Raw genomic sequence first — 72,089 nt, 5'->3', positions numbered from 1 at the left:
GGGGGAAAAATTAATTACAGCTAATGATGGATGTCTAATCCCATAAATCAGCACACTGCTTGAGGAAATCTCAAATGTCTGTCTCTTGAGTTCTGTGCTAGGCAGTTGTCTAGAAGATCCAAAGTCAGACGCAAGAGAGGCCACATGTTGATCTATCTGATCTTCAGAAATACCAAGAGATTGGGTCCTGAGGATTTATGATTCAGATAACTTCTAACTTGTAGAAATATCAGAGTCAGATTCAGACGCCAGATGTTAAGTTAGAGTCTATTTTGTCATTTCAGAGAAGCACATGTTTGACTCATTTTGGGCAACTTTCCATCTTTAAATGTTTCAGAATGAAGGAGAATATATCTTCAGCAAGGGGTTTTGTGAAGATATCAGCCCATTGGTGGTCTGTATCTATCAATTTTAAAGAAATTACACCTTTCTGAACATAGTCTCTGATAAAATGATGTTTTATTTCTATCTCCTTTGCTCTAGAATGTATAATAGGGTTCTTGCTTAAGTATATGGCAGCAGTATTCTCACAAAAGATAGGAATGTTACTCTCATATATATGAAGATCTTCTAGTTGATTCTTCATCCAGAGCATCTGAGTTGTTCATAATGAAGCTAAGATATATTCTACTTCTGCAGTAGAGAGTGCAATGGTTGACTGTCTTTTGCTAGCCCAAGATATAAGATTGTTTCCCAAAAACTGACAGTTCCTAGATGTGCTTTTTCGTTCCAATTTGTCTCAGGCATAATCTGCATCACAATATCCAGAGAGCCTATACTCTGATGTTTTCTCATACATCAGACCAAGGTTAGGTGTTCCTTTCAGATACCTTAGGATTCTCTTAACTGCTGTTAGATGAGATTCCCTTGGATCTGATTGGAATCTGGCATAGAGACAAACACTGAAAAGAATATCTGGCCATGTAGTCGTCATATAGAGAAGAGATCCTATCATACCACGATAGAGCTTCTGATAAACCTTTTGACTTACTTCTTTTTCCAGAATGCAAGTTGGATGCATGGGAGTCTTTGTTGGTTTGCACTCTGACATTTCAAATTTCTTCATAATGTCTTTTATGTATTTGCTTTGGTATACGTATGTGGCTTCTGAAGCTTGGTTGATTTGAATTCCCAGAAAGAATTTTAGTTCTTGCATCAAACTCATTTCAAATTCTACCTGCATTAACTCAGAGAATTCTTGACAAACAGAAGGGTTAGCTGAACCAAAAATTATATCATCAACGTATATCTGACATATCATGAGATCATTTATGATGTTTTTACAGAAGAGTTTAGAACCAACTTTACCTCTAATAAAATCATGTTCCAAAAGAAAGGTGTTTAGTCTTTCATACCAAGCTCTAGGAGCTTGTTTTAGACCATACAGAGATTTTTTCAGTTTAAAAACGTGTTCTGGACATTTAGGATTTTCAAAACCTGGAGGTTGATGAACATACACTTATTCCGAGATATGACCATTTAGAAATGAGCTCTTGACATCCATCTGATATAATTTGATGGAATAATTTACAGCGAATGATACAAGTAAGCAAATAGATTCTAACCTGGCGACTGGAGCAAAGGTTTCGTTGTAGTCAATGCCTTCTTGTTGACTGTAACCTTATGTTACCAGTCGTGCTTTGTTTCTGACCACTTCTCCTTTTTCATTTAGTTTGTTTCTGAACACCCATCTTATTCCAATAACGTGGGTTCCTTTTGGTCTTCGTACTAGATCGCAGACATCGTTCTTTGCAAATTGATCAAGTTCTTCTTCCATTTCCAGAATCCAGCCATTGTCTTGAAGTGCCTCATCACAGGAAGTAGGCTCTATCAGAGACACTAATCCCAGAGGGGTTTCCTCGGATACTTTGAATGTAGACCTTGTTCTGACAGGTTCATCCTTGTTTCCCAAAATCAATTCTTCAGAGATGGTTGGACGATTTCTTGATCTTTTCTGTACAGTTGGGATTTCAGTTGTTTCTGGGTTTTACTTTTCAGCTTCCTCAGATTCTTTAGTCTTTTCGTCAGAAACTACAAGAGTTATCTCCATATCTGCAAGTTTTTCAACTAGCTTTGACTTTTCAGAGCCAAGCTTATCACCAAATCTGACATGTATTGATTCTTCAACAATTTTAGTTTATATATTGTATACTCTATAGCCCTTAGAGCGCTTTGAGTATCCTAACATAATACTTTTTTGTGCTTTTGAATCAAACTTGTTCAGATGTGAAATTCTCGTATCATATATAAGATGTCGAAGGTGATGTTACGACACTAATATCTGTTAATACACAATGGAAATAAAAACAGCATTGTAAAGCAAATCACACAAGCAATTGTTAACCCAGTTCGGTACAACTCACCTACGTCTGGGGGCTACCAAGCCAGGAAGGAAATTCACTATAATAGAATTAGTTCAAAGACTATCCGTACACTTCAACAAGTTACAGTCTTTCTCACCTAATCTCTACCCGTGCAACTTCTACCTAAGCACTCTTAGATATGAGAACCCACTCACTTCCCTTACAATCACACACTCGTGATTTTAAACAACAATCCTTGTGAAAAGAAAATACTTTTCAATTACAAAACTCTTGATTTTACTTCACAATTTCAATCAAGAAGACACACTCTTGATCTTGCTTCACAGCTTTGATCAAGAAGACAAATCAGTCCAATTCAATCATCAATGGATAACTTGAATGACCTACAGACACAAACCCTAGCTCTCTCTCTAAATTTCGCTCAGTCTTGGTTGTGTGTACAAACAGGTTTTCTGAGTCCCCTTTTATAGAAACATTGGACATCTTGAAAACCCTAAATCTATTTTCCAATCAAATCTTTTTATAACAGCTGTATAGATCTCCCTGGAAAATAAGTAAATCTGGTTGAAATCCCTGATAGAATGCGCCAGCTAGCCATATCTTCAATCAACCAATGATTGCCATTAATTGTGCAATCACAAAACACCAGACATTCATACTGAATGTTCTGTGTACAGGATGTCATGACATCGGGTCTGACATCTGGAAAAATCCTGCATAATCCATATTTCTTTTCATAGCAGGTACATCCATATCAGATATCATGATATTGTGTATGTCATCTGAAACAATCATGCATGAACATGTCTTCCATTTAAGCTCCAGCAGGTACAACTAATATCAGAAGCCTTGTCATTGTATATGGCATTCTGAAACAATCTTGCTTGCACATGTTCTTTAACTCCAGCAGGTACATAGGATATCTTATGTTAAGACATCACACATGACATCTTGTGAACACTCTTTGTTTTACCAAAATTGCTGCCAACACTTAGAATCAACAAACTCCCCCTTTGGCAAATTTTGGCTAAAACATATATCTGTCCTTTTTGTTCACAAGACAAACTATCAGCAGTTTAAACCACATAATTGTAGTTTAATCAGTAGCAGAAGCAAAACAATTACTAGCTATGGCTACTAGTAATACACATATGCACAAGGGTACTTCTCCTCCCCCTCAATATGTGCAACAATCAACAGAATTACTAGTTATGGATGCAACTAGTAAGACACACAAATGCACAATGCACAAGGGTACTTCTTCTCCCCCTAAATCTGTGCATTCACCAAAAACCAGCTACTGGACTCCAGTACCTGTACCAGCCAGAATGTCATACTGACATCTTCTACAACATCAACACCTGTGCACCTCTTTCAATAATAGTTATCCTTCTGATCAGCCACATACAACTTCCATATCAAGCACTTCTCCCCCTTTTTAGTCAAAATTGACCAAAGGTGACCAATCAGACAAAATAAATGTCTATTAGCCTAGCAGAGAAAGTTAAAATAGATGTTATAACATTAAGCATGTTAAAACATAATATTCAGGAAGTACACAACAACATTATACACAGCTGAAAGCTGAGATAATGAACAAATCCAGGGAACTCATTAAGAGCCCTAAATATTACATAACAGGCATCAAGAGGACTGCCACAAAAACCAAACAAGACAACAGCCTTCCAATCAGCAACAACTTCCACCACACCTTCCAGCACCCCTCCAAGTCTTCAATTCAGTCAGGGACCATTAATCAGAAGAAGAAGAATCATCTTCACCTTCACTTGTGTCTTCACCTGTACCTTCAGAACCTTCTGAGCTTCCAGAACTTCCATTGGATTAGGATTTTGATCTTGTATTTGATTCCTTCCCAGCCTTTTCTTCTTCCTTTTCCAGGTTACAGATAAGAACTTCTAAAGCTTCTTTTCTGACCTTGGCCACCCTTATACCATTGTCCAATTCCTTGCAGGTCTCTTTCAGTTGGTCAATCAAGCTTCCTTTAGTTGTAGACTTCCTTCTGGAAGATGTCATGACATCATTGACATGACTTCCCTCAAACAACTTATAATGAATGGACAAAGGGGTTTTTCTCCTGCTTGGAATATCATTTGTACTCAGGATTCCTGGTTGTTGACTCAGGATGATCCCACAAATGATAGATAGGAATGCAATGGGCAACTTTACAGCATTGGTGGAGGCATGTCTGATGGTTTGATCAAACACAAACTTTCCAAAATTATAGTTTATCTTAGTTCCAATGGCATGAATGATCCTCCCAAGAGCAATGGAGATGGTAGAAATGTGATTAGTAGGTACCCAATTTGCAAAACCAATCTTATGCAAGATGGCATACTTGACAGTTAGTTTACTAGCTGAAAGGTGTTTCCTACTAGGCCATTCCTTAACTTGGCCAACTGTAATAATTCTACAGACCTCATTGTCTGTGGTCTCTAGATCTACTCCTTCATCAGTTCCTCTCCCTAGGAACTTGTTGATGATAGTAGGTGAAAGTCTCACACACTTACCTCTTACAAAAACTTTACAACCCTCCCTGCTGTTTTTTTCATATATCTCCTCAGGGATGTTCACAATAAATTCTTTGACTAACCCCTTATAGCACTGAGGCAGAGCAGTCACGGTTTTCATAAGACCAACTGTCTTAATTAACTCCATGACTTCCTTTACTTCACTTGCTTCTTTTCCCAATTCTCTTTCTACTGCTACCCTTCTTTGAGTCACAAACTTCCATTTGGCAGCACCACCTTCCACGTGAAACGAGATATTGTCAAGATGAACAGCAGCCACTTTGTTTGGAGACTTCTTTACAGGCTTCCTTTTAATAGGGGAAATGTTTGAGACATCATATTCGACATCCTCATCAGATTCAGAACTCTCACTCTCCTTCATCTTCCTGACCTCTACTTTACTCCAAGTCTTGGAGGGACCTATACCAGCAACCCTTTTCTCCTTCCTACATGTCCTTATCTCAGCCATACTCTTCCTTTTTCTCAGCCTATTAGCTACACTTGTTTTCACAAGATTGACCAACATGTCATCTTCTTCCTCAGACCCTTCTTCCTCAGGTGAGGGGTCCCTTCTGGACAGAGGGGTAAAAATGTCCTTAACTCCATGCTCTTCATTCAGTGTCCTAGTAACTAGGTTTCTTATGATGCGATCAGTAGAGTGCATGTCCTCTTTATCAGGCGATTTTTCAGGAGTGTTACCTTGCTTAGCTCTAGCCATGGAAGGGGAGCTTGGAACGTTACCTGGTATCATACGCAGAGGAGTTACATCCATCAAATCTTCATCTAAAAATTCCATGGAGGAAGTTCTAGTATGAAAGGATTTTGAGCTAGATGTTGACGGATGTTGAGACATGTTGTTGAACTTTTGAGAAAACTTTCTTTGCCCTAGCAGAGGTTCTTTGAGAAGTTTGATGAAGATGGAGAGAATTGTGTTCAGGCAGAGTGTGTTATTTCCAATACTAGGAGATGGTTCATTATTAATGTGGCTTTTTCTTTTCATTGGGCAGACAATATTTTTGTTGCCTTTTCCACTCCTCATTAATTGCCATATTTTCTCAAGAAACCAATCCCCTAATTTTCCCTTTTCATATTTCAGTTGAACAACATACCAATCCCTTGCAGTCCTGTTGGTTAGTTGCATTTCATGCTGTAGAACTATGAGTTTGTTTTCTACATATTTTCTACATGCGTGATGAAAGCAAGTGATGTACTTGGTCCAGCTGTGCTGAATATGATCTTTGGACAAGGGTGTACCATCCAGGTTGTCATAATATAATGTCATAACATCGAGTGTGACACTGTATGTTATTATCAGAATTTTCATCCAACTTGGTTGAGCATTGTTGCTTTCATCTGATATCTTCTTAGTTTCCTTTGCACTTATAGTCCCTTGTGTCTCAGCAAAGCTCTTACTACCTTCAGACTTCATACCACCAGTCATGTGTTCGGGTGTTTGGGCCATCATGACCTTTTCTTCCTTGAGGTTTGGCATCCTTATCTGACACTTTTCCTTTACCTTGAAGATTCTTCTTGCAACTATACTTATCTTAGAGGGGTTATCCATTTGAGAGCTCCACATGTAGCAGTTGTTGTGGGTCCTGATTCCTTTCATAATTACTTCACTGTCTTTGTTCATAATCAGACATTCAGTTTTAGTGAAGATGATACTCAGACCTTGATCCCCTAGCTAACTGATGCTTATTAGATTTGAAGTCAAGCCCTTGACCAGTAGAATATTGTCATTTTTAGGAGCTCCAGGACACTCAAGCTTGCTTATCCCTTTTATTTCACCTTTAGCTCCATCACCAAAGGTTACATAGCTTAAGTCATGAGGGTGAAGATCAGTTATCAAGTCTGAGTTCCCAGTCATGTGTCTAGAGCATCCACTATCGAAATACCACTCTTCTTTGTGAGCCATTAGACTTGTAACATTAGTCTTAGGAACCCATTGCTTCTTGTTGATAGGCCTGTGATGTTTGGGTCTGGGTTGATAGTGAGTCTGTTGATGAATATGACTAGGATAACCATACAGCTTATAACAGGAAGACCTAGAGTGTCCAGCTTTCCCACAGTATTAACATCTCCATCTTTGGTGTTTGCTCTTCTGATGATACTTATGAAAGGGGGTAGGGTAATCATACAGCTTATAGCAGAAGGACCTTGAGTGTCCAAATTTCCCACAGTAATGACATCTCCATCTTTGGTGTTTGTCTTTCTGCTGTTCTTTCTTCTGATGGTGTGACATATGATGTGACATCTTGGAACTTCTCTTACTATTATTGCATTTAGGTTTAGCTTGAGGTTTGCAGCCAGTGTAACTACTTTCAGCCTTAGTTTTATGGTACCCTAATCCAGATTTGACTCCTGTGATTTGTCCAGTTAGAAGAATCTTGTCTAAGGAATCAGATCCACTGTTCAGCATCCTTACATACTTGGTTGTCTCTTCTAGTTTTGAGTTTAAGAGCACAACTTCATTCTTTAGCTTGAAGATGGTTTCCACATGTTCTGCTTTTTCTTTCTCCAGTTGGACTATCTTCTGGCTCTCAACTTGTTGATCTTCATCTAGCTTGACCTTTAGAGCCACAGCTTCTGTTTTCAATTTGGAGATGGTTTCCAAGAATTCTACCTTCTCATTCTCAAGTTGAGTTATGTCTTTCTCCTGATTTAAAGACTGCTTGTTCAGCTCAATACTTTTCTAACACAACTCTCTGTAGGTAGAGGCCAATTCCTCAAAGGTTACATCACCATCACTTGACTCTTCATCAGATTCCCATCTTCCTGTCAAAGCAGTCACAAGATTTGCAGCCTCTTCAGTATCACTCTCATCAGACCATGTGGCAGCAAGACTCATCTTCTGTTTCTTAAGGTAAGTTCCACATTCAGTCCTGATGTGTCCATACCCATCACATTCATAGCACTGAACCTCTTTTCCTTCTTTGGGCTTCTCATCTGTTCTTGCTTTTCTTCCAGCATTGTTGGATTTACTGATGTCAGACGAGATGTTCTTGACATTTGCCTTGGATCTGACATCCATTTTCTTTAACAGTCTGTTAAACTGTCTCCCCAGCATTGCAACTTCATTGGCCCACTCTTTATCCAAATCTTGACTGTTTTCCTCTTCTGTGTTGGATACAAAGGCAATGCTCTTGGTTTTCTTTTCAGTTCCCTCAATCAATCCCATCTAAAAGGTTTGGAGGGAGCCAATTAACTCATCTACCCTCATGTTGGAGATGTCTTGAGATTCTTCTATGGCAGTCACCTTCATTGCAAATCTCTTAGGGAGTGACCTAAGTATTTTTCTCACCAACTTTTCATCTGTCATCTTCTCTCCCAGGGCTCCTGAAGCATTAGCTATCTCAAGGATACTCATGTGAAATTCATGAATGTTTTCATCTTCTTTCATCCTTAAGTTTTCAAACTTGGAGGTAAGAAGCTGAAGTCTAGACATCTTTACCCTAGAGGTGCCTTCATGAGTGACCTTGAGAATGTCCCAAGCATCTCTGGCCACTTCACAGTTATTTACCAGCCTGAAAATATTCTTGTCTACCCCATTGAATATTGCATTCAAGGCTTTAGAGTTTCCAAGAGCAAGATTATCCTCCTCCTTGGACCATTGTTTTTCAAGCTTCTTCTCAGTGGTGGCTTCTCCTTCTTTAGTAATGACAGGATGCACCCAACCTGTTAGCACAGCTTTCCAAGCCTTGTTATCAAGGGATTTCAGAAACGCTACCATTCTAGGTTTCCAATAGTCATAGTTAGAACCATCCAAAATTGGTGGCCTATGAACAGATCCTCCATCTCTCTCCATTGTACCAAAAAGTATTACCCCTAGATCTCACCCAGAACAAGAGCAGGATGCCTGCTCTGATACCAATTGAAATTCTGGTATCAGATATAAGATGTCGAAGGTGATGTTGCGACACTAATATCTGTTAATACACAATGGAAATAAAAACAGAATTGTAAAGCAAATCACACAAGCAATTGTTAACCCAGTTCGGTGCAACTCACCTATGTCTGGGGGCTACCAAGCCAGGAAGGAAATTCACTATAATAGAATTAGTTCAAAGACTATCCGTACACTTCAACAAGTTACAGTCTTTCTCACCTAATCTTTACCCGTGCAACTTCTACCTAAGCACTCTTAGATATGAGAACCCACTCACTTCCCTTACAATCACACACCCGTTATTTTAAACAATAATCCTTGTGAAAAGAAAATACTTTTCAATTACAAAAATCTTGATTTTACTTCGCAGTTTCAATCAAGAAGACACACTCTTGATATTGCTTCACAGCTTTGATCAAGAAGACAAATCAGTCCAATTCAATCATCAATGGATGACTTGAATGACCTACAGACACAAACCCTAGCTCTCTCTCTAAATTTCGCTCAGTCTTGGTTGTGTGTACAAACAGGTTTTCTGAGTCCCCTTTTATAGAAACATTGGACATCTTGAAAGTCCTAAATCTATTTTCCAATCAAATCTTTTTATAACAGCTGTATAGATCTCCCTGGAAAATAAGTAAATCTGGTTGAAATCCCTGATAGAATGCGCCAGCTAGCCATATCTTCAATCAACCAATGATTGCCATTAATTGTGCAATCACAAAACACCAGACATTCATACTGAATGTTCTGTGTACAGGATGTCATGACATCGGGTCTGACATCTGGAAAAATCCTGCATAATCCATATTTCTTTTCATAGCAGGTACAGCCATATCAGATATCATGATATTGTGTATGTCATCTGAAACAATCATGCATGAACATGTCTTCCATTTAAGCTCCAGCAGGTACAACTAATATCAGAAGCCTTGTCATTGTATATGGCATTCTGAAACAACCCTGCTTGCACATGTTCTTTAACTCCAGCAGGTACATAGGATATCTTATGTTAAGACATCACACATGACGTCTTGTGAACACTCTTTGTTTTACCAAAACTGCTACCAACACTTAGAATCAACAAGATGCTCTTTAGTATTAAGAATAAATCAAGAGCATTCAATGTGATGAAAGTAAGAAATGTTGGGTTTTCTTCCCTTACACAGTTCATAAGGAGTCTTCTTCATAATATGTATGATAAAGATTCTATTCTGAATATAGCACGTTGTATTTACTACTTTAGCCCAAAAGTGCTTCGCCACATTTGTTTTGTTAATCATGGTTCTGGCCATTTCTTGGAGAGTCTTATTCTTCCTTTCTACAACCTCATTTTGTTATGGAGTTTTAGGATAGGAGAAATCATGGGATATTCCATTTGAATAAAAAAGTTCCTCAAAAAACTTATTTTCGAATTCACCACCATGATCACTTATAACTCTGATGATTTTAGAGTCAAATTTGTTTGGTACTTTAGAACAGAAACTAGTGAATACAGAGTGTGACTCATTCTGGTGATTTAGAAATTTTACCCATGTCCAGCGACTATAATCATCAACAATGACCAATCCATACTTCTTTCCATTGACTGAAGCTGTCTTAACAGGTCCAAACAAGTCAATGTGAAGGAGTTCTAGAGGCTTGGAGGTAGAAACAACATTTTTCTTTTTGAAAGAAGTTTTTGAAAATTTTCCTTTATGGCATGCCTCACAAAGAGCATCTGAAAAGAAGTTCAGTTTAGATAGACCTCTGACTAACTCGAGCTTATTTAGCTGAGAAATCATTCTCATACTAATGTGACCCAAGCGTCTATGCCATACCCATTGCTCTTCATTTACAGACATTAGACATTTTAAATTTTGATCTTTTAGATCTGAAAGATTAATTTTGTAAATGTTGTTTTTCCTCTTGCCAGTAAAGAGAACTGTTCCATTGTTCTGATTAATTGCTTTGCATGTTTTTTGATTGAAGATTATATCATAACTGTTATCACTTAATTGACTTATGGATAACAGGTTATGCATTAATCCTTCTACGTAAAGAACATCAGAGATAGAGGGAAGAGATCCATTACCAATTGTTCTGGAGCCTCTGATTCTTCCTTTCTGATTTCCTCTGAAGCCTACAAAGCCAGCATCTTTAAGTTCCAGGCTTTGGAACATATGCTTTCTTCCCGTTATATGTCGCGAGCATCCAGAGTTCAAGTACCATAATTGGTGTCTTAACTCTGCTGCATATGATATCTGCAACATAGACTATTTTATCTTTTGGTACCCAAAATCTTTTGGGTCCTTTGTGATTAGTTCTCCCAGAGTTTCTTGAAACTTTGGGTTTTCTGGCATTAGTAAATTTTTGTGTTTGTGCATGTGTGTAGTGATAAGAAAAAGGGGATTTAGGTTTATCATCTACAGAAGGTATTTGCTCGTCTTCATCAGAGTCATATCGTATTCCTCTTTTCTTATTCTGACTAACTCCATAAATCATAGAAGCCATTTTGCTTCTTTCTAGCCTATTTTTCAGAAACTTTTGAAAAGCTTTTTCATATTTATATGTGATTGTGTTAGAAGTTTGTGAGGCTTGAGATAAAGCTTCTTCAAGTTTTAAACATTTTTTATTTGAAGATTCTTTTTCTCTTTCCAAAATCATAATGTCGTCTTTTAATTCAAAAACTTTCATCTCAAGCTTATCACATTCTTCAATGGTTCCTTCAAGGACCCTTTTTAAAGCCTTGAAATTTTGTCGAAGTTTCTGATATGATCTTAGAGATTCAGATAAAAAAGATTCAAGGTATGAGCGAGAAAGATCAGAAAATACCTCTTCAGGATCAGATTCTCTTTCTGATGAGCTTCCAGATGTGGTAGCCATGAATGCCACATTTGCTTGTTCTTCTTCAGAGTCTGATTCTGAGGCATCAGATTCAGAGTCATCCCAGGTGGCCATGAGTCCCTTCTTAGTTTTAAAAGAATTTTTCTTGAATCCTTCTTTTCTGGAGCTGTCTTTCTTGAGCTTTGGGCATTCGTTTCTATAGTGACCTGGTTCTTTACATTCATAGTATGTTACTTCTTTGTTTGGTTTGCCTCTGGAAATTGATTCTGAGCGATCTCTCTTGTGTCTTGGTCTTCTGAAGTTGTTATTACTTTTTCTCCAGAGTTGTTTGACTCTTCTGGTTAAGAGGGATAACTCTTCTTCATCATCAGAATCATCTTTTTCAGAATCATCATTTTCTTCTTCTTCTTTAGCTTGGAGAGCTTTGTTCCTTTCTGGTTTGCGTCTCTCAGATCTGGACTTTAGAGCCACAAATTTTATTTTCTTTTAGGGCTCATCTTCCTCAAGTTCTATCTCATAACTCCCGAGGGAGCTGACGAGTTCTTCCAAGCTTTTGTTGTTCAGATCTTTTGATAGTTTTAATGTAGTGACCATAGGTCTCCATTTCTTTGGCAAGCTTATGACAATCTTTTTTACATGATCTGCAGTTGTGTAGCCCTTGTTCATAACCTTGAGTCCTGCAATTAAAGTTTGAAATCTAGAAAACATTACCTCTATATCTTCAACTTCCTCCATCTTGAAGGCTTCATATTTTTGAATTAGAGCCAGAGCCTTTGTCTCTTTGACTTGAGAGTTGCCTTCATGGGTCATATTTAGGGAGTCAAGTATTTCTTTAGTAGTTTCCTTGTTGGTGATCTTTTCATATTCATTGTAGGATATAACATTCAGCAATATTGTTCTTGCCTTGTGGTGATTTTTGAAATCACGCTTCTGATCATCAGTCATTTTATTCCTGGCAATAGAAATACCAATATCAGATACAGGTGGTACATAGCCAATTGTAACTATGTCTCATAGGTCATCGTCATAACCCAAAAAGAAACTTTCGATTTTATCTTTCCAATAATCAAACTTTTCTCCATCAAATACTGGAGGTTTGGCATTGTAGCTGCCTCTTTCATTAGTGTTGGCCATAGTGTTTTTCTCACGATGGATCTCTCTACAGTGTTAAGTGTTTGATTATAAAATCAATAACTGAGTCGAAGCTTTGGTACCAATTTAAGGTAGAGAAAAACAAGAAAGGGGGGGTTTGAATTATTTTCCCCGATAATAAAAACTTTTACAAATAAAACATACATGGAAAGTAAGGCTATTAACACAGAAGTTTATCCTGGTTCGCTTGAAATTCAAAGTTACTCCAGTCCACTCGACCAAGGTGATTTCGCCTTCAACAAGGACTTAATCCACTAATCTTGAAAGATTACAACAAAAAGCGTCTAAGAAGATAGAGATCTCTTAGCCCTCTTAAGTTTACAGACTTCACAAGTCACTTGAGGAAATATTCAACAACTATTTGAAAATACAATGAAGTGTTTAGTGCTTCTAGATAAGTAGTAGTTACACAATATAAGAACTAAAATATTTCACACTAAGAGCAACAACTCGTGTGAACAAAAATTGAACAGGAATAATAGAGATTATGGAATTTGTTTGCAGTATTCTTTTGTGTATGCTTCGTGTCTTGTAAGAAGATGATCTTGCTTTTATATAGTGATTTGATCAAGAGACCGTTAGCTGAGGCATTCATGAGTATCTTGGCAATGATGGATTTATTAATGTCATTAATCTCATTGTCCTTTGCATAGCAATTTAGGAGCGTGTTTAATCTCTTCCAAAAATAGATTCATACCAAAAGTAGAAAACTTCGTAGCTAAGTCTTTGGTTGTCCTTGACTCAGAGTACGCGAAGTTCAGATGTTCTTATTCAGCGTGTATATCTTCAGATAGTTGCTGAGAGAAGATTTACTTCAGAAGTTTTTGATGTTTCTTTCTAATAGTGCCTTCTTCAGAGTATGAATCATCGGATTCATTGTGCGGAACGTTCAAATACAGAGTGAATAAGTCTTCTTTCATCAGACTCCGTGAGCTTTCTTTTCTTCAGAGTCAGAACCTCTGCTTTAATTTACTCTAAGTTGATATTCTGGACTTGCATGATTGTCAGATGTTTGTCTATCTGATCTTTTTTCTGTTAGAGTCCTGAACACTTAGATAAATTTATTAGGGTACCAATTTGTTTCATCTTTTGTTTGTTGGTGTAAGCCCTAGAGGCCAATACTTTTGGTACTTGTATCGAATTATTTATTAATAATAAAAGGATTTTTCTTTATTATGTTTATTTAATAAAGTCCCTAGAATAGATAGTCCGTTTAATGTATCAAGTGTGACTTAATCATGAGATCACATTAAACATAAGGACACTATTTTTAAAGTATCCGTAGTCGAACTTTATTGTGAAGTGGGATAACACTAAAGCATTAAGACTATTATGTATATAGACTGAAGATCACATCTCATGGATCATGGATAAGGAGTTATCAAGTCTTAAACATAGGTATGAATATTAAGAGTAATATTTATACTGGATTGACCCTCTATGAGAATACTATATAGAATGTTATGCAAAGTGTCATAATTTATTCTCTTGGTGATAATGGTGTATTCCACCCTTTGACCTGAAACCACTATGGACCCTAGATGTAGAGTCGAGTATCTTATTGCTGATGAAACATTGTCCGTAATTGGATAACCATAAAGATAGTTGATGGGTACTCCACGAAGCATGCTAAGGGACATGAGTAACCTAGATGGAATTTGCCCATCCTGCGTAACAGGATAAATGTCTATGGGCCCAATATTAAACTGGACAAGGATGACACGGTCTATGCCTTGTGTTCAATATAGACATAAGGGCAAAAAGGTAATTATACACATAATTATTATCACAGAAGGATTTGTCAGATCATAGGACATTTTCGTGTCTTGGGTAGCAGTGATGTGTTGCTAGATACCGCTTACTGTTTATTATGTTAAATACGTGATTTAATATAATTGCTAATGTCGCGAAAACCTACAGGGTCACACACAAAGGACGGATTGATGAGAGATAGAGTAACTAAGGAATACCGTAATGTACGGTGCCCTTAAGTGAATTGTAGAACATCGTAAGGTACGGTGTACTTAAGTAGAATACAAAATATGGTAAGGTACCACGCGCTTAAGTGATTTTGGTATATTATAAGATATGGGTCATATACACTTGAGTGGGCTTTTTAGCTTGCAGCCCCCACAAGTGGTTCTATAAATAGAACCCTTGTGTAGAAGCATTAGTGCAGTTGCAATTTCGTTTCTCTCACTCAAAGCCCTCATTTGTAGCAGCTAGCACTGAGATTGAAGGAATCCGTTCGTGTGGACTGAGTAGAGACGTTGTCATTGTTCAACGTTCCTGATCGCTCCGTAGATCTGCATCAAAGGTTATAATCATCACAAGAGGTAACGATTCTATCACTGATCATGCCCATTCGTAAGGATCATTAAAGGAGAAATTTTAAATTCCGCTGCGTTTTGGATCGTCCTTCTCCTTCATTGTTATCATCAAAATCTTAGAGATGAATTGTATATAAAATCTTGTTCTTACAATATGGCCTATGGTTTTGACTAAAAAATGGGGCCATCAAAGAAATGAATGTAGTGCAGTTTGCGTACAAGAAGAAATAGTCTTTGAACTCCTTTCTCAGTCGAACGAATGACATAGTCTAGAGTAAGTAGAACGAGCCTAGTGCCTTCGACCAATCTATTTATAACTTTTCTTGACAAACTAGATGGGATAGTGACCTTCAAAGAGGGATCGAAAGTGACATTAAGCCAGAGTTGCAAGAGCCACATGGGGCCTGAGGTCAAAAGCTTGTTGCCCGGATGGTTTATGGATTTCAGTTCGGAGGAAGCAATCCCTAGAGATTCATAAAGGGAACCTATGATTAGTTTACTGAGACAAATGTTTTCCCCTCATAGATCTGATTTTCCAAAGTTATGAACGTCTTGGATATCTATAGAGAACCCTAACAAAAGATGAAGTGGGATAGCCAGAGGACGAGGAAGGAAATGTGTTAACAATAAAAAAATTCCTTTCTATCCTTGTGATGGTCTTCGATATAATTACAAAAGCTTGGTCGAATAAAATAAAAAATTAGGCTTTATTTTAATTTTAACAGTGAGGTTGAAGGTATCACCAGTTGGTCAAAGACCAGTGATAACAGCCACGTCAAAAAGAGTGAGAGTCATCATTCTACGACGAAGTTGAAAGGTGTTATTCGAAACCTCTAAAAAGTAAAGAGCTAAAATGAGCATATTGGGGTTGTATATAGGACCAGTTTTGGGCAACTGAATCAAGTCATATATACCTTGATTTTTTTTTCAGATTTGTTCATTTTTATTTTCTACTCTATCCAACTAATTGATATAAGCTCCATTGTTGATGGTTGGAGAGGAGCAGAACACACGTAAGGGTGAACTCGTAAAACCTAATCCAAAGATAATGTCTTTAAATGCACGAAGTTTACAATGACGAAGGCAAGGGAAAAGTTTCTTTAATTTATCAGGTTTTGTAGTGAGTCAAGGAAATGGACCTAAGAACGCATGAACTTTGCCATAAATGGAAAAATGGGTTAATACCTGGGAAGCCCAGGTAATAGGTTTTTTCTTCTCCATTGGAGGTTTAGGAACGAAGCTTCGGTTATTGATGAAGATAGGTTCTTCAAGATCGGAAGCAAATGGAACTGGAATTTGTTTCTTTGTAGCGGAAGAAGCCATTGTTGTTAGAACTCGAGAAGATTGTTGAAGTTAGGTTTACAGAAATTTGAAAGGGATTTTAGGGTTCATAGAAGAGGAAGTTGGCGAAAAAGAAGAGACAAATGAATGAGGGTCTATATATAGTTGTGAAGCAAAAAAAATCAGTTTGCCCCCTTTGATTTAAAACCCACTAATATTTGATTTTCTGAATTAAGATTAGTTAATATTTATTTTAAAAGTGGTTAATTCTTGTGGCCCACGGTGGCCTAGGAAATTGGAATGATGATAACATTTCACACCCACATTCTTGATGTGAGGATTTGATGAAAGTAGTCATAATGACGATGACGTTTGTAGACATTTGCGAACACTATTGAGATGTTACTAAAAAATTCACCTTTCTTTAATCTTGTGAATATGATCGAAAGTGGCATCTTTAGGGGACATCTGTTAGGCTGGGAATTTTAGTCTAACATTTTGGATATGAAAGTGTGATACAAAGGCATGAGATTGTTGACCAACAGTTTCGTCATGTGGATTATTTCAACTGAGGTGGTGACTTAGACTCGCCAACCAAGTCTTTTTGGAACTGAGTGTATTCTTGAGCTCCGATTATACGACCTGAAGACCCATAAAGCTTGATTTGAAGGAATCTCAGGAACATATCCATAACGTTATGACAACTCTCTCTTCAAAACATGTCTAGAATCTCGTAAAGGTTTACAATGATTTGTCATATTTGACAGGAATGGGGGTAATGGAATAAATATGTAAGTTAAAACATAAGTAGTTCAATCAAATTTCAACACCACTGCAGAGTTCAATAGAGAAACTCCTCCATAAGGGTAGTTAGAAGTTGCTGATAACGCGAAAACACATCAGATAAATGCCTTAATTTACACTCAGAAATCACATCATTCCGATTAATATCCCGATTATTGCGCAAGTATTCATGTTGTTTTTGCAGGTATTTGAATCACCATGCACTAAAGAGCAAAATGAAGAAAAGGAAGAAAAAGAAGAAGAAACAAGTGAAAAAGCACAGGAAAAACCAGAAGAACAGAAAATACAGATTTTGCTGCTGTGACGATTACCACACATTCATGACGCTCGTCACGACCCAGACTGTGACGACCGTCACAGGCCCATGACGAGCGTCACACGGCCACAAACTGCGCTTTGAAGCAGTCAGCAACAGGCACCCAAAAATGCCTATATTTCCTCCAACAGACTTTTCCCACGGATTCCACTCTCAAGACCAAGTTTTCCTTGATTTTCTCAACTACCAAGACCTAATGGACACTATATAAAGGACTCAATTGGGAAAATTTGGGGACACCTACTTCGATATTTACGCTCTGCAATTTAATTTTCAGCTTTCTAGCTTTCAGCATTTTTTCTTTCTTTCCAGCAACCTTGTTTTCGTTGCCTTATTGTATTCGCCACATTTTTTTATAGTTTCCCTTTTTCCAGTTAGCCAAAGTAGTAGTTTCCTACACTGGGGAACTACTACACTTTATTTTATTTTAGTAGTAATCTGTATTGAAGAAGCAAAGCCTACCGACTTGTGGAGGACTGCTCAAGTGCTCCAAGAATCGCTACACTCTGTACTTCGATCTCCAGGTGTTCATTGAATTATTATTACTATTGCCCATTTATTGTTATAAGCATGTCTGCCGCAATATTAATCTGTGTATGCCTTGTGTTTGCTTTATTTAATATGTCCGGCTAAACTACCGGTATCGGTATGTAGCAACCTAATTTGATGGGATTTAATAATAACCGATGAAAACCCTTTTTTCTCAAATAACCTTTTAGGCTGAAGTTTTTAATCTAAATTTAATTAACTTTATCACAAAAGCGTGAAAAGCTATTTAACACGATTTTGCCACGAGAGTGGGAAATTAATTAAGGTAAGAATCAACAAACACGAGAGCGTGAGGCTCGAGCTGGATAGTAAAAATTAGGCATTGAATTTAAAAACAGCGAGAGCACTTTAAAAGCAATTAGAACTTATTTATTTTCAAAAAGTAATTTTGACTTCAAATGGGACAGCGAAAGCGTACATTCTGACTTAAAGTTATAGACCGAATCAACAATCACGAGAGTGTGAGATAAAGTCTTTTAAATAAACATTTTCTACTAAGAGATATTTGGCATTTAAACTATTCACCAGTGACTTATCGAATCCCTGACGGTTAATGCGCTGCATACTGATCCCTTCCACTAATTCTTTCTTAAAACCGAAAATTTCCTTTAGATTTACTTTATTACCCCCGAACTTCTACTAATCAATTCCCTTAGCTAAACATAGTGACGTTAGCAGCACTAGTTTGACTATAGGTCCCTGTGGGATTGATATCTTTTAAAACTAAAGTGACTAGACTGTGCACTTGCAGTCAAGTACCCGACAAACTATATTTTATATATAGCCAAGACAAGCATCAAGTTTTTGGCGCCGTTGCCGGGGACCTGTTTTAGTCAAATAGTGTGATTCTTTCGTTGCACGATATAGACTAAGGTAAAAACAAAAACTAATCTTCTCTCCTTTTCTTTCCCTGATTGTATGCCAAGTACTCGCTCACAAGGCGATAACTTAGCACCACCAATCCCTGAATTAGAACGTTTCCTTTATGTGAGATGCCGAATACACGAATATCAACAAAAATACGGTATTCCCGACATCTCCTGTCCTCCTAAATCAGAAGAAAAATCAAACATGGCTGAAGAATGACCCCAGAATCGTCCTCTTAAATACTACGCTACCCCATCTCAACAATAACCTCACAATAGCATTGCTACCCCCGCTATTAATCGAAACGATTTCGAGCTGAAACCCTCACTCTTATCAGCCGTCCAACAACATCAATTTGCTGGAAATCCAACAGAGGATCCTAATGAACACCTGACCAAGTTCGTGCAATACGCTGATACTGTAAAAGCGAATGGTGTATCTCAAGATGCGATAAGACTGCGCCTTTTTCCCTTTTCACTAAGAGACAGAGCTTGGGCTTGGTTGCAATCCTTGCCCTTCAACTCCGTTACAACATGCGAGGAGCTGAAGAACGTCTTCTTATCCAGATGCTTTCCGCCGAGCAAAACTGCTATGCTGAGAGCTCAAATCAACGGATTCAGGAAAAAAGATGTGGAATCTCTCTACAAAGCGTGGGAGAGATACAAGGACATGATGAAAATATGTCCACATCACGGTCTAGAAAACTCGGTGATCATTCACACGTTTTATAATGGGCTTTTGTATAACACAAGACTTACAATAGACGCTGCCGCGGGCGGTGCACCTATGGATAAGCCATACACCGAAGCCTATCAACTCATTGAATACATGGCCCAAAACCATTGCCAATGGGGAGGCGAACGAACTCTAGTGGAAAAATCCCAGACTAAGGGTGGAATGTACGAAATAAGTAGCCTTGACCATGTTCATGCAAAGGTAGATGCCCTTGTCCAAAAATTAGATAACTTGACCATGCCACCCCCAGCCAATGTGCCTGCTGTAACTCCAAACTGTGAGTTATGTGGGAACCCTGGACACACTGCACAAGAATGTCAAATACTAGCAGGAGTTCCAACAGATCAAGTGAACTACACACAAGGAAATCCCTATTCAAATACTTACAACCCTAGTTGGAAAAACCATCCAAATTTCTCGTATAAGAATAACAATGCCCTTTATGCACCTGGCCAAGCACCAGTTGTTCCACCTGGATATCAAAAGCCAGCTAATAATGCTCCTAACATGCCTAGGAAGTCAAATCTCGAATTAATGATGGAGAGCTTCATAGCTACTCAAGCTCAAACGAACAAGGACTTCTTGAACCAGAACATACATACTAGCGAGCAACTTAAACAACTAGCAAATAAAGTAGACGCCTTAGCCACCCACAATAAAATGCTTGAAACACAGATTTCACAAGTGGCTCAACATCAAGCGTCTACAGCCGCTCCAGCTGGAACATTTCCTGGACAGCCGCAACCCAATCCAAAGGGACATGCAAATGTCGTTATACTAAGGAGTGTAAAAGAAGTAGATGGACCCGTAGATCCAAGACTCCAAAACCCTGCCATGTACCAAAAACCAGATAAAACCTCAACTGAGCAGGTGGATGAACCAAAGGAAACAGAAGTTAATACCCAGGAGGCCGAAGAGAAAGAGAAACCTTATGTACCTCCACCTTCTTATAAACCACCAATTTCGTATCCTCAAAGACTCAAAAGTTCTAAAACTGCGAATCAATTTAGGAAATTTGTTGAGCTTCTGAAGCAATTAAACATTACGATACCCTTTACGGAAGCCATCACACAAATGCCCTCTTATGCCAAATTTCTTAAGGAAATCTTATCCAATAAGAAAAAGATTAAGGATGACGAAACAATTACACTTACTTCCGAGTGTAGCGCCATAATCCAGAACAATATGCCTCCCAAACTTAAAGACCCGGGTAGTTTCTCCATACCCTGCGTCATTGGAAAATTCATCATAGGCAAAGCTCTATGCGATCTAGGAGCCAGCATTAGCGTAATGCCCTTAACCATTTGTAGAAGGCTCAGTATGGGAGAATTAAGACCGACAAAGATGTCCGTTCAATTAGCTGACCGCTCGATTAAATATCCTGTCGGTATACTAGAGAATGTCCCAGTTCGTATAGGTCAATTTTACATTCCTACCGATTTCATAATCATGGACATTAAAGAAGATGCCAGTACACCTATCATTCTAGGAAGGCCATTCTTGGCTACCGCCGGAGCCATCATAGACGTAAAAAGAGGTAAGCTGACATTCGAAGTTAGAGAGGAAAAGGTGGAATTCATCTTAACCCAATTCTTACAAGCGCCAGCTATAGACGACACCTGCTATCTGCTTGATGTCATAGATGAATGCGTGAGAGAAATGGAGATGGAAGAAACCACGTACTCCGAAATAATGAAAATTCAAATCCCTCCAATCCTCGAAGACAACCATTGGCATGAACCATACCAAAAGGAAAGTCTAAGCGAATGCCTAGCACTTACACCCGACCACATGCCTTGCCAAAGAAATCTGACTTGGAATTAAAAACACTACCAAAGAACCTAAGATACGAATTCCTAGACACCGAACTAAAAAGACCAGTAATAGTCAACGCTGACTTGAGACAGATGGAAACCGAAAAATTACTAGATGTCCTAAGAAAGTATCCAACAACGTTAGGATATAACATCGCTGATCTAAAAGGAATAAGTCCTTCAATCTGTATGTATCGTATTATGTTGGAGGAAGACTACAAAACCTCTAGAGAACACCAGAGAAGGATCAACCCAATCCTAAGTACCGTAGTCAAGGATGAAGTAAAGAAACTTCTAGACGCTGGAATCATATACCCGATCTCAGATAGTCAATGGGTTAGCCCCGTTCACGTAGTACCCAAGAAAGGAGGTGTTACAGTTGTTAAGAACGAGAAGGGCGAACCCATAGCACAAAGAGTTGTGATCGGAAGTAGAATGTTCATTGACTATAGAAAACTAAATAAAGCCACTCGTAAAGATCATTTCCCTCTACCTTTCATTGATCAAATGCTTGAACGACTGGCTAAGCATTCCCACTTCTGCTATCTAGACGGTTATTCAGGATTCTTTCAAATCCCAATCCATCTTGACGACCAAGAAAAGACTACCTTCACATGCCCTTATGGTACATTCGCTTACAGACGAATGTCGTTTGGCCTATGTAACGCTTCCACAACATTTCAAAGATGCATGATGGAAATCTTCGCAGATTTTATAGATGACATCATGGAAGTCTTCATGGACGATTTTTCTGTCTGCGGTCAGAGTTTCGAAGGATGTCTATCTAACCTCGAAATGGTACTCGAAAGATGTGTGAAAGTAAACCTCGTTTTAAACTGGGAGAAATGCCATTTCATAGTTCAACAAGGAATTGTATTAGGTCACGTGGTATCTGACAGAGGAATTGAAGTGGACAAAGCTAAAATCGAAATTATAGAGAACCTTCAACCTCCGAAAACCGTTCGAGAAATAAGAAGCTTTCTAGGCCACGCCGGTTTCTACCGACGTTTTATTAAAGATTTCTAAAAAATAACCAAGCCATTTACAGGATTATTAATGAAAGACGCTGACTTCATATTTGATGAAAAATGCTTAACAACGTTCAACCAACTGAAAACATCTTTAATCAGCGCACCCATAATGCAACCACCTGACTGGAGATTACCATTTGAAATTATGTGCGATGTGAGTGAAAACGCAGTAGGCGCAGTACTAGGACAAAGGAAGGATAAGAAGCTTCATGCTATTTACTATGCGAGTAGAACACTTGATCATGCCCAAATGAACTATGCCACCACTGAAAAAGAACTTCTAGTCGTCGTGTTCGCTTTGGACAAATTCCATTCCTACCTGGTAGGGGAAAAAATTATCATTTATACCGACCACGCCGCTATTAGGTATCTGTTAAGTAAAAAGGATGCCAAACCAAGACTTTTAAGATGGATCCTGCTCTTACAAGAATTTGATTTAGAAATAAAAGATAAGAAAGGTACTGAAAACGTAGTAGCAGACCACTTATCTCGTATCGAAGGGAACAAGCCTGAACAAATCCCAATAAATGACGATTTCCCTTACGAACGACTCATAGCCCAAATGGAAAGTGATATGTCTGAACTGACATTAAATGATACAGAAATAGATTAATCCGTGGAAGAAGTACACGCGAATGCAACTCTGCCATGGTACGCCGACTTTGTCAACTACCTAGCCGTCAGAGTACTTCCACCGGACCTATCTTACCAACAAAAGAAGAAGTTCGTTCATGATCTAAAACAGTATTACTGGGATGAACCCCTTCTTTTTAAACGAGGGACCGACGGTATTTTCGGCCGATGTGTTCCTGAGGACGAAATAGATGATATAATCTCCAACTGCCATTTCGCCCCCTATGGAGGGCATGCAAGTACCTCAAAGACCTGCACTAAGATCCTGCAATCCGACCTATTTTGGCCTACTCTATGGAAAGACGTCCATAACGTGATTATAAAATGCGACCGGTGCCAACGCACTGGCAACATCTCAAGACGTGATGAAATGCCACAAACAAGAATCTTAGAAGTCGAAGTCTTTGACGTATGGGGGATTGACTTCATGGGACCATTTCCAGCTTCTTTTGGCAATAAGTACATACTCGTTGCTGTCGACTATGTCTCAAAATGGATCGAGGTTGTAGCCTCTCCAACAAATGACACACGAGTAGTAATCAAGTTATTCAAAAACATTATCTTTCCCAGATTCGGTGTGCCAAAACTAGTAGTTAGTGACGGTGGCTCCCACTTCATATCGAATATATTTGGAAAACTCCTTCTGAGGTATGGAGTCCGACACCGCGTGGCAACACCGTATCATCCACAAACTAGCGGGCAAGTCGAAGTCTCGAATCGAGAAATAAAACAGATTCTTGAGAAGACCGTAGGAATATCCAGAAAGGACTGGTCATCCAAACTAAACGAAGCTTTGTGGGCCTACCAGACGGCTTACAAGACCCCGATAGGAACCACACCCTTCAAACTGGTTTATGGTAAATCATGCCACCTCCCTGTAGAACTGGAACACAAAGTGTATTGGGCAATTAAAACCCTTAACATAAGCTACACTTCCGCAGGCGAGAAACGGATTCTAGACATCCACGAATTAGAAGAGCTGAGATTGGACGCTTACGAGAATGCCAGGATCTACAAAGAACGAACCAAAAGATGGCATGACAAATGCATTTCTAGGAAGGACTTTAAAGTCGGCGACATAGTGCTGCTATTTAACTCAAGACTAAAACTCTTTCCAGGTAAACTCAAATCTCGGTGGTCTGGTCCTTTCGAGATCACCAAAGTTCTCACTAGTGGCGCGATAGAAATAAAAGTTAGAAATAGCGACCCTTTTGTAGTAAACAGGCAGCGCCTTAAGCATTATCACAATATAGAAAACAAAGACTATTCGAACAGTCTCAGACTCATAGAGCTGCCCGCTCAACACCTAACCTAGTACAACGCGACACTTCTGTCGAACTTGCGACATTAAACAAAGTGCTTTGTGGGAGACAACCCACCCCTTTTCTTTTCGTTATTTTTTCTTGCAATCTAATTTTTTCCTTCTTTAATTTTCTTCTCTATTTTGTTTGCTCCCCCCTTCTTGATTCTTTGCAGACACTCTTGTTATTTCTCGTAACTAACTTAGACATATTTGGTACTGACAAACAGGAAAATTACTAACTAGTTAGTTAATTACTTTCATCATGCAACAACCAGAGACAGTTTTCAGAGGCAGAGTTCAACGCAGGCGGTATGATTATCTAACCCGAAAGGATATGGCATTGACCATATATTATGATGGACCGACCATGGATAAATTAGGCATCCGAGATAGCATCCTATATATGTTTAACCAGCTTGGGTGGGAGAACGCAGCCATTAAGAGACGATTCGTCACGTACCGTGAACTAACCTTAGAATTCCTGAGTTCCCTCGTATACATCCTTGAGCATGGTTACGGACTTAACGAAGGGTTAATATCCTTTAGGTTATTTAGCATGGACTTCACCTACACCCGCCGAGACCTTGCTGACCTCTTAGGATTCCCTAGCGACCCTTTCGTCTTTACTACCCGCCAGGAGGACCTTATCGATGACATTGATCTCGATGACTTCTGGGGTTGCATATCCGGAGAATCCAACCCAACCCCGAATGAGATGCACTCATAAAAGATCCATAACCCTGCTATCAGATATTTTCATAAAATCCTAGCCCACACCTTATTTGGTAAGGAAGAGAATAACACCTTAGTGTCCCGAGATGAACTCTTCATCCTGCTGTGTGTCGATCAAGGTTGACACGTCAATATAGTCACCTTCTTGATGGAAAGATTTGTCCACCTTGCTAAGAATAACCGTACCCCAATAATCATAGGTGGCCTAGTTACCATGATAACAGACGCCTTAGGACTTGTACGCCCACTTTATGAGCTTGTACCTTTTGGAAACATCCGCCCAATGGATATCGACTTTTGCTTTGACCGCCGAATCATAGGAAACATTGGAACGGATACCTTTGATTACCTAATCAATAACGAAGTGGTCCGACTATTCACCTTGCCTAACCATGAGAAAACGAGTGTTCACAACCGAGACAACTGGCTCTACGACTTAGAGGAACACCCCATTGATCCACCTTCCCCTCCTGCGACCCCACCTAAATATGAGTGTATCAATGACCCTATCCATAAGGAAGAATCTGACCCTGAAACACCTCCTAACTATTATAACGTGGCTGAACCTACTGACCGCTGATTTCTCCTACTCGCACTAAGCAATGAGGACGCTGCTTTGTTTTGTGTGGGGAGGGAGCACTTTTATTTATTGCATTACTTTTGTTCTATTGTTTTCATTTGCTATGTTATCGTTACATTTTTCTCTTATGTTACATCTAATTCCAATTCATTAATCCAATTGCTATTTTATTACGCTTATATCATCTATTTATTTATTTACTTATGCATTTATGCTGTTAAATTAAAATTGCTTAGTTACTATTTATGCTGTCATCAAATTCTACTACAACCTGAGTTAATTTTTTTTTGAAATTTAGCGCGTGACGACTGTCACTATAAGGTGACGTTCGCCTCACAGACGTGACGACCGTCACGGATCTGGGACGATCGTCACACTCATGAAAGTGACCGTTACGAGCATATGACCGTTGCAGACGACCGTTACGCATCTGTTGCGTGTGACGACCGTCACACCCCTGTGACGACCGTCACGAATTCCAGAGAGCACGCCTATAAATACAGGCGCTCTTTCTCCCTTCTTCCTCACCATTTATCACTCTCTTACTTTCTGCTCTTCATCTATCAAATTTCTCACCCACCAACACCAAAAGCTTCATACAACTCATCAAATGGCCCGTCAAGTAAGAAGCACTCCCGACCTATCAACCGTCACTTTCCGTGATGGAGAAGTCGGTGAACGCCAAAGAAGCAACTACCTCAAGTTCTGCTAACGCTCCATTCAGGCCACGAGGTATGTGGATCATGAATGCCTAAGGGAGTTAGGACTTTTTAAGGGTGTGGAATGGATGCTAGCTGCCTCCAGTTTGACATAACTCTGTACCACACCGCAGCCAACCTATGAAGCGCTGACCCTGGAGTTTCTAAATTCCTACTCATACATCACTCCCCCTGGAACTCAACAATATCTCACCGGTGTAGCCACATTTAGAATGTTCGGCACCGAGTATTCCCTTAATCAAACCCAGATTGCGAGAATGCTTGGTTTCCGACATGGAGAAGGGTCCATTGTTGCATCCCAGAAGGATGGTCAGAGATCACATTCCAAGTCTGGCACAACCTCACCAACATGAACGCAACAAGCTGGGATACGCTTAACGCAACCTACATCCATAACCCAGCCATCAGATACTTTCACCGAGTCCTGGGGCACACAGTTTTTGGAAGAGTCAGCAACCACAAGGTAAACTCTAAGGAACTTTTCCTCCTCCACTGTGTGTTTGCCCAAATTGCGTTCAATGTTACTCCTTTCCTAGTAGCCAACATCCAGGCTGCTTGCATGAGAGGCAGCCAGGCATTTTGTTGTGGGGGAATTATCACCTCCATATCATTAGGCTTGAACCTGGGAGATAGGCTACCAGCCCTGGAAGCAGAATTCCTCGACATCGACTACTATCCTGCCTCACACCTAATCAAAGCAAGAGATGATGGGAAATATCACCCTGTTGTCAGAAACAAGATAGTACGAAGCATTATCATGTCCAACAGGAGCCGCACAGATCCAAGAGAAATGACAAATTGGATTTTTGATCTGGAATCCCCCGAGGCAAATGATGGAAATCCGGGTAATGGTACAGATGAAATCGAAGAGGAGCTTGACAGAGGCATGCCTCAACCACCTCAAGAGCACGATGCAGAGACCTCCTCCCGGGGACAACGAAGAAGCGAACGAAGACCCGCCTCCATGGAAAACATCTACGCCGAAATGTTGAGACACAACCAACTAATGGAAGACCGCCAAACAGAAATGATGCAAGCGATCCAACAAATGCAGCGGGATCAGAACGATTATGCTAACTGGCATGATCAAGGGATGGCAGAACTTTCAAATCAGATGAGTGTCCTTACTTATCGCGTAGATGCCATCCAAGAATATACTCAGCACGTGGGATTGGATCCTACCCAGCGAGGAAGAAGTGAGTGGGCAAGAGCAAGAGCCAGAGCACAAAGAAGCCAGCCGCATAACAATGAGCAGTGATTTTTGTTTCTTTCTTTCCTTTTTTATTTATTATGTACACTGTCGCATTGAGGACAATGCATTGTTTAAATGTGGGAGGAAATCCTTATCACTCCTCTACTTGTTTCTATTGCTAAAATTTTCAGCTAATACAAAATTTTTTGCTTGTCCTTTTCAATCATTTTTACATATTTTGGGCATACCAAAAATTTTCCTTAAGATTAAAATGCATACCCTATGAGTATATAGGTTGTCTTGTGGAGATTCTGTTAGGAAAACTGAGAAAGATCTGACAAGATTGATACCGTCCCGACACCCTAGACCCCTTATTTCTACGAGATCAGTTTGAATAACCATTATACCGACACCTTAAGTCTCCATTCTAGATTAACCCCTAGTAGTTTATACTAGCAGTCAGCACCGTCTCAAGCGCAAACCACGTGGAGAGCCGATGAATATAAGTGTTTGATGCCTACAAATTAAGAAACTCCTTCATAATTATTGCTATCAAGAAATTGATAAAAGAACCATACAAAAGGTTGCAAAGTTGTGCAAAAAGAAGGAATAAAGACCCCAGTTGGTTGGTCCAGAGGTACCTGGTATTGGACTCGGTAGGGCGAACTACGACTCGATCCCCCACAACCTTCAAAAATGGGATATATAAAAGGGGTACCACACTAGTGTACCAGACCCCCGTGCTAAGAAAAGGATCAAAGTCACTAACCGGCTACTTCACTAAGTGCGTGCGGAGGCAAAGGGCTTAATGTGATTGCGCTAGAATGAGACCGGGTGAAATAGAAACAAAGACACTAGGTCGAGCTATAATAGCATGATTCGAACTGGCTTGTGTAAAGGAGAGATCTATGATAAAGCTGAAAGCTCGTGTCGTCATAGTATCTTTGGTGTTTTACTCAATATCGGACATCCTACTAATCAACCTGACAACCACGTACGAACGGGTAATGTATTCGCATTCAATTTTAATTTCAAATTGTATTTGCTTGAGGACAAGCAAAGATTCAAGTTTAGGGGAGTTTGATAACGCGAAAACACATCAGATAAATGCCTTAATTTACACTCAGAAATCACATCATTCCGATTAATATCCCGATTATTGCGCAAGTATTCGTGTTGTTTTTGCAGGTATTTGAATCTCCATGCACTAAAGAGAAAAATGAAGAAAAGGAAGAAAAAGAAGAAGAAACAAGTGAAAAAGCACAGGAAAAACCAGAAGAACAGAAAATACAGATTTTGCTGCTATGACGATCGCCACACATTCATGACGCTCGTCACGACCCAGACTGTGACGACCGTCACAGGCCCATGACGAGCGTCACACGGCCACAAACTGCGCTTTGAAGCAGTCAGCAACATGCACCCAAAAGTGCATATATTTCCTCGAACAGACTTTTCCCACGGATTCCACTATCAAGACCAAGTTTTCCTTGATTTTCTCAACTACCAAGACCTAATGGACACTATATAAAGGACTCAATTGGGAAAAATTGGGGACGCCTACTTCGATATTTATGCTCTGCAATTTAATTTTCAGCTTTCTAGCTTTCAGCCTTTTTTCTCAAATAACCTTTTAGGTTGAAGTTTTTAATCTAAATTTAATTAACTTTATCACAAAAGCGTGAAAAGCTATTTAACACGATTTTGCCACGAGAGTGGGAAATTAATTAAGGTAAGAACCAACAAACACGAGAGCGTGAGGCTCGAGCTGGATAGTAAAAATTAGGCATTGAATTTAAAAACAGCGAGAGCACTTTAAAAGCAATTAGAACTTATTTATTTTCAAAAAGTAATTTTGACTTCAAATGGGACAGCGAGAGCGTACATTCTGACTTAAAGTTATAGGCCGAATCAACAATCACGAGAGTGTGAGATAAAGTCTTTTAAATAAACATTTTCTACTGAGAGATATTTGGCATTTAAACTATTCACCGGTGACTTATCGAATCCCTGACGATTAATGCGCTGCATACTGATCCCTTCCACTAATTCTTTCTTAAAATCGAAAATTTCCCTTAGATTTACTTTATTACCCCCGAACTTCTACTAATCAATTCCCTTAGCTAAACATAGTGACGTTAGCAGCACTAGTTTGACCATAGGTCCATGTGGGATCGATATCTTTTAAAACTAAAGCGACTAGACTGTGCACTTGCAGTCAAGTACCCGACAGACTATATTTTATATATAGCCACGACAAGCATCAGTTGCAAAGACAATTTTTTTATAATAAGAGCAGTTTAGAGGCAGTTTTAAATATTGTTACGTGGAAGCGAAGTAGAGGATATAAGGCCACATAATGGCGTATGTGTCGAGTGTTGGAGAAGTAACTGTTATTGACAATTATGAAAATGTAGTATATAAGCATATTTCATTCATGTAACAATGGTTCACAAATTTTATTAGTATTCTCTATATAACTCGAGTATCTAAGTCACTGAGAGAAAATAGTTTGTGAGAAAACATGTATGAAGTTGTGTCCATGTTCTTAAGTTTTTAATCCAAGCATTTTATTTGATTTCCTTTACTATTTTCTCTTTGTTTATTTTATATTCTCGAACAATTATGTGTTGTTCGCACTGGAATGCCTATCCAATATATCTACATTCAAACATCAAATAACTAAGACAAACATAACTTCTCAAATCTTTTACACAAAATGTCCATATGAGTTTTTTTTTAGTTTAATCCCTTAAATGAACGAAAACTTGTGATTTGATTTGCAAAAAATACCAAAAAACATTGTGTCATTGAAAACTATAAATCGAACCATTTGTATGGCCCAATTTTTCTTTTCTCAGCCCAAGTTTTTTAAAATGCTCTGCGTACATGATGTCACAAGAACTTTCGTCATTGATGAGGATTTTGGACACATCATAGTTAAGGGTGAGTGCCTAAAAACTTGAGTTGCTCGCACTAAAAGTGAGGGCGGGGAGGAGCAGGTCTGCAGGCACTGCACCTTTTATGCCTAAAAATACAAAAGATTATGTTAATGTTTGCGTCCGCAAAAGTCTATAAAAAACGGGACAGGCGGGGCAAATCCATTAGAGGGTGCAAGTCTAAACCCTTGGCCCATCCCACACTAAAGTGAGGGAAAAACAAACATGTCCAATGGGCCGAATCCATTTTTCCATGCTTACTAACAACAATTAACTCAACAATCATTCTTTTGATGGTCCTTTTGGAAAGGTTACTCTCCTAGGGAAATCGATTGTGATAGAAGCGATGTATTGGAGTTTTCCCTTTTGATCCTCCCCTCCTTCATTCTTGTTATCCTCTTTTCTCTTGACTCCTGCTACCACTTTAATAGCTTTCTCAGAGAAGGACTTCCTTATGCGAGGATAGTGTTTCTTTTTCGATGACTCTTCTCATCCTCTAAGCTCATTTTTTATTTCCCGTATATAGTCTATGAGACACCCCTTTTTTATCAACTTCTTGATGGTTTTTTCCATATGAAAACCCTAATTAGTATTATCGTTGTGACTCTTATGGAAACATAAATACTCAGACTTATCCATCCTAGAGGATTCCTTAACCGGTTAGGGGTGTTTTATCTCGACATCTTTGAACTCGATATTGTGCATTCTCGCAAAATTGTATCCCTTGAAGTGTTCAAAGAGTTGTAAGAGGAAAATCTAACTTAGGATCCTCGCTCTCAGTCGTTTCTTAGACTGTAGTTGTCTTTTTCTAAGATTCGGTCGTATCCGGAGTTTCCACAACCATGAATTTTCTCCCTTCTATTGCCAAGAGATCCTCTTCCTAGTTTACATAGGGTGCACCATATTCAACAAGTCGCTTAAGCTACAAGCTCCCTCAAGCCTAGTTTCTTTCAGAACATGCAGTCTAACCTCATACCTTTCTTAAATACCCATCACTTTAATGTGTCATGTGTACTTCCCGCAGCGACCACTTCAATAAAACAATCAAGTACTCACACGATTCCTTTTTTCCCATGTGTGATCTCATCGAGGATCTCCATAGTTGTAGATTTCCATTTCTAAGCGGTAAACTGAAGTATGAAAGAGTCATATAGATCCTTCCACGAGTCAATGCTTCCATTCGAAAGGGTCTTATTCCGATGTAAAGAGCTTACACTTTACATCCTCATAAACATAATAATAGTCCAACCAATTACCGATGTGTTCTATGTACTCGGAAGGATCCTCCATCCCATCATAATCGTCTAGCATTAGAGGTTTCTCCAAAGATTTAAAAATTCTCCGTTAATATGTGTGCATACACGAGACTCCTTTTTGGTTCTACTCTTTTCCACTCCACTCATTTTTATTCCAATTCCATTGTTTTAAAATATCTATATAGCTTAACATAATTTATCTTTAAAAAGTAACAATAGTGCTGTGGCAAAAGTAAACTCGTGTCGGTCAGTGACTCTAACAACTACTAACCATTAAAGAACTGAGATTCGTTACCAAACACACAAGTCTAATGTCAGTTTCCTTTGCAACAATCCAACAGAACTGAAAGTTACATCCAAACTCCAAACATTACCACCACACAAAAATGGGTAACGCACACCGACATCACCTCAAACACCGTTTTCCCCTACCTCAAAACACGGTTCCTACTCCTCCACATAAATACGGTACCTCTCATCCTCCTCACAATCTACCAAACCAAAACCAAGGTGGTTCCAATTCCAACATCAACATGATCTCTTTACCTTACGCCAACGCCGACACCACTCTCCGTTCTCTCGCCGCACAAGCTGAAGGCTACGGCCGTTTCGCAATCGGTGGACTTCATGGTTCTCTTTACCACGTCACATCACTCTTAGGTTTATTTACTTTATTTATCCTCAATTTGCTATTTCTTAATTCTTAATGAATTTATTAAAGAAATTTTGTTGGAACACTGATTGATTGGATGATTGTGAATACAGATGATGGGCCAGGATCATTGCGTGAGGCTTGTCGCCAAAAGGAACCTTTGTGGATTGTGTTTGAGGTTTCGGGTACGATTCATCTTTCGTCTTACTTGAGTGTGTCATCTTACAAGACCGTTGATGGGAGGGGGCAAAAGATTAAGCTGACTGGAAAGGGTATTAAGCTGAAGCAATGTGAACATGTAATCATTTGTAATTTGGAGGTTGAAGGAGGTAGAGGGCATGATGTTGATGCTATTCAGATCAAACCTAATTCTAAACATATATGGATAGATCGTTGCACTTTGAGTGATTGTGAAGATGGGCTCATAGATATCACTCGAGGAAGCACTGAAATTACTATTTCAAGGTGAGATGATTTGGATTTGGATTTCTTTTAGTCGGGAATTTGCTGTCGCGCAATTCGGACCATCCATCACGATGTTAGAAAATAAGTAGTACGATTTTTAATTGATAGTTTGAATCGTATGACTAAATCAAATTATGTAGTAGCATTGACACTTCATATTGAAAAATGTGTCCGGTGTGTCTGACACCGTCACATACAGTACATTAAATCATTTCTATTTTGTCAAACTATTAGCATATTCTATGAAAAATGTATCCATGTTTGTGTTTTGTGTTTTATAGGTGTGAAACATATGATCCCAAACTGGATGGGGTGTGGATTGAAATTGGATTGTTTGTAAAGACTAATATATGTAAGCCTTCTATTTCAGGTGTCATTTTCATAATCATGACAAAACAATACTCATTGGATCAGATCCCTCGCATGTTGACGATAGATGCATAAAGGTCACCATACACCACTGTTTTTTCAACGGTACTCGACAGAGGCATCCTCGTGTTAGGTTTGCAAAAGTACATCTGTACAATAACTACAGCAGAAACTGGGGCATATATGCTGTTTGTGCAAGTGTGGAATCCCAGGTGATTATGCGTTCATTGATTGAAATTTGAAATTGATTTTAGAATGAATTTCAAAACATGTTTTGATTGATCTCCAAACTTATCACTTCATTATGTGTTGATACTAGATATTCTCTCAACATAATATCTACGAAGCAGGCCAGAAGAAGGTTGCTTTTAAGTATCTTCATGAGAAGGTTTGTCTACCTCTTATGTTTTGTGCCCGTGTTATATTTACCTTTGCGATAATTATTTCTATCGGCTTTTCATCTGAATAAAAATTAACAAGATTGAATTGGTGACATCTCTATGCAGGCAGCAGACAAGGACGCGGAAGCAACTGGTCACATAATCTCTGAAGGAGACATATTTTTAAATGGTGCTCAACCAGGGTTGATGACGGGGAACGTCGGGGTTAAAGTATTTCATCCGAGTGAACACTATCTCGCATGGACGGTGGAAACTCCAACAGATGATCTAAAGCAAGTTCTTCAACACTGCACTGGATGGCAATCTGTTACGCGGCCAGCGGACCAAACCATTTGCGCAGAATAGAAGCTAAAGCGGTTGCATACATACACTTACCACTGTAAACTAAACTGATTGATTTCCTTGCCACAAGTTTATCTTAGACCTTGCAGGTTAGTTCATAGTTCATGTGTATATAGTATAATTATTAACATGAGTAATTGTGCATTCAGCATGGTGTACTAGGTCTTACCATTCCACTTCACAGTAGAAATAAATAATAATAGTGTGATTTTGTTTGCACGCTATTGTTTAAGACCAGGGTGGAGCTATCCACACCAAACATCCCAAAATATCCTTTCTAATAGAATAGTATACATGTTTTTTTTCTTCCTCAAACTGCATTGAGAAGGACTTCCTCCGGCCTTATTTATAAGTAAAAGTCTTCTAATTTTTTTGGTCTTAAATATAAGCAAATGTCAATAAATCTAGGTATATTTAATACCTTTATTCCAAAAGTAACCTTGTATTAATTACTTTATTGTTACTAGAAGATAATTTAATGGAGGGTATATTAATAATTGTGTTGTCTTTCTCACATAAAACTCAAGAAACTTAAATGCACTTAAGTATATTTCTTAATAAACATAAAAAAAAATTCTTTTACTTATAAGAATTTTATGTCGTTTACCTAATATTAAAATACTTTTAAAATTATAATATGCATAACTCATTTTTTTTGGTACAAGTGGAAAAAAGAAAAAGAAAATCAAAATTTTTTACTACGAGGAGGAGAGTGATGATTTTTTATAGGAGGTAGCGCAATCAGGGACACAGTGACGTGTATTAGTATGGGGCATGAGTCCCCATTATATTTTTTTAATATATATTACATCATTATTAATTATTTAATTAAATAAGTTTTTAAAAGATATTCACATTCTTTGCATAATTCTTAAACTATCATTTTTAGAATCTATAAATAAATCTCATTTTATTCACAAATGACACTATTAATCATTCACAAAATCTAAGCAAAAACTCTTTTCATTTTTCTTCAAATCATGTTTTTCTTTTTTTATTAAATTTTATTTTAAATAGACTTTTATGTTTGTCATTTATTTAATTCTATTGCATTTTTATCTTACTTCATTTATTTAAGACCTTAATCATCACTATTTTTCATAGAAATTTCATTGATTCAAAATCAAGAGTTTAAAGTGTTTTTGAACAAAAATTGTTAAATGTGAATTACTTTTTGTTTATTTAATTTTCTTTGCACTATTATTTTTGCTGCACTTAATTAATATTTTAATCATCATTGTTATGAATGGAAACTCAATTGATTTTAAATCAAGAGTTTAAAGTATTATTGATCCTCCATGATTAAAAGTGATTTAATTTTTGTTTTTTTCGTGGCTTATATATTAATTCTGAGTATTCCATGTTGTTCGTGAGATCGAGTAGATAAACTTTCATTATTAATTTGTTTAATTTCATGAAAAATTAACCAAATTATGATTAAGATAGGGATGGATTTTGTGTTATTATTGAAGAAACACATAATTAATCACAATCATTCGTTCCTCTTTTTTATGATGCATGTTGAATGTGTCACGTGGCGCTGTATAACTAGCACTAATGAGCTCCTAATTTGATTTAATTTGCTTCCCCCCATTTTGGAGCATTAAACCTCACACCCCAATTAAACATGACATCCCCATATTTTCATATTGCCAAAACTATCCCTGAATGAAATTTAAATGAAATTTACGTTTGAAATTTTCAGTAGGCAAAAATGAAATTTCTGATACTTACAAAATTTCCGATAGTGTATTTTAAATTTTCAGTATAACGGAAATTTCACAATTTTTGGTATGTTCCAAATAATTTTGGAAATTTTTGAATTTACTGCTTGATATCGAAAATTTCAACCAAAGTGAAATTTTCGATAGTATTATTTATGTGAAATTTTAAACGTTCGGGATTTTGTCGGTAGTTTTATATGGTTGTGATTGCACCGACAATTTTGTGTTCATACCGGAAATTTTAAAACTTCAAGTAAAAAACTAAGTGTTTGTAACTACCGAAAATTTTGAAATTTCCAGTAAACCAAATGGGGTTTTGTATCGGAAATTTTGAAAAATTCAGTAAAATTAAAAGCCTTAAAATCGGAATTTTGGGTACAAAATCCTAGATTTTTTTTACTTTTACTGTAAAAAAATATACTGTTTTTGAAATTTTCGATTGTTGTTTCGAAATTTCCGGTATCACCCCAAAATTTTCAAAAATTCGTTTGAATCGTGTAAATTTGGAAAATAGGTGAAGTGATTTTGCAAGGACAACGTTGTATTTTCATATGTATTGAGGGGTGCTAGGTTTAATTAGGGGTGGCAGAAAGAAATCTCTCCATTTTGTCTTGTTTCTTTTTTACTATATTTTTTTTTTGTTTGGTTAAGTTGGGTCTTGGGCCGTTTTTTGTTATATTATTATTTTTTATTTTGTTTGTTAAACTCATATCTACTTATTTCTCTTGCACCCTATTTATCATTTATTTTGTTCATAGTATTTTTTTATTATTATTATTTTAATTATTTTAATCATATCTTATTGTTTTACCATTTCCTTCATACTAATGCCCTCATCTTTATCATTTTAGCTCATTTAAACTTATGTTTATTATTATTGGTTCATTTATCTAAATTGAAAATTAAATGAATGATTATATCAATGTTAAAAATATTTTATAAGTGTAAAAATTCTTGGTCCAACGTCAAGTGGATTTTCAAAATCCTTTGATTTTATTTATTTTATTATTATTGGTTTTTATTTGTTTATTTCTTTAATTGTTACAATTAATTAAATAAATTGATAATAATAATAATAATAATAATAATAATAATAATAATAATAATAATAATAATAATAATAATAATAATAAATATAGATAAATAGTTAAAGGAGTATTTACAAACACATCATAATTCTTTGTCTAACGCAAAGTGAATTTTTCAAACTCTTTTCCCTCAATTAATTTTGTATCGATGCGAATTAATTTTTCCCGTTTAAGTATAACATTAAAATCTTTTTTTAAACAAACACGAAAGAAGATTATCCTTGGAGTCTCACATGTCTTGAATCCTTGAATGATCTCTCTCGAGGCACATATTTTGGGTTAGCTTTTCATTCACTCTTTTCGTTTCTAAAAATCCTTAACATAAAAACTTGGACAAAAAGAGAGACCTTTCTAGCACTCCGGTAGAACCTTTGAACAATCTTTTTGAATGTTCGTTGTCCATCAAACAAATTTCATAAATACATTGAATGAAAAAGGTATCGTTGGAGTCTAGCATTCCGATAATACCCCGAACAATTGGTCCCGAGACTCACGTCTCGTTCTCATTAAGCATTTGTCATTCACCTTTAAAAAAACATTCAAACACATCAAAATTATTTCCCCACCCCGTGCGATCGAAAACCTTTCACAAGAGAACATTTGTCTAATCCTTTCTAATGCGTATACAAATTAGCGCTTAAGTCTCCACCGCGAGCATGCAAGTCAATATTTAACCGTTAGAATGCGATCTAAACACGTGTTCAATCCAACACACTTTAAATCAATCAAAATCTTTTCAAAAGAACGATGTTTAATATTTCTAATGTGTATACAAACTAGTGCTTAAACCTCCACCGAGAGTAGACAAACAAATGTTTGACCCTTAGAATATGATCTAAGTACTTGTTCATTAAAACAAACCAACAAACAAATTGTGGTCTTCCCCGAACTACGAAGCTTTGAATTCCTCATTGTACATGAGGATACGTAGGAGCAAGAGTCGCAATCTTGTCAAGAACCCTAATAAAAATATTTTTGCGACCCTCTTTTCTTTTACACTTTTAATAACTCGAAGAAAACAATTAACACAAGCCAATATTCAATCGCAAGTTTTAACTAAAAGGTTCCCGTTGAGTACAACGTACGTGAGGGGTGCTAATACTTCCACCTTGCGTTATCGACTCCCTAACCCGAACTTGGTCGCGACGACCATCTTCTTTTTTAAGAATTTTATCGATATTTTTCTATTCCTTCATTGGAATAAATAAAGTTTGGTGGCGACTCTGTTCGAATCATTTTTCCACGACCATCGTGAATGGTCGTATTTTTTCGAGATGCGATAAGTACGCCACATCATTATTAACCTCATGCTTTGCTAGATAGTTAACACAAACATTCTCCTCTTTAAGAGTATGAAATATTTGAGCTCGCCATTATCTAGTGATGTCAAACATTAACAAATTTTGTGATAATATTGATAGCAAATTTGGAGTCAGAATAACACCAAATTTTTTATGTCAAACCCCCAGGTCATACGAAAACCTTGATATAATGTCATAAGTTCAACTTGAAGGATATTGTAATAACCAATATTATCCTCAAAACCATGAACTCAAGCACCATCTTCATTTTGAATCAATCGACCAAATTTAGAGACATGGGGATTACCGAGGCTACTGCCATCAACATTCTAAATCATATTACTACCTTTGTATGCACTCTACGTGGTCGTTCTCGTTGGATAAGACAAATTATGCTTGAGAAAATATTTAACTAACATATTACCATAATTAAATGTGATGGATTTCAAAATATAGGAATATACCACTTCATTTGTAAGATACAATTTGTTTCTAGCGCACCACAACCACTAGCAAACAATTAAAAAGATAGAACCACCATTGATGTCATGTCTAATCCAATCATATAAACTACACCCTTGGAAGAATAGTGGGTCTAAGAAGCCAATATATTTCCAAAAGCAAGTAGAAAATTCACAATCTCTCAGGCAGTGTAGAGTCGTCTCGACATTCTGATTGCATCTATGATAGAGATTCGTCAGGAGCATACCACAATGAAACAACATCGATCTCATAGGAAAGGACTTATGTAAATTTGTCCAAAGGAAGAATTTCACCTTCTCAGGAGCATGAATATGACACACCCGTTTCCAAGAGTTATTGTTTGGTGTACTATGAAAAATTCAAGTTTGTTGAGCCAGATATAACCATCCTGAGAAGTATAGATACCATAGAAGTTGTCTTTCCAGGTTAATCGACCAGGAACTAAAGAATTCAAACAAATGGGAAGCGCTTCCAGGAGATCACAAACAACTGGATGAGTATTAGTATATAATGAATTGAAGTTCCAATTCCCATCCATGTAAACACCATTCACTCACATTTCCAGATCGTGGATATTCAAATAGAGAACCCGCTCTGCTAATTTCCTTACCCCAGACCAATTGGAAAACCCGAAAGAGGAGTTCTCATCCTCCGATCTAAATTAAAAGTCATATTTATGAGTAAATAGAGCTTTCATAATTGAATTACAAGTAACTAATCCCGATTTCTTTTTCATATTAAGGAACATTTCCTCACTAATGTACTTATGCTTCAAAACATGGACCCATAGAGAATCACAATCCCGATGAATACCCTAAATCAGCTTACCCAACATAGAAGTATTGGCCTCTCTTGCTTTCTGGATCCCAAGACAACCTAACATTTTGGGCTTAGTAATTTTATTCCAATAAAAAAGATGCACACCAGAGTTTGAATTACCTTTCGACAAAAAAAAATCATAGACATCCTATCAATAAAATCACAAGTTAGCCGAGGTAGCCAAGCCACTTGCATATAATAATTTGGGATGAAGTTCAGAACAAACGTAACCAGAGTCAAACGACCAACCTTCTTTAACAATTTATGTTTCCAAAGTGCTAACCTCTTACTGATTTTCTCCTATAGGAACTCAAAGTCCTTGCGTTGAAGACGACCATGCAACATAGGAAAATCCAAGTATTTTTCTAGAGTAAGAGTTCACTTGATACATGTGTTGGAGACAATTAAATCCAGTTTACTCTTCTTAGTGGTAGCATAGAAGAACACCTTTGATTTAGAAACATTCACTTTAAGGCTAGAAAACATGGTAAAACAATTCAAGATATCAGAAGTGATCCCTGCTTGGGAGTTAGAAGCATTCACAAAAAAGGAACATCATCAGCAAAAAATTGTTGGTGTAAGCCCTAGAGGCCAATACATTTTGGTACTTGTATCGAATAATAAAAGGCATTCTCTTTATTATGGTTGATTAATAAAGTCCCTGGAATAGATAGTCCGTTTAATGTATTAAGTGTGACTTAATCATGAGAACACATTAAACATAAGGACATTATTCCTAAAGTATTCGTAGTCGAGCTTTAGTGTGAAGTGGGATAACATTAAAGCATTAAGACTATTATGTTTGTAGACTGATGATCACATCTCATGGATCATGGATAAAGAGTTATCAAGTCTTAAACATAGGTATGAATATTAAGAGTAATATTTATACCGGATTGACCCGCTATGAGAATACTATATAGAAAGTTATGCAAGGTGTCATAAGTTATTCTCATGGTGATAATAGTGTATTCCACTCTTCGACCTGAAACCACTATGGATCCTAGATGTAGAGTCGAGTGCTTTATTGCTGATCCAACGTTATCCGTAACTGGATAACCATAAAGACAGTTGATGGGTACTCCACAAAGCATGCTGAGGGACATGAGTGACCTAGATGGAATTTGCCCATCCTGCATAACAGGATAAATGTCTATGGGCCCAATATTGAACTGGACAAGGATGACACGGTCTATGCCTTGTGTTCAATATAGATATAAGGGCAAAAGGGTAATTATACACATAATTATTATCACAGATGGTTTTGTCAGATCACATGACATTTTCGTGTCTTGGGTAGCAGTGATGTGTTGCTAGATACCGCTCACTGTTTATTATGTTAAATGCGTGATTTAATATAATTGCCAACGTCACGAAAACCTACAGGGTCACACACAAAGGACGGATTGATGAGAGATAGAGTAACTAAGGAATACCGTAAGGTACGGTGCCCTTAAGTGGATTATAGAACATCGTAAGGTACGGTGTACTTGAGTAGAATACGAAATATGGTAAGGTACCATGGGCTTAAGTGATTTTGGGCATATTATAAGATATGGGCCAAAATACACTTAAGTGGGCTTTTAGCTTGAAGCCCACACAAGTGGTTCTATAAATAGAACCCTTGTGCAGAAGCAAAAATTGGCGGTTGCATTATTTTCGTTTTCTCTCTCTCTCTCTCTCACTCAAAGCCTTCATTCATACCAGCTAGCACTGAGATTGAAGGAACCCGTTCGTGTGGACTGAGTAGAGACGTTGTCATCGTTCAACGTTCGTGATCGTTTAGTGGATCTGCATCAAAGGGTTTGATCGTCACAAGAGATCTGCATCAAAGGGTTTGATCGTCACAAGAGATCTGCACCAAAGGATTCAACCGTCACAAGAGGTAAATATTCTATCACTGATCATGACCATTCGTAAGGATCTCTAAAGGAGAAATTTTTAATTTCCACTGCGTTTTGGACCGCAATTCTCCTTCAAAAATAAATGCGATAGAGGGGGTCCATTACGAGATAACCTAACAGGTTTTCAATGGCCTTCGTTGACTTCCTTGATGATTGTCTGCGACAAGAATTCCACGTAGGTAACAAAGAGGTAGGGTGAAAGGGGGTCACCTTGTCGTAATCATCTAATCAAAATAAAATTTGGTAACCGCCTCAAATTCCAAAGAATATACATAGAGGAACTATTTACACAATGCATGATCAACTTTATAATAATGGGAGAGAACCTATTTCGCTTTAAACAAAAATATAAGAAATTCCAATTAACATGATCATATGCCTTTTCAAGATCTATTTTGAACATCATGTTAACTTTCTTTTCGTTTTATACTTATGCATAGAATGAATTGCTTATTAGAGGATAATTGCATTATTAGTTGTCTCTTTACTAGGAAAAAACTACTCTCTAAGGGTCCAACTATCTGATTTAGATAATGATAAGGTCTATTAACCATAATCTTTGTAATAAGCTTGTAAATAGTGTTGCACAAGTTAACGGGCCTGAATTCCTTAAAATTTTGGGGCCAGACTACCTTTGTAATTAATGCGTCAAGAGTCTCAGAAAGAGAGAAGTGAAAACTACCTATCAAAAAAGAATTTAATAAAGTTGGACAATATTATCTCTAACTATATTCCAAAACTGTTTAAAGAAAATAATTTGTAACACATTAGAGCCATGCACCTTGAAAGGATGCATTTAATTCAATGCATAAGTAGTTTCTTCCCTCGTTACCTGCTGAGTAAAAGGGTGGTGGACATCTTCAATAAGGATCAGAGTCATAGTTGAGTCATCCATACTAGACGGGAGTATAGAAGATGTAGTGCAGAAAAGACCTTGAAAAAAATTTAGTGTTTCTTCCCTGAGAATAGTGTCATCATTGCACCAAACACTATTGGGAAGATGAAGTCCATGGAGTTTATTTATCTTCCGCCTGATTACTGTTTTGGTATGAAAATTTTTGGTGTTATGATCTCCTAATTTAATCCAATCATCTCTAGAATTTTTATACAAATGAATCTCCTTTTGTGTAAGAGTCTCATCATACTCTTGTTCAAGCTTCTGTTAGAGATAAACTAGTCTTGCCGAATTTATTCTCTCCAAAGAGCGTTGGATACCCCTGAGTGTATTCTCAGTTTTGTGCTTCTGTTTGTTGATATTGTCAAAACTTGTTAGAACAAGATTTTGGTTCTGTAATATATCTCTAAGCTTTGATGATAACAAAGAATGAAACAATTTGATACCCTAATAATTTTCTCTAAGTGTGCAGGTTTCTAAGGAAAAATGAATCTAAGGAAAATAAAATATGGCATCTAACGCAGTCCAGAAAAGCTGATCCAGCAATGAAGAAATCATATCTGGCTCTGAACAGAAACACTTATGAAGAATCACATACATAATCTGACATTGAAGTTCATATCTGATGTCTAAAGACTCTACATCTAATGACTCTGCAAGACAACATCAGAAGATACTCTAACTGAAGTCAACTATCTGAAGTCTATTTAACAAACATCTATCTGAAGTCTATTCAAAAAACATCTATCTGAAGTCTATTTAACAAACATTTATCTGAAGTGTATTCAACAAACATTTATTTGAAGTTTATTCAAAAAACATCTATCTGAACTCTATTCAACAAACAACTATCTGAAGTTTATTCAATAGATAACTATCTAAAGACCAGTTAAAAGAATATCTGAAGACTATAAGTTTCTTCCCAAAGACTCTGACTCCGCTCACTCTGGTTCACGCTCAACAAATCATCTGACTCACGCTCATCTGACTCATCAAAATTAGAAACTTAATTAAGAAGTATTCTAAGTATGGTTCAAATCTCTATAAGGAAATTATGGATTATGCTCCAAGACTGCTATGGAAAGGGCAAGAAAGTTAATGTCATTAAGTCTCATAATGGACAAGAAATCTCCATTAATTTCCCTCCAACGGTACCATCTCAAAGCACTATATAAAGGCCTCATCATCATCATACTGATTACCAAGAATACATAAGAATTCGGCAACATACTTCGATCTATATACTCAACATACTTTCATTGTAAAATTCAGTAATCACACAAGAGTGGTTGCTCATAGTATGATCATTGATTCGTATTCTTAATTGTGTTTATACTGCTTACCTAGAAGCACTAAGGAAACACCTGTACTTCTCTAAATTTGTTGATATTCCTCAAGTGACTTGTTTAAGTCTGTAGACTTGAGAGGGCTAAGAGATTGTTGAACTCTTAGACGATTTTGTAATCTATTGAGATTATTGGATTAATTCCTTATTGAAGGAGAAATCACCTTGGTCGGGTGGACTGGAGTAGCTTTGATTTTCAAGCGAACCAGGATAAGTTTCTTGTGTTGTTAGCATTTATTTTTGTGTGAGTGGTGGTGCAAAAGTTTTTGATTACTGTGAAAATAATTCAAACCCCACTTTCTTGTTTTTCTCTACCTTCAAAATTTTCCTTATTAATAAGGATAGAATCGTGTTGCACATAATGAAGACAAGTTACAATGCCATATAAGGATTTTCCCCAAGCAGTATATACTATATTGGAGTATTTTTGGTGAGTCATCCAAGCTTCCTCAAACCTAAAAGGACGCGGTCCATGGTATCGGGGGGGAGATATGCACCTAAGGATAATGTTGTGATCATAATAAAATATACACGACACCTTAACATATGCATTAGGGAAAGCCATACGCCAAGCAACGTCAACCAGAGCCATATCCAGCTTGTGATAGGTCATTCGATTACCAGTACAAGGCCTATTCCAAGTGAATTTCCCACCACTCATGTCTACTTCAGCTAAATTATATTTATCAATGACATTCAACAAAACAATTTCCCTAGAATTATTAAAATTACATCCTTTTTGTTCACTCAGATGAACGATGTTGCTAAAGTCTCCAATCAGCATCCAAGGACCATCAACAGTGTTCCTCCGATCTATGAGGTGGATCCATAGGTCAAGACGAGAAGTTTACATGGTACTAGCATAAACTCCAGTTACATACCAAGAGGAAGTTCCCAATGATAGATTTATAGTAATTTTATCCATAAAGACATCATTCACGATAGTATCAATGTTACTACCATTATGCTTTAACACCCAAACTCCCCTGGACGACCACACACTTCCATGTAGTGAACACTCATATATCCATCTCTATCCCAGAAGGATTTGGTCTTATGAAAACCATTCTGTGTTTCAATAACGATTAAAAATGTTGAATAGTTTTTTATAATCAAATCCATCATGTGCCTTTTAGCCTTATTATTAGAGGCTCCCTTAATATTCCAAGAGAGCATGACGACTTCTTTGAAACCTAACATAACAAGTCGAGTTGATGGAGGTGACAAAGCAAGTCCCAGACACTAGACAATCTTTATGTAGCCGACTCCCATTCAAAGGGAGTTTTATGAATAACTTCCTCTTCTTGAGTAGAACCCTCATCTATAGCGCATAAGTTATTTCTATCTTCCTGACTTGCTGTCGGTTCAAAATGCAAAATGGTGTATCGTGTGATGGTCTTCATGCCCAAATTTATTATGTGAATGATAAAGGTGTACTTAGCAGTGCTAGGCACACCATTTTGTGTTGCGCAAGAATTAAAAGTTGGCCCAGTTTTGTGTGAAGGCCCGCTCATATCAAGATGTGGTTTTAAAATGGCATACTTGGGCTTGGCGCATGGGTCCCCTCTATATGTTGGCTGACGCGCATCTGGAAGGGTAGGTAAACTCTTATCAAATCACTATTTCTTGGAAACAACGTCAATTTGATTGGATCCATCAATTTTGCTGACAACACTTATTCCTTTTAAGGAGACATAATCCCTTGATTTTATATCTCCCTGGATCTCTAGACGCATTATTTGATAAAGGTTTTCCTTGACCATGACTAACTCTTTTGTTTCGTTTTTTCTTCTGCGCCACTAGCCAATCACCACAAACTACATTTCTTTCTCTAGATTCTTTTGCTACAATTTCGGAGCTTTCTTCGCCCAATTCTTGATGCAGTTTCGTTAGTATTTTCACATGGACAACATTGTTTTCCGGCGGACCTCTTGGTTGCGCCACTGTAGGAATGGTTGGTTGCGTCAAATTATATGGTGTTTTCTTGAAATCGCGGGTGTGATGTCCATAATAGTCACAATTTGAGAAAATTATGTGAAGAACTTCATACAACACGTTGTACCAGTTACCATAACATTGACCTTTTCGATAACCCGCAATATCAAATCAATCTCCACGCAAATTCTCACAAACCTTCTTCTCTCTATATTCCCAATGTTAGTATCTACCTTAATAGGAGTACCCATAATAGTTGCCTAACCAAAAAGTAAACTTTCATCATAATAAAACAAGTTAAGCCCTGGAAATAACCCAAAGTCTTCTCCACCTTTACAAGAGGAGATGCACAGTCTGGAGCCCATCGAGCCATTACTAAACAATGGTCAAACAACATCCACGAACCTTCTGACACAACTTTCTCCCCATCTACTAGCAGTTTTCACCTAATAAAGAAACTATTGTCAACATCCATGATCTCAAAACCTCCGTTAAGTTTCCACATCTTTTTCAACCTATCCTTCATTAAATGATATCCAAAATTCTTCCCAAGGATTTTGATGACTAACGCCTCCTTCCAATGATTACACAGTTCCTGAAAAAGCGTCTCATCCATCGTGACCTTTGGTAGCAATCGATTTCCTCCTTCAAGAGAGACTTTCATAAGTACATTTTCAACCAGTTCCAATATCTCCTTCACAATAATGACTCATTGGCCTTCAGTGAGAATATCCCATAATGATGGTCTAGGAGGATTAGATGCAACCCCGTCTAGTGGGTTGACCGGTGGCAGCGGCATGGAAGTAGTAAAATCAAATGGTTCCATGTGAAAACTTACCCGTTATTCAAAAGTTGTTGCTGTTAATGTGGCTTATACGGTGGATCATTTGTAACCAACTCACAAACTCAGACAACTCATATATTTATATAAGATTGTAAATATATTAATATTTTAAAATTTTAACCTTATTAAAAAATGCTTAATTGCAATTTTAGCCCCCTTATTCTTTTTTTTGTTGAGTTTTAGTCCTCCCATTTTAAAATCCATATCTTGGTCCCTATTTCAAGTATATTTTTGAATTTTAGTTCCCTTTCTAATTTGAGACTAATTTTTAATGACATGACAATAATAGTAATGACATGTCAGTTACACAATGACAACTTATAATTCCACATCATATTTCTTAATTTGTTAACTAATTTATTTATTTATTTAAAAATATATATATTAATTATTTATTATTATTATTAAAAAGAACATAATTATTAATAGTCAAATGAACCTTAAATCCTAAAAACATGTTCTCTTCTTCATCTCTTCTTCTCTCTATTCTCTTATTCTTGATCTATATTTTTATTCTCATATTCTCTTCTTTATATCCTTGCCTCTCCATCAATTTTTTTTGTTCTTATTTTCCTCTTGAAGCAAATGAATTATTCAATGGTCTCTTTTGCTTCATCGAACTAGTTCAATTTAAGAAGAAGATGGAATAGATGTTTGTGTGACATTGAGTCACCAATGATTGCATCATGGACATACGAGAATCTTGGAAGAAGGTTTTATGTTTATAGTTGTTTTACGGTTATGAGGAGAAAATGGTGTAACCATTTCAAATGATTTCATGAAGAAATGAGCAATTATGCAAAATAGGTGGTTAGATCGTTGAAAGACAAGAATGATGAGCTTATGGAGGTATTGAGAGGACAAGAAAAAACAAAGAATTATTAAAGATGAAGAATAAATATATGGGTTATTTTTTAGGTTTAATATTGGTGTTTGTGTTATTTATAACACATGTGTTAAAGTAAAATAATGTACTTTGTCATTTGTCTATTTAAGTATATAATGAATTAGGAAAAATATGTGTTTGTGTTATGCTTGTCTTGTATGCTGTAATGACTGAGCCAGAGAATGAAATGAATTTGGATTTGGTGTTTTGTAACTTGATTAAACTAGAGTATTGGAACCTTACTGAACCAATTTTACTGACCATGTTTCAAACCTGTTGATTGGACCATGTTTCAAACAATTTTATTGAACCTGTTCCAAACTAATTTTTACGAAGCAAATGTTGATGTCCACGCAGGTATGGGCTCAGGTACAATTATTTTTCAAACTATGGGTATGGAGACATGTACTATAGTACATTACCGAATCCTTACTCATTTCCATCCATAGGAAAATACATATGATACTTTCCTCAAGAATCAATTCATGGTCATGAAAGAAGCAACATATAGTTACTATCTCCAATATTGAAGTAGAGTTTATGATAGTTGTATCATGTGCATGTAAGGGAGTTTGGATCGGGAAAGTTTTTCCTCAATTAGGATAAACACAAAGGAATGACACAATCATATTGTGCGACAATAGTTCAACCATCAAGCATCTAAAGAATCTTATAATGCATTACAAATGCAAACATATTGATGTTATATTTTACTTTCAAAGAAATTTCATAAGAGATGGAATGATAGAGTTGTATCATTGCAACTCTAAAGAACAACTTGTAGATGTGATGGCCAAACCAAAGCAAAATTCATTTTGCGTATTAAGACTAAGAGTTAGAGTGTGTAATTTAGTCGAGATCAAATAGTTTTATGTTTACTACTTTTGATTGTTGGTTATTTGTTTAATATGAATTTTTTTATAAGTATTATATTAGGGAAGTGTATTAGGAAAATAATATGTTTTAGGCAAGGTCACTTACTGTTAGAACTTATAATTCAATGTTCTGTCAAAAGTTAGCATTCGACTATGTCGAAGTAGCTAGTCGTACATGTAGGAGTCAGTTGTATTTGACATAGTCGAATGCAACACTTAAGTTATTATGTCGAAGTCAAAATATTACTTGTATATTTTAGGCTTGGGTCAAAGGGGTGTTCAAAACCAAACCAACCCAATAGAAAACCGCAAACCAAACCAAACCGAAAGCGCAAAAAATCGCATTTGGTTCAGATTCGTTTGGGTCATTTTTAAATAAAACCGCACGGTTTGGTTTGGTTTGCGGTTTGTATTTTGCAAACCGAACTAAACCAAACCAAACCGCATTATGTCACAACCCAAATTTTACTTATCCCACATCCAACCAAAACATCAAACCTAGTATGCCTTAACCTTACAATTGCAAACGATTTTCTCTTACTCACGCTTAGGGTTTCAATTTCAACCTTCTTAAATCTCTCATAGTAGTATCACGCATTCTCCTCGTTTTCTTTTCTATGTAGGTTTCGCCTATTCTACTCTAGTAAGTCATCTCTTATGTTATTTCTTTTTCATCTTTTATGTTACTATTTTCTCTTTTAATTATATTTTTATCGCACATTTCTTCTCAATCTCGCATCTCTTATGTTCTTTTTTTCATCTTCTCTAATCTCTCATCTCATATGTTTTTTATGTTTTATTATAATGTCTTCGATATTATTTTATGCTACTATTTATATATGTTTTCTATTCCACTTTTGTCTAATCTAATTTTTTGTATATTGAATGGAACATTTTTGTCTAAATATGATGAGTTTTGATGTTATTTAGTCATGTATGAATGACTAAATACAAAGTTATGTTGTTCTCTATAAGTGTATGTATGGCACAATAAAAATATCATAAAAAACCGAACCACCCGAACCAACCCAAACCGCATTGGTTTGGTTTGGTTTGGTTTCTAAAAGCCAACCGAACCAAACCAAACCGCATGCTTTTTTCTCTTGCGGTTCGGATGATTTTTATTGCCTAAACCGCACCGCGAACACCCCTAATAGATATAGTTTTGAGTTTGGGATTTAGTTGCCTATATAAAGGGCATGATATGATGTAAATACACACCATTCAATACAAATCCTAATTTTCTACAACTTAATTTCTATCTCTTTTCTCTCTTTTTCTTCTCTCATCTTTCTTGAAAATTATTTTTGTTCCAACAAATTGGTATTAAGGAGCCTGGGTTGCGATTCAGAGAGAATCTACAATGGCAAACGAAAACACAACATCAATGCAATTTCAAGTAAATCTATCAGTTTTCAAAGGAGAGAACTATGAACGTTGAGTTACACAAATGAAGTTCATCTTCAGATTTCAAGATGTGACTGAGATCGTGAATGATGGAGTACCTGCATTGGAAGAGAATGAGGATGATGTTCAGTAAGTTACACACAAGGAACGAAGAAACGAATATGGAAACTGTATGTTCTTGATTCACCAGTATGTGGATCCTAACGTGTTTGAGGAGATAAATGGAGAAGAAACGACCAAAGGAGTAGCGCGACAAGTTGAAGAACTTGTACGGTGGAGATGGAAAAATAAAAAGGGTGAAGTTACAGAAGTTGATAAGGCAATCAGAGATGGCCCAGACGATGAAAGAAGAATCAGTCTCAAAATAATTTTCACGTGTGGTGCTGCTATTGAACCATATGAAGTCGTGTGGTGAACCAATCAATGATTTGCAGAAGATTGAGAAAGTGTTGAGATCTTTGACTTTAAATTTCGATTACATTTGAGTGTCAATTGAAGAGTCCAAGAACCTAGATGAGATAACGTTAGAAGAACTTCAACTTCATTAGAGGCTCATGAGATGATAATGAAGCAAATGAACTCAAAAAGGGAAAAGGTGGATGATGCGTGTTTTCCGCAAGTATATGGAGTACGTCAGAGTAATATAAAAGATTATCGATCCCACAAAGACCAAATGTCAATCTACTGTTAACTGTTGTAATGGTGTTTATCTAAGGCGATATCAAGAATGTTTGGAACAGAAATAGATGAAAATAATAACGTTTAAATGAATTCAAAGATGTAATACTGAAACATAGATCACATCAATCAACAATACTCCTATTATCTCTAATTTGAACTACATATGGGGCAATGTTTTCTTCCTTAAAAAAGAGTTAATTAAAAAGGAACCGTCACTTTCTATTTTTCGGAACCATACTTTATCTTTAATCTATACCAGCCACTCACGTTGCACTGATCGCGTCTTGCGTTAAAGTAGAAAATGTTTTTTTATGTAATCACCTCTTTAACTCAGTTGAAAAGTAATTTTGATTGAAAATTTTAACTTAAAAGGGTTTCGAGCATATGCTCGGACAACCAGATTCTAAACCTATAAGTGTCCGAAAATAGTTTCAAAACCTCCTTCTAAATATATTAAACTTTCCTAATTAATTAACAAAGTGCTTCCGCTGTTTTTATTAGTATAAAACTAACCAATTTTATCTTAAGTGTCCGACGACTTTTGATCTTACCCGACTTGGTCACGGTACTACTTTCATAGTAACCGATCAAATGAATCACATAAAAATTGTATTAAAGTCAAAACAACCCCAAAAGCACTCTTACAGAGACAACATATGGAGTACCGTCAAATCCACGATCCTCACATTCCAGCACTAAGGATTTAGCTGGACATGGTTATGGTAAACAATAAAACATGTGCGTGAAAAGCAAGATGTGACATATTAAAGTGATACGTGTACGATTGAGTTTCAAAAAGAACTTGCAAATAAATGTATAGCTTTGAAAATATATTTTGCACGGAATGTAACAAGCGGGAAATAAAATAAAGTAAAGTGGTTCAGGAAAATAAATAAAGTAAAACGGTGCGAGGAAATAAAAGTAAGTAAAGCGATGCAATAAAGTAAAGAAATTAAAGAGACGCGGTAAAGTAAATAAAGCAAAATAGTTTGGAATATATTAAAGACATGCTCCAATCGGAGATTTGAATCTGGTACAACGAAAATGTAAATGGCGGCAAGATTAAATGCTACGTCTACGATGCTTCAAACTTAATAACAATAATGGTGCGGTAACCCCTCAATGTGACGAATTATCGCTTTAATAGTGTGAATATATGTCATATGCTGCAACTAAGCTTGGATCCTTCAAATTACGAACTTTATGTCCTATTTATACTAGTAATAGACCTAGTGAATCACATAACTCCTTCGGCGTTCGTGTGATAGAAAAGTGGTGGTCGTTGGAGTGGATCTCCAACTGCCTTTGACTGACGCGCCAAAATCAAAAATGGAGACCGTCATGTAGGGATGGCGACCACCATGTAGGGATGGCGACCGCCATGTTCCTAAAATGGCTGGACCTAGTCTTTGTGACTGTTGGGACGTGGGACACGTCATCTTCCTCACGGCTACCTCTATGGTGAACACCATGTTGAACGCCATGTGTACATTTTACTCACTTTTCCTCTGTTTTGCTTTGTTTATTTGAGTAAGGCCTTTTCTAGGCCATGTACCTGAAAACAAGGAAAAGTATCAGTATAACAGTAGAAATGATAATAAAATTTTGGTAAAACATGTGCAATCCGAGTAAAAAGTATAGTGTGTTTTGGTGTTATCAATGGATGAACATGCACTACAAGCAAGACTCATCAAGAAATCCGGGAAAGAGAACTTAAAGCACGGAAAGAATCTTGCTAATGATGAGAAGTCAAGCAAGAACTCAAAGAATCACTATGATCTAATCAAGAAAGGAATGGGAAACAAGTATTCTAGGAAGAAAGTTAAGATACATGAGGTGCAATGTTACAACTGTCAAGGATTTGGCCACTATGCTTGAGACTGTCGAAGAAAGAAGTAAGCGCGAGCGAAAGATAACGATGAAGTGCAATATGCACATACTGAAGATAATCATTATGACGTGGTACTACTCATGGCCAACACTCAGTTGAACACTAAGCAAACTAACATGTGGTACATGGATTTAGGAATGCAGTAACCACATGATTGGTAATAAAAATTGGTTCACTGAGCTAGATGAATAAGTTAAGGAAGTGATAAAATTTGCAGATGGCAGACACATCACATCAAGTTGAAAATAAGATAACTATGTTGTCATAAAGGATGGTCGAAAAGCCAATATCATTGATGTGTTGTATGTATCTTTGATGACAAGTAACTTGATATGCGTAGGTCAATTACTCGCAAAAAGGTACAACATGAAGCTAGAAAAGAATCAGATTAAGGTGTATCATGGTGATGGAAGGCTGATTTTGAAGTCACCATTGGTAGACAACAGAACCTTCAAAGTGGATATAAACATCGTTGATCACAAGTGTCTTGTTTCGAATGCAGAAGAAGACAAGAGATGGTTATGGCATCACATGAATAGTCATCTACACTTCAGAAGTTTAAGTGTGCTCAACTAGAAGAAGATGGTGTGTGGCTTACCTCAGATGAAGGAACCAAGTCAGGTATGTGAGGAATGTTGCAAAGCAAGGCAAGCTAGGAAAGCATTCAAATATAACTTGGCCATGGGGTCGAAGGAAAAACTGGACCTAGTTCCCTCTGATGTGTGTGGACCATTTGAAGTGAGGTCGAATGGAGGTAACTACTATTTCCTAACATCCATATATGAATTCAATAGATATATGAGTATTTACCTTAATGACAGGAAGAGTGAGGTATTCCCACAATTCAAGAAGTACAAATTGCATGTCGAGAAACAAAGTGGATGCAAGTTGAAGAAACTGAGAACTGATGGTGGTGGTGAATACACTTCTTGAGAATTTGATAGATTTTGCAATGAGGAAGGTATATAGCATGAGGTAGTTTCACCTTATACACGTCAGCATAATGGAATATCTAAGAGGAAGAATCAGTATACTGAACATGATTAGGAGCATGTCGAAAGCTAAAGATATACCAAAGAGATTTAGGGTGAAGCAGCTTCAATAACAATATAAATTCTAAATAGATGTCCAACCAAGAAGATAGTCGAGAGGACTCCTTTTAAGGTTTGGAAGGTGTGAAGTTGAATGTTATTCATCTTAGAGTGTTTGGACCAATATGCTTCAGGAATGTACCTGAATAATTGAGGAAGAAACTAGATGATTGAAGTCAGGCTATGGTGCTCATAGGTTATTATTCAACTGGTGCATACACCCTATATTCACCAAATGATGATAAACATGTGATCAATCAAGATGTTTTAGTAGATGAAAGCAAAGGGTGGGATTGGAGTCAAGAGTCAGTTTGAAAAGAGAACGAAGAACCAACAAACTGAAGTCCCAACCAATCGAAACGAAGAACCACCTGGGAAAAATGTTAGGAGATCAAATACAACAAGAACTGAGTCGACAAAGCTAGTTGGATATGAGAGATTTCCAGATCAAGCAGTTGATGTAGATGATGACTTAATATAAAAAGAAAGATGATGGATGAAGCAAAACCAATCAATTCGGGTCAAGCCATGAATGATTCGAATTGGTTTGATGCCATGAAAGAAGAACTCGGGGCAATCAAGAAGAACAAGACATGGGAGCTTGTCGAAGAGTCAGCCAAGAAGACAATTGATATGAAGTGGGTTTACAAGCCGAAACGAATGCCGAATTACGAAATTTCCAAGCATAACATAAGACTAGTGGCGAGAGGTTTTTTGCAAAAGCCTTGTGTTGATTTTGATGAAGTCTGTGCACCTGTTGCAAGGCTAGAGAGAATCAGAATTGTTGTGTCGACGACAACATACAGAGGGTTGGAGATACATCAGTTGGATGTAAAATTAGCATTTCTGAACGGACCTCTGGAAGAAGAAGTCTATGTCAATCAACCACCAGGATTCGAAATCAAAGGGCAAGATTCGAAGGTGTACAGATTGAGGAAGGCTCTTTATGGTTTGAAGAAAGCTTCAAGAGCTTGGAATAAGAGAGTGGAATGTTTCTTAATCGAAGCAGCTTTCACAAAATGTGTCTCTGAACATTGAGTGTTTGTCAACGATGCTGGCAGGGTCGATCAAATCATATAATGCTTGTATGTATATTACTTGTTGATTACAGGTGCATATGAAGCAGCGATAAGAAGAGTCAAGTCGAATATGATGCAGGAGTTTGAAAAGTCCGATCTAGGAATTTATCATATTTCATAGGGATGAAGTCCAAAGACACATATGAAGGATTGTTTCTGCACCAAAAGAAGTATGCCCAAGATATATTGAAGAGGTTCCAAATGAGCAATTCTAATGCAGCCGGTACACCATTAGAAACTATAGCAGAGTTGAGGAAGAAGACATAAGATGAGTTTGTAGGTGCAATACTATACAAACAAATAATTGGATCCTTGAGGTATCTTTGTAATACCAAGCCAGACATTTGTCAAAGTTTCGGAATGTTGAGCATATTCATGGAGAAGCCTTAAGAATGTCATCTAACAATAGTCAAGAGAGGATTGAGATACATCAAAGGTACAATTGATCATGGTGTGCTGATGCCGAGGAAAAAGAATACCAACACCGATGCAAAGGTATATGGCTACACTGATTCAGATTTCGTTGGAGATCAAAACGAGAAAAAGAGTATTGCAGGCTACATATTCATGATTGAAGGGGCTCCAATATCATGGAGCTTAAGGAAGCAAAGCATTATGGCTTTGTCATCTTGTGATGCAGAGTGCGTGGCTGCATCATATGTAGCATGTTAAGCAACATGGATAGAGATGTTGCTCGAAGAGCTCAAGATAATGGAACCTAGAAAAATGAAGTTATTTGTCGATAACAAGTCAGTTATCGACCTGGGGAATTATCCAGTGTGTCATGGTCGAAGTAAGAACATAGAGAGGAGGTATCCTTTTCTAAGGGATCAAGCTAACAAAGGAATGCTTGAACTTGAGTATTGCAAGACAAAATGACAACTAGCTGATATACTCACCAAACCCCCGAAGAAAGTCATGTTCGACAAGTTAAAGAAAAGCATTGGAATGAGAAGTCTCGAGAACATGAATTAGGGGGTGTGTTGGAAGTTATAATTTGATGTTCTGTCAAAATCTAGCATTCGATTATGTCGAAGTAGCTAGTCGTAGGTGTAGAAGTCAGTTGTATTCGACATAGTCGAATACAACACTTAAGTTGTTATGTCGAAGCCAAAATGAAACTTGTATATTTTGACCTTGGGTCGATTCGTATAGTTTTAGGTCTGAGTTTTAGTTGCCTATATAAAGGCGTGGTATGATGTAAATGCACACCACTCAATACAAATCCTAATTTTTTACAATTCAGTTTCTATCTCTTTTCTTTCTTCTTCTTCTCTCAGCATTCTTAAAAACCCTTTTTGTTCCAACAGTTACTTGCATTGCAATTAGCGATCATTCTCTTATAACCAAGCGTATATAAAAACAATATCATATCAATGATAAGTCAAGGATACAAATTCTATTCTGAGAGAATGCATGCCTGATTATGAGATTTTTCGACTATACTAAATTTTGATCCAAATTTTTCTTTTCGTTATTTTATTGAAAATCCATTTATTTATTGTTAAATTTATTTTACTAATAGAATCATCTCTATTATTCTTAATTGAGAATTAGTCCATAGTAAAAATACTCACATATTTATAATCAAAATTAACCAAATTTGAAATAAGTTTTTCAAGATAATCTTCTTGAAATAGTATTAATACTATCACTATTTTTATTTTTTCTCTCAAAATTACATTTACACAAACATATAAACCTATGATTTTTTCTTGCGTGTTTTAATACTCTCGATCTAAACTTTTCCACCTGAGAAGAGATTCCCCATGCAGTTCTGAACATCTTCAGGTGTAAAAGTGACACATTCATTCATTTCACTAACGGATCTTCCTGCCATAGTCATATGTGTATCATACAACTCGCGATAAATAGGGACAATTTTCCTCGCTAGAGACGCTTTTATCTCTTCGCGAAATTCCGATTCCGGCACGACAAATGAATTCTGTTTCTGATAAGCTCTCTCGAATTCCAGACTGAATTTCGTAAACACTCCCCTCGCCTCCGCCACTGATATCGTTACCGTTGGATTTTCCGGCAATGACGAAATAACTCCATCCCACGCTACTCTCTCGTAGTTTTCCATCAACCGTTTCACCTTTGTTATGTGCCTCAACAACCAATCGTCCCCAAGAACGTCTTGTAAATTCGACGCACGGACCTTTTCCACTACGTGCCAGAGATTGCTTGCGAGGAATAGAAAAGACAAGGAAAGATCCTTACATTGCTTCGATTTTCCATCCATTTCGGAAAGAAGAACATCAATCAGCCGTGTCATTTGAATAGAAAATCCCGTTGCGATATCCGACGTGTTGCCGGATAATTCTAGACTATATAAGTAAGATTCCGGCAAGGCTGACATCAACGGCGGACGAATGTCCAAGAAAATTTCAGAAAGCACGTGGTTGTAATCTGCAAGACTAGTGAGAAACTGCACTGTTCGAGTCGTCAGGGAATGAACTCCGCCGAAATTGGCAGCCAATTTGGAACAGTTCTTCAGGATTAGGTATTCATATTCCGAGAGAATATTCTTTACTGACTCGATGAGTCGTTGCTGAGAATTGTATGCTTGAGATTTAACAGCAGCGGTTGAATTAAACGAGAAGATCGATTCAATCTCCGGTAACAACACGGTGATTGCAGCATACATGTCAAGCATACGGAAAATCATCTCCGGTACCGATTTCCTTGACTTGGCAACGAGTTCAGGAAATCGGAACAAAAGAGTAGCTCCATCTCTTGAAATCTCACCAAAACAAGCTTCTCTGATGGATCTAGAAGCGAAAATCCGATCGCAGAGGTTTTTCTCTCCGACGAAGAGTGTTGTCACTGAAATCCTAACCGCCTCTAACCAACTCTTGATTTTCATCTCAAGAACTTCCCCGTCCATCTTATTCACGCTCGAGAAGCTTCGTTCCTCCACGTTGAGTTTATAAATGCCTTCATTAATAATTGATTTTCTCACTTTAATATAAATCTTTACACATTCTTTTCCGTAACCATTAGAAACCATACATTTAGCAATAATTCTCAAATCATCAACCACGTCAGAAGAAACGCGTTCGACTTCGGAGATACGATCCCCTGCAGTTCCAATATCGTCGTAAGAATCAAAGGAAGTATCAGAGGATCTAACGGACACGGATTCCGAATCCAGGTGAGCCTGGTTCCGGGATAATATCTGGTAGAACTCTTTCTGGAGCCTCTTCATGGCGATTTGCATTAGGTTTTGTGCGTGGATGAGTTTCTGAGATGAAGACTCTAGTTTGAGTAATGAATGCATTGCTCTTTGCAGTTGGTTAACGCGGTGAATGTATTGAACTGCTTCGCTTTTGTTGTCGTAGAAGAGAGAAGTTAATTTGGCATAATCTGAAGTTTCGGAGTTCCATTTGGATATAAGCGCTTCTGCTGCTTCTATGCGTGCTGTGGCTTTTCTGATTGAAGGTGTTATGGTTGTGGATGAATTTGCAGGCGAGGATGGTGATCTGTTGTGGTATTCTGAAAACGACGGCGTTTTAGGATTCACGCAAAATATTTTCATTTCTACAAAAGATGATAGGCTAGTTTAGTAACGTGGGTTTGATAATTTGTTTCTTTGGAAGAGAAAAATTGGTATAGAAATGATATCATTATTTGTTAAGTTGGTGATACGAAGGATTATATATAGAGGTTGATTTGGATGTGCTGTATGTGGACGGAGTTGCTTTTTAAATTTTTTCCATCCATAAAAGATGATGAGAATAATATGACTTGTTTGCCTTGTTACGGAAGTCTCATCACATTTTTGTTTACCCTGTGGATAAAACATACTAGGTTTCACACTTATTAGACGAGACTTTTTATTGAAATGAATTTTTTTTATTAAAATACTTCATCCATATTTCATTAATTATTTCAACCATGTATCCCTCAAGTCAGTATATAAATTTTAAATTATTTATATGATTTAATATTTTAAAATATTTTGATTAAATATATATATAATATTTTTTTACATTAACAATTTATTATCATTAAATGAAAAAAATTTAACCGTAGTTTGCTTACATGCAAATGATATATTGTTGCATAATGTTTTAAAGACAAATTACATAACGTGTTTTTTTTTTCAAATACTTAGGACATGTTTTCTTTATATGTAATGAAGGAATGGAATTTTCATGAAGCAGCTAGACGCTAAAAGTTAAATCAAATATATAGAGTTTTCTAAACGTTGCCAAAGAAATTTTTGTCTAAGGTTTATACATAAGAATGTTCACACTGTGTCTAACTATATTATGATACATAAATATATATATATAAAAAAAAGAAATCAATGATATATAAAGAACAATCAACGCTTATACAATTTGAAAACACGATATCAATTACGTATAACCCAAAGGGACCGTAACGTAAACAAGTTATTGCCAATGAGCATGACAGTAGATTATACAGCCACGTAAGCATGTATGTAAACCATGGTCACGAGTCATGAGCATGGTCAACACTTGACAATTATATAGTAATGTTTTATCAATTTAAAAACAAACAAAGAAAATATTCATTTTACACGGAATACAATATTAAAAAAAACCTCTTTCACAAAGGTTGATAAATGAATATCATCACGGTTAACCAATCATTATGAGATTGTGTGCGATTCTAAGTGTGTAGTTTATAACAACGATCTATTGTCTCTTGTAGTAAATAGGATAGCGCACTACATATAACAATAATTATTATGAATATCATTGTGAAATAATTTATAGATCCAGAGTTCGATATCCAACAACGCCATTTTTATCATTTAATATTCTGGATAACGAACCAAAAATTATATATTACATCAAAATTAAAATGGCACAAAACAACCTACAATTTAAACATCATTACATCAAATAATAGTATCTTGGTATCTTAAACACCTATAATTTCAAATTAAACTTTGCCTAATGCTAACATGTGCCTCAAGGGCACAAGTTAATGATATATTTATAGAAATATTCTCTTGTAATGCGTGTATTTGATTTTTTGAAACTTAAAATTTTGTTTTATTCCACACAAAAATTTTAAGAGTAGTAATCTTAACTTGTGCCCTAAGGGCATAAGTTAACAAAACCCTTAATCTTTTTGTTCAAACCAAAAAAAAATGTTACGTTGGTCTTTATCCGAGAGCTTGTTTTATCCCTGATGTTTTCTCCCCATACGCGTCTTTGGAGGAACATATATTGTGTTCGAATCCAACTAATTACAATTTAATACTCTATTTTATTTTTTTAAGTGTTATTTTTTTACTTTTTATACATACCAAAAAAATAATCAATATTATTATTTTTCAAATAATAATTTTCTTTTTACTACCCTTAATCATTTATTACATTCTCTATGTAATAATTAGATATACATAATTTTGATAAAAGTGCAATTAATACTATTTTAAACTTTGCATGTGACAATTAAAAAAGAATAAAAAATTATTAATAAAGTGACACTTAAAAAGAAAGAGAATGAGTGACAAATTTTGAATTTTCCAATTTTTTTTCTTGTTTCTATTACCGTGTGTAAAAACGGACTCCTCTTAGAATCGAATCTAGTACCTTTTGATAAAAGTGGCACACCTTAGAACTAGGCCATGTTATACTAATATGTTAGTATTTTTTCATCATGAAATTAAATAATACCAATATCACATTAATATTATATATATATATATATATATATATATATATATATATATATATATATATATATATATATATATATATATATATATATATATATATATCCCATGATCAAATGACATCAAAATGTCAAACTTAGTAACATAATACATCCAATAACTCTTCACCCTATGTCCGTATAACTATTATCATATAGATCACACCTATAAAAATTTACATCAATCAAAAATCATTTGATATGTTAAAGAGAATGATCCAAATTAGGTTGAACAATTCATAAATGAAGTGAGTGTGCTTTCTCAAATCAACAATATGAATGGGGTAAAGCTCTTAGGTTGTTGTTTAGAGACAAAATTTCCATCGCTTGTTTATGAATTCATTTAGAACATACTATTTTTGAGCATATTCATGATCAAAACAAATTTTTAGAACTTAGATTTAGAACAAGATTGAGAATAGCAACCGAAATTGCTGGAGCAATTTTGCTACTTCTACACCAATCATACATAGAGCTGATAAATTACTGAAAGCTTCACCGTCTTCTTTCAATGTTGAAAATGGTGTCGACATTAAATCTTCTAACGCATATAACATAAATCAAATTTCAATGTCATTCATTGGGGGAACATGATTAGTGAATATTGATTTGTAAGCCTTGTTGAATTTTCTAGTTTTGCTATCTCTAGAAGTTACAGTTTTGTCATCTCTAGAAGTAGGAGTAGTTTGAGTTCTTTTCAGAAACAAGTTAAATGGTTGCATGAAGATGGGCAAGAGTGGAAAATTTATTGGTTTTGTTTTTCACAAGTCCCACATTGATTGATTTAGTTTTACTTTAAGTGTTTATAAAGCATACTAACTTTATTGTAAACTTGTGGGTTGTTTGAATGTTGCAAATATATGGGCTTAGATCCAACTTATTTTAAAATTTAAATATAAATAAATTTGTATTCATTCAAATAAATTTTTAAAGAAAAACTTAATTAAGAACATTAATAATTAATTATTTAAAATATTATTAATAAATTAATTATCCTAATCAATATTGCAAACTCATCAAAAATAATATATATTATGAACTTAAAATATAATCGATTATCTATAACTTAAAATATTATGAACACACTATTATCACGATCATTTCCAAATCATAAATATAATAGATTATCTATAACTTAAAATATTATCGTATTGATTAATTATTACCGAAAATTATAATATTAGTAATTTATTTCTGATACTAGTTATTAGTAAAAAAATTATTTATAATCTTGATATTATAATTTCCACATTACTCTAATATATTTTTAATAAAGAAATAATAAATCGTACCCGTATCGAGAATGATGATTTTTTATTTTACTTTTTCTAATAGTATTCTTGATTTGTCAATTTAATACTTGAAATGAAACGGAAGTCTCGGTTGTCATTATTTGATATACTATAAGATTGTCAGAAAAATAAATGTACATTGAATGGATCGAGACTAGAATCGTGAACGAAACATTTTCTTTATAATATTTCAAACACTCTCAAATTGTCTTAGAGTTTGTACACAGGAATATCCAGGATAATTCAGCCTATTATCGAGTATGCACAAGATCGATGAAAATCCGAATGTAGGGAAGATGAAAGCAAAATTTTGTGTGAAGAATATAGAATTTTCTAATGTATTTTTCTGAATTCAAAATGTTCAATTTATAGGACAAAATGATCATGTTTCACAAGGTTGCAACCCTACACTTTCAGCAACAATTTTACCAAATATTGCATTGTTTCCCTTACAACAACACTTTTATCGAATGTTGCAATGTTTCATATACAACAACATTTCAGAAGTTTTGCCTATTCTGACTACATTCTGCAACACTTCGTGTTGCATAGTTTTAAATTCAAAATACAAACTGCCTACTACAATACTTCACAGAAGATGAAAGCGAAATTTTGTGTGAAGAATATAAAATTTTCTAATGTATTTTTCTGAATTCAGAATGCTCAATTTATAGGACAAAGTGGTCATGTTTCACAAGGTTGCGACCCTACACTTTCAGCAACAATTTTATCAAATGTTGCATTGTTTCCCTTACAACAACACTTTTATCGAATGTTGCAATGTTTCGCCTACATCAACATTTCAGAAGTTTTGCCTTTTCTAACTATATTTTGCAACATTTCACGAAACGTTGCATATTTTTAAATTCAAAATACAAACTGTCTAATACAATACTTCACAAAACGTTACTTATTTTTGAATTCAAAATAGAATCTGACTACTGCACCACTTCACAAATGTTACTTATTTCTAAATTCAAAAAACAACATTCACTCGCAATTTTCTTATCATTTTAAAACATACCCATGATGACTAATTATTGCTTATTACAATATTATCGTTAATTGGAATAGGAATGAAATTTTCATGAAGCAGCTTGAAGCTGAACATCAAGCCATATATTTAAGTTTTGTTTCGGAGTTTAGAGGGCAATGAAGGGGAGAATTTTGAAAAATAAGAAGGATTAAGTGAAAAAAAATGGAAGAATTTTGAAAGGTTTGTGTTTATTCATAAAATAAAATTTTTCTAATTTAAGAGTATTTAAAATTTATAATAAAAAAGGATTTTAAAGAGTTTAGACAAATTATTCGAATATAATTTTTATTGTTATATTATTTTAAAAACTAAAAATATATTAATGATAAATATTATTTAATCATTTTTAAAAAAAAATTCTATATTTAAAATATATATATATATATTTTTCACCAAAACTTCCGAACAAAGCCTTGGAATATTCTTAAACGTTGCCAAAGAAATTTTTGTTGAAGGTTAATCCCGAAGTTGTTCACATTGTGTGTATGACATTTAAAGACCAATAAAAAATAAATAAATATTAATGACATTTAAAGACCAATCGACGCTTATACAACTTGAAAATACGATATCAATTACGAATAACCCAAAGGGAGCATGACGTAAATAAGTTCTTGCAAATCAGGATGCAACCGGCTTACACGGTCACGTAAGCATGTATGTAAAAACATGGTCACGAGTCATGAGCACAGTCAACACTTGACAATGAGTATTTTATATAATTTAAAACTAACAAACAAAAACATGCATGCTACACGGAATAAAAAAATTTATGAAAAAAATCCATTTTTTTTATTTTATTTCTATGATAGCCGTCAATTGAACAGATGATTGCATGCGGTATATAAAGTGAATTCAATTGACAACTGCATACAAGGTGACAGAGTTGACGTCAATTAATCTGACGCGTTAGTGTATTTTTTAAATTAAAATATTAATATTTTTATTTAAAAAATATATAAACTATTAAATTTTTTTATTTAAATTACTTTTACATAATAATTATTTTAAACACTAATGAGGACGATCAGGTTAGTCATACCGGCCACCGATTCCATACTCCATAACTACCTTAATTTGTTGCACTCGCGGTTGATTCACCCTGGGTGTTTGAGGATTTATGATCCCGATAACATCACCATCACCATCACCAAATTCTCTAATAAGTTTTTGCATTTTTAAGTAGTCTTGAGTATGCATTGACGCGCTGTCGTAACTAAGTTTGTGACCCATGTTGAAGTAATTGGGTTGTGTTTATGAGGTTATTGGTGTGCGGCCTGGTCGATTGAATGGTGACATTGGTGTGAATGATGAGTGAAAGAAAAGAAGAAATGGTTGTTGCGGTGTTTGGTAACCCAATGTTTGTTGCATGTCTTGATGTTGTGATGTTTGGGCGTTTTAGCTATGGTAGGAGGACGTGTTGGTGTTATATGTTCCCTACGTATTTTGACTATGGTAGGATGATGTGTTGGGGCATATGGATGTTGGGTATTCTGTGAAGGAGAGTGACGATCCAAAATGCAAAAGAATTTAAAAAATTTCTCCTTTAGTGATCCTTACGGATGGGCATAATCAGTGATAGAATCGTTACCTCTTGTGGCGATTGTAACCTTTGATGCAAATCTACAGAGCAATCACGAACGTCGAACGATGACAACTCCTCTACTCAGTCCACACGAACGAATTCCTTCAATGTCAGTACTAGCTACAACGAATGAAGGTTTTGAGTGAGAGAGAGAGAGAAACGAAATTGCAACTGCATAAATGCTTCCGCACAAGGGTTCTATTTATAGAACCACTTGTGTGGGCTGCAAGCTAAAAAGCCCACTTAAATGTATGTGGCCCATATCTTATAATATGCCAAAATCACTTAAGCGTGCGGTACCTTACCATATTTCGTATTCTACTTAAGTACATTGTACCTTACGATGTTCTATAATTCACTTAAGTGCACCGTACCTTACGGTGTTCCTTAGTTACTTTATCTCTCATCAATTCGTCCTTTTGTGTGTGACCCTGTAGGTTTTCGCGGCATTGGCAATTATATTAAATCACGTATTTAACATAATAAACAGTGAGCGGTATCTAGCAACACATCACTGCTACCCAAGACACGAAAATGTCATGTGATATGACAAATCCTTTTGTGATAATACTTATGTGTACAATTACTCTTTTGCCCTTATGTCTATATTGAACACGAGGCATAAACCGTGTCATCCTTGTCCAGTTCAATATTGGGCCCATAGACATTTATCCTGTTACGCAGGATGGGAAAATTCCATCTAGGTCACTCATGTCCCTTAGCATGCTTCGTGGAGTAACCATCAACTGTCTTTATGGTCATCCAGTTACGGATAACGTTTGATCAACAATAAGGCACTTGACTCTACATCTAGGGTCCATAGTGGTTTCAGGTCGAAGGATGGTATGCACCATTATCACCATGAGAATAACTTATGACACTTTGCATAACATTCTATATAGTATTCTCATAGCGGGTCAATCCAGTATAAATATCACTCTTAATATTCATACCTATGTTTAAGACTTGATAACTCCTTATCCATGATCCATGAGATGTGATCATCAGTCTATATACATAATAGTCTTAATGCTTTAATGTTATCCCACTTCACAATAAAGCTCGACTACAAATACTTTAAGAATAGTGTCCTTATGTTTAATGTGATCTCATGATTAAGTCACACTTGATACATTAAACGGACTAGCTATTCTAGGGACTTTATTAAACAAACATAATAAAGAAAAAGTCTTTTTATTATTAATAAATAATTCGATACAAGTACCAAAAGTATTGGCCTCTAGGGCTTACACCAACAATCTCCCACTAGCACTAGAGCCAATCAGGCATACCCCTAATGCCCATAGATCTAATATGGTCGTCATGCTTCTGCTGAGCAAGAGGCTTTGTCAGTGGGTCAGCAATATTATCAAGTGTAGGTACTCGGCCTATTTTCACATCTCCTCTATCTATTATCTCTCGAATGAGGTGATAACGCCTAAGTATGTGTTTGGATCGTTGGTGAGATCTAGGCTCCTTAGCTTGTGCGATAGCATCATTGTTATCACAATAGAGACCAATGGGATCCATAATGCTAGGAACTATGCCAAGTTCACTAATGAACTTTTTGATCCAAACAACTTCCTTTGCTGCACTTGAGGCAACAATATACTCGACCTCAATTGTAGAATCAACAACTGTATCTTGCTTTGAACTTTTCCAACTCACAACGCCACCATTTAAGCAAAACACATAACCAGATTACGATCTAAAGTCATCCTTATCTGTCTGGAAGCTAGCATCGGTGTATCCAATTACACCAAGCTCTTCCTAGCCTCCATATATCAAGAATGAGTCCTTAGTCCTTCTCAAATACTTAAGGATATTCTTGACACCTATCCAATGAGCATCACCGGGATCAGATTGGTACCTACTCGTTGCACTTAAAGCATACGAGAGATCTGGTCGAGTACATAACATGGCATACATGATAGATCCTATTGCAGATGCATATGGAATCTTATTCATGCGATCCCTTTTTTCCTTAGTTGAATGGGATTGTTTTTTTGATAGACACGGGCCATGTTGCATAGGTATGAATCCTTTCTTGGAATAATGCATATTAAAGCGTCTCAGCACTTTGTCTATGTATGTACTCTGACTTAGGCCAAGAAGTTTTTGTGATCTATCTCTATAGATTCTGATTCCTAATATATAGGCTGCTTCACCTAGGTCCTTCATAGAAAAGCATTTCCCCAACCAAAACTTTACTTGTTGCAGGATAGGGACATCGTTTCCAATGAGTAATATGTCATCTACATATAATATCAGGAAAACAATCATGCTCCCACTAACCTTCTTGTAGACACACGGCTCATCTTCGTTCTTGATGAATCCATATTGTTTTACTGTTTCATCAAAATGAAGATTTCAGCTTCTGGAAGCTTGCTTCAATCCATAGATTGATCTTTGTAACTTACATATCTTTTGGGCTTCTTCTGGTATGTCAAATCCTTCAGGTTGTGTCATGTACACATCCTCAAGAAGATTCCCATTAAGGAAAGCAGTTTTGACATCCATATGCCATATTTCATAATCATGATATGCATCGATAGCAAGTAAAATCCGAACAGATTTAAGCATTGCAACTAGTGAAAAGGTTTCATCATAGTCAACCCCATGAATTTGTTCATATCCTTTTGCAACCAGTCTTGCCTTATAGGTATGTACCTTACCATCCATGCCAGTCTTCTTTTTGAATACCCACTTGCATCCTATAGGGTTAACTCCTACAGGAGGTTCTACCAAGGTCCAAACTTGGTTTGTGTACATGGAATCCATTTCAGATTTCATGACTTCTAGCCATTTCTCAGACTCGGGACCAGTTATGGCCTCTTGGTAGGTCACATGCTCATCTTGATCCATGAGTAATACATCACCTTGATCAGTTATGAGATATCCATATCTCTCAGGTAGGTGACGTATCCTGCTTGACCTACGCTGGTCTTGTTCTACTTGAGCAGGTTGCTCTTTCACAACTACTTGTGTTTCCTGCTCTAATTCCTCCATAGGTGTATCAATCCTTTGTGATTCTTGAATTTCTTCAAGCTCTACTTTCCTCCCACTGATTCCTTTGGAAATAAAGTCCTTTTCTTGGAAAACTCCAGTTCGAGTGACAAACATTTTGCCCTCAGAAGGATTGTAGAAGTAATACCCTCTTGTTTCCTTAGGATACCCCACAAATAAGCATTTGTAAGATTTTGGCTCAAGCTTAGTTGAAATTTGTCGTTTCACATAAACTTCGCAACCCCAAATCTTCATGTAAGACATATGTGGTTTCTTACCACTCCAAATCTCATATGGTGTCTTCTCAACCTTTTTGGATGGAACACGGTTAAGTGTGTAAGCTGCTGTCAATAGTGCATGTCCTCAAAAGGAGTTTGGAAGATCGGCGTGACTCATCATGGATCGGACCATGTCTAACAGGGTTCAATTTCTTCTCTCAGATACACCGTTCCATTGGGGTGTTCCAGGAGGAGTAAGTTGGGATAGGATCCCACACTCTTTCAGATGGTCATCAAACTCTAGGCTTAAATACTCACCACCTCGATCTGATCGAAGAGTTTTAATATTCTTACCTAGTTGGTTTTGTACTTCATTCTTGAATTCCTTGAACTTTTCAAAGGACTCTGATTTGTGTTTCATTAAATACACATAACCATATCTACTGAAACCATCAGTAAATGTGATGAAGTACTGAAAACCTCCTCTGGCTGGTATGTTCAGTGGTCCACATACATCAGTATGTATGAGGGCCAAAAGATCATTAGCTCTTTCATATTTTCCTGTGAATAGAGACTTTGTCATCTTTCCAATTAAACAAGATCTGCATGTCTCATATGATTCATAATCAAAAGAGTCCAAGAGTCCATCTTTATGGAGTTTGGAAATGTGTTTCTCATTTATGTGGCCTAATCGACAATGCCAAAGGTAAGTTGGATTTAACTCATTAGGTTTCATCCTTTTAGTATTAATGTTATAAATAGGCATTTCAAGATCAAAGACATATATTCCATTGTTCATTTGTGCAGTAGCATAGAATATATCATTCAAATAAATTGAGCAACAATTGTTCTTTATTATAAATGAAAAACCAAACTTGTCCAAACAAGAAACGGAAATGATATTCCTGCTAATTGCAGGTACATAATAACAGTTCTCTAACTGAATTATTAAACCACTAGGTAAAGTCAATACCTAAGTTCCTACGGCTAAAGTAGCAACCTTTGCTCCATTGCCAACTCGTAGGTCAACTTCACATTTTACCAAATCTCTACTCCTTTTTAGCCCCTGCACATTGGTACAAATGTGAGAACCGCATCCACTATCTAATACCCATGATGCAGAAGTAGATAAATTAATTTCAATAACAAAAATACCTGAAGTTGAAGTCTCTACTCCATTCTTCTTATCTTCCAGGTACTTTGGGCAGTTTCTCTTCCAATGTCCGGTCTTACCATAATGGAAGCATGTGCCTTCCTTTGCTATGCCTCCACTAGGATTCAAAGCAGCAACAATGGGTTTGGGTTTGGCAACTTCCTTGCCTTTCCCTTTATCACCCTACTTGGTGGGTCTTTTGTTCTGTCTCTTTCCATTTCCGATCATCAGAATGGACTTCCCTTTTGACTTCAGATTCTGCTCAGCAGTTCTTAACATGGCTAGCAGTTCAGGAAGAGATTTGTCCATATCATTCATATTGAAATTAAGGACAAATTGACTGAATCTATCTGGCAACGATTGCAAGATCAAATAAGTCGCAAGTTCCTTTCCGAGGGGAAAACCCAACCTCTCAAGGTTTTCCACATACCCAATCATCTTGAGCACATGGGTACCTACAGGGGCTCCCTCGGCTAACTTGCCTTGTGTAACACCTCAAAATTTGCCCTCCTCTCTTGGGACTAAGCTTAACATATTGCATTACATTTTTAGGTCATTAGGCATTGCATATTGCATATCATGTGGTTACATTGTGCAAGCCATTCTCCCAAGTCTTGATCAGAAGATAAGGAAGTCAGAGTGCAAGCCTAGGGTTTATTGACTGATCATTGGCCATCTGAGGATTGGGCAGTGAATTAGGGTTTCATGATTCTCAATGGACATTGATCTTCATCTTGATTGCAATGATACATCATCATCATCATGGTTGGATGTCATCAGGAGATTGAAGAAGATTCCTTGAGATTAGGGTTTTGACCACTGGTCAACCCTAATCAGTTGCATTGGGCCAATCAGGGGAAAATCAGGAGATGGGATTTATGATGGTTGTGGGGTTCATTCTATGGTTATATTGTGCTTATTGAGGCTAGGGTTTCACCCTTGAGCCATTTCAGTTGAAGATTGGAGCTCAGATTGATCTATGCATTGCCAGACTCATCTATCAGATGAAAAGTCAACTGTGGTCAACTGTACATGATCTGATGGATTTGGAGGTGGAAATGAGTTTGATACACTTCATTCATGTTGGAACAAGTGTTATTTGACATTGCAAAGCTTAAGAATGAAGAAAATCAAGTCAGAACAAAAACTGCCAAAAATAGAAAGTGACTTGTAATTGAAGTTTCCTAAAATGGAAAGTTTTTGACCTCAAGACCACGTGTCCAAGGAAGCTTCAAATGAAAATTTGTTCAACATGAAAGTTGTAGATCTTGTTCTCACCTTTCCAAAAAGTCCAAGAACTTGAAAATCCCATGTATGGTTGGAAAATTATGGCTCAGTGAAATTCAGAAATGACCCATAATCAGGAGGCCATAATTTCCAAATGGATTGTCCAAATTGGTTGTTCTTTATATGCACAAACTCCATTTGACATGTACTTTCATGGTGCATAATTGGATTTTATCAAAAGTGGTCAATGCAAAAAGTCAAATTTCAACTGGACAGTTAAAATGGATCAGGGGCAAAATTGTCCAACTTGTGAAATAATTGGAATTTTTGAGTGGGGATTTTTGCAACACCTCATAAATGGTATTTGAAACTTGTTGGAATCATCATAACATGCATAGGCCTTGTGGTTTGGAATTTGACTTGTAAAATGAAATTGCAAAAATGGACACATAACCATTCACATGTGATTTTCCAAAATACACATCCAATGAGAGTGAAACAAGTTGCAATAGTTCATGACAGGTATTTAGAAGTTTTATGAGCTGTCCATGAGGTGGCAATGAGCTGGCATGGGAAGTTCCAATTTTGCCCTTACTTGAAATTAACCAATTTCACTAATCATTCCATTTGGTTAATTAAACATGGTTAAGTGGTGATTAAGCAATCATATATATTCTTAATCACATCCTAATCATAACAGAAACTCACACTTCCCAAAATCAGATCTGAAAAACTCTTCATTCTCTCAAATTCCTTCAAGAACACAAAACCTTCAAATCCATCAATCTTCTTCAATATTGGCTCAATCTTCGAAATTCTTCTTGCATTGATCTTGTATCATCATCTTCTACATCTGTTTTTGCTTCTCATCATCAATCAAGCCTCCAAACACGACTGTTCGAAGAAGCATCATTCATGGTGAATTGTGATTTCGCGCGTTAGGAGCTGTTTCAATCAAACCTAATCACATCATTCAACTCCCTGAAGCATCTAGTTCATCTGTTTGAGGTTGAAGCACGCAAAGAACAGCTAGAACACCACTGCCATTCCAGGTATGTGATTTTTCGAGTGTCACGATTCTTCAAGTGCTTAGGTGCGTTTTGTAGAGCTTAGAACGTAGGTTATGGTGATATGATTGGTTTGTGAAACGATGCACTGTAGGCTAAGAAATCTGGATTTGAAATTATGAACCAAAACCCTAACATGATCGATTCAGATGATTTAGGAATTTTTAGGCAAAATTAAGTTGATATTTGTGATCTACGTAGTGAGACGAGTCCAACGGTTATCCACTTGTCCATTTTGGTGACGATTTGAAATTAGCGTGTTCTTGAGTGGCTGGATGAAGAAGACGATGAGTTCTGCGCAATTTACTGTTTGATCTTCATTTCCATTTGAAAATTCAAATTTGGCGTTTCCCTCCCCCGCGCCAATTAATTACCAGAATGCCATTACTAATTCATTTTAATTAATTTAATTGTTAAAAAATTCATAACACCTTAGAAAATTCACCAAAAATCATAGAAAATTCAGAAAAATATGAGAATTGTTTCTTTGACTTCCTTGTTGACTGTAGATGTTTTTTGACCTATTGGTCAAAGTTGTGCATGGTGGAAATTGTGTTTGACTTAGGGTTCTTTCACATGTATGTAAATTTGATACACTTTGCCATTTTGTTCATGAAATTCTCATAGTTGCAAATAAATTCTTGAAATTTTTTGTGATGATTGTGGACTGGTTGATGCTTATTTACATGTAAATTTCATGAATTTTTGATTCCTGGTCATTGAGATACAAATTTTTGAACTTAGGTGTGACAATTGGTGTCACACCTCATTATGTCAATTTGCTGGATTTATTTGAATGACCTAGACTTGTTAGAATAATATGAAATTTTACATGGAGATTCATTAACATGTTAAGATGCTATGTGAATTTTTGTGGAATTTTATGTGGCATTTTCAATTTGATTGCTATTTTTCATCTCTGTTGGTCAAATATGCAAGCTTGTGTGACATAGGTTGGTAGATCTTGTGTGAAATGCTCATATGGTATTGAATGATCATGAAATTTGGTATGATAGTTGTAGACACATGATGTGACATCCCTGTTTTGGTCCCACTCATTTCTTTACTGTTTTCATTGACTTATGATTTTTTGAAATGAATGCATATGTTGATGTTGTGATTTGGAGCATGTAATTGTGTCTGTTTTTGTTGATTTTCATTGAAATGGTTTCCTTTGTCCAATTAAGCTAAAATTTGACATGCTGGACCTTGATTATGCCCTGTTTAGGTGTAATTTATTTGAGATTTTTTGGATTTGTTTTGATATGGATTTGAATGCAATAGTTCTGTTTGGATGTTTGGTGCTTCATTTGAACTAGTTTGAATTGTTTTGTGCATGGAATGAATATAATGAATGATATGGACATGGGACTAATTGTGTTGGTTTTCTATTTGCATTAATTTGACTTTGGTTAGAGATACCTTGCTGTTTAGGAATTTTTCTTGCTTTTGGACCCTAGGCTTGGCCTAGTGGTCTAGTTGCTAATATTTGCTTGATTTTTCAGGATGAATAGCATAAGGCTCATGG

At 36.5% G+C, this 72,089-nt stretch overlaps 2 protein-coding genes and 1 non-coding gene across 3 annotated transcripts; 1 reads left to right on the top strand and 2 right to left on the bottom strand.

The window, feature by feature from the left end:
- Positions 1–19,457: 19,457 nt before the first annotated feature.
- On the bottom strand, positions 19,458–19,564 carry LOC127098967 (small nucleolar RNA R71). The gene has a single exon (XR_007793647.1). It is a non-coding gene; the product is annotated as a small nucleolar RNA R71 (small nucleolar RNA).
- A 12,415-nt stretch (positions 19,565–31,979) lies between these two features.
- On the top strand, positions 31,980–34,177 carry LOC127092829 (probable pectate lyase 4). Its single transcript, XM_051031720.1, has 5 exons — positions 31,980–32,460; positions 32,566–32,917; positions 33,288–33,498; positions 33,606–33,674; positions 33,793–34,177. The coding sequence occupies exons 1-5, from the start codon at positions 32,187–32,189 to the stop codon at positions 34,030–34,032; spliced, it is 1,146 nt and encodes a 381-aa protein (XP_050887677.1). The 5' UTR covers positions 31,980–32,186; the 3' UTR covers positions 34,033–34,177.
- A 21,728-nt stretch (positions 34,178–55,905) lies between these two features.
- LOC127097486 (exocyst complex component EXO70H1-like) lies at positions 55,906–57,943 on the bottom strand. The gene has a single exon (XM_051035983.1). It carries the CDS (start codon positions 57,816–57,818, stop codon positions 56,016–56,018), a length of 1,803 nt encoding a protein of 600 aa, XP_050891940.1. The 5' UTR covers positions 57,819–57,943; the 3' UTR covers positions 55,906–56,015.
- Between the last annotated feature and the right edge of the window lie 14,146 nt (positions 57,944–72,089).

Source organism: Lathyrus oleraceus, chromosome 6 (assembly GCF_024323335.1).
Source record: "Lathyrus oleraceus cultivar Zhongwan6 chromosome 6, CAAS_Psat_ZW6_1.0, whole genome shotgun sequence".
Taxonomy (NCBI): domain Eukaryota; kingdom Viridiplantae; phylum Streptophyta; class Magnoliopsida; order Fabales; family Fabaceae; genus Lathyrus; species Lathyrus oleraceus.
The sequence above is the reverse complement of the archived record's forward strand: the minus strand, read 5'-3'. Positions and strand labels throughout refer to the sequence as shown.

What these genes read in the sequence shown, in the direction of transcription:
- LOC127092829 (XM_051031720.1), top strand. Translation starts at nt 32,187, where the DNA reads ATGGGTAACGCACACCGACATCACCTCAAACACCGTTTTCCCCTACCT. An exon ending in CCACGTCACATCACTCTTAG is followed by an intron (nt 32,461 to 32,565) that starts GTTTATTTACTT and finishes TTGTGAATACAG; the next exon opens with ATGATGGGCCAGGATCATTG. An exon ending in GTGCAAGTGTGGAATCCCAG is followed by an intron (nt 33,499 to 33,605) that starts GTGATTATGCGT and finishes TGTTGATACTAG; the next exon opens with ATATTCTCTCAACATAATAT.
- LOC127097486 (XM_051035983.1), bottom strand. Translation starts at nt 57,818, where the DNA reads ATGAAAATATTTTGCGTGAATCCTAAAACGCCGTCGTTTTCAGAATAC.